Genomic DNA, 72,089 nt, shown 5'->3' with positions numbered 1-72,089 from the left:
TTCTTCTAAACTTTATTAGAGTTCTTCAAGTCATCCTTGATCTTGTCTTTTCCTTTAACATTCTTTGAATGTTCACCTTCTTCAAATCCAAATATACCTTTATCTTTACTTTATTTCTAAGAATCGATCATAACATCTAGCATTTCACTACAACCTCTAATTTTTAGCCCATTGTTAATCTGATCCTTTGCATCATTAAATTCATTCTTAAGTCTAATTACCTCTTCTTCATGACTTGAAAATTCTTTATTATTTTCATCAAGATTTGTCTTAAACTCATCAATGGCCTTCTTTCCTTATCATGTAGACTTCTTTAAAATAAAACCTTTTCAAATGCCTTCTCATGCTTTTCTTTGTTGTCATCCAAGTCTACCAATGCAGATCTCAATTCATCTCTGATGTCAACCACACCATCAACACCATCCCAATGATTATGATCAGTAGAATCCATGTCATTCAATTCTTCTCCAAACATAGGTTTTGAAATCCTAGATCTACCTCAATGGTTAAGCTATCTCTTCAAGAACCAAGGCTTTGATACCAATTGTTGAACACTACTAGATGCTAAGAGAGGCAGGGGGTGAATCAACATACACTAAAAATTGATCAAATCAAACTCCTTAAACCATAGCATCCATCCAAACTAATGTGCATGAAAGTAAACAACAAAGACAACAAATGCATCCACACAAGAACACCAAGATGTTTACGTGGAAAACCCAAACTAGAAAAAAACCATGGTGAGAATCAAACTCATAATCTATATTAATTATTTACATTTTTTTAGGCCATAGACTAGGGAGCTCATTTCTCCAGACTTGCAGGATAAGGTGCATTGCCTTAAGGCTAGATACAAATAAAAGACTTGCACAATTGAAGATCACTTCTTCAGGGCAAGATACAAAATAACTGCTTAGATACAATATGAAAAATAGATTGAACTATATAGAAAAATAACATCTAATAATATACTAATAATAGTTCATAAATCAAAGCTCATTTGTCATAATAACATTTCTGAACCTGTGATTCACACAAACTCTCACCATAAATTAACTCATTGTCACATACACTTCTTTGCAAACCATTCTATATCCATAACTCAACTTAACTGCTTGTTATACACCACTCATATCAACAATAATCTCTATTAGGTCATCCACAAAAAAATGTAACATGTACACAACATTGACCCAAAAAATTTCTTGTGTAAGGTAAATGTTGTGTGAAGGTTCACACCAAGTCAACACACCTTCAAAATATCATGAAAAGAGACTTTACACCCAACCACTTAGACCAAAATATAGAAGTTGATTCATATCAATCTAATTAACCCATAATTTCTTAATCCAAAACCAAAAACATAATAATTGATCCACCACTAAAGAAGCACAACACTTTAGGAATAATAATAATTGATCAAAGAGTTGATATGGCGATTATGAGGAGCGGGAGCATATTGAAGGATATGGTTTTAGGCGATGATGTTGTAGGCGATGAAGGTGGGGAAGGCACAAATGATGGTGGTGATGAGGATGACGAAGATTGTTGGGTGGGTCTATATGCTACCCACACCCTCCTTTGCTCCTTTATATGTTATAAGATTGGGTCATGGTTATGGAGGCCCCTCTGTGGTGTAGGGGCATCCCATTGTAGAAGCACAATAAGGATATCCAAGGTCACTATCTGATTATATTTGGGCCATTTATGATTTGTAAAGAATATATGTATGTATTTGAGTTCATTTTTATCCAATTGAGTCATAATGTAAGGCTACTTGAGCCATTTGTGTAAAAGTTGCATAGTTGTCCATTTAGGACCTAGTGGGGTCAAAGAGTCCAAATGATGTAAACATGCCATGAAAGGGAATAAATGCTTGTAAAAGGTCATTTAAGGGTTATTTGATATTTTTATAAGGTTTTTGTCAAGTTTTGGGGTCATTATGTGAAAATGTCACAAAAAGTTGTCAAAAAGATGAAAAATGGCAAAAATGCAATAATGTAAAATTGCATTAAAAGTTGAAAATGCGAAGTTGAAAGGTCTTGGAGGTAGTTATAAGGTCCAAACTGACCAAGAGGATATAAAATTTTTTATTTTGTCGAACCAAAGGGGGATGAGAAGGAGGATAACAATTTTGAACAATTTGTGTATTCATAAGCTTGCCATTTTGATAGTTTCCATTGTTACTTTGTTGTTTCCAGGCCTTGTACGGACTTGTATAGCCTGGAAACCATGTATAATTACCATGGTTAGATAGTATCTTGAATTATATTCTTTCTTGTTTTATTTTGGAGTGATTTCATTGAAAAACGAAGAAGTTATGGATGTTTTATGGATTGCAACTTCCAGATTTCCTAAAAATAGTCATGTTGCAGCGTATGGTATAGATGCATATTAAATATTTATGACCTCTAAATGAATTCATTGGAAATATGTGTGATTAAACTTTATTTATCTTTTGGTTTGGGTTGATTTCATTCAGTTTTGTGAAAGTTATGAAGGTTTTGGTGAAAACCGGTTTTAAATTGTCTTAAATGGAGTTGTTGGAAAGGGTTTGTAATTATCTTGTGATTTCACCATTGGGAAATTTAATGGCTTGCATATTCTAAAATTAGACTCAGAGGTCTTTCATTTGAGTATGGTCTTGTTTTTATTTGGTTAAGTATTTGTTGTGAAATATGATGCCCTAGCAGGCAACAAGCATACATTTTCCAGATTTACGACAATCAAAATTGGTCTCGGTGTAAAGATGTTAACTTTTTATTTCACCATTGGATCTTTATGAATTGTGGGTATGTTGTTCTTAATCAAGTTTTATAAAAATCCACTAGAGATATTGGCCTAATCATTTCGGGTTTGGAATTTATTAATGTCTGAGTGCAGGTATAGAAAACTGTCATGTGAATGACAATCACCTTGATGATAGTGAATTGGATTCTTTCAATGAACAATGATGTTTAATGGTTTGAAAAGGTATAGATGATTGGATATGTTTGATACATAATTAATGAGCTGCTATAGCATGCATTTGAATTATTACTATTGAGATGCGATATATTACCTTAAAATCAATATGGTATATGAGTTTGATGTTTTAGTACCTTGATAAAGAGTGTTGGATGAACTTGAAATGGTTTTGGATGAAAGTAATATGACAATATGAGAAATTTTAATATGTTTATGCCTCTGATATTGAAGATATTGTGTTGAAGATTGAACTCCATGTTTTATTTGGGGTTCTTGGTTGGTTTTTCATGATGCTCTGCATCACTCTGGCTCTACAATGTTGTAGAGTCCTTTGGCTCCTTGTTTGTTCTTCAGTGTTTGGCTCCCTCTGGTCTTGGTGACATGGTGGTACTTGTCGATCCTTCTATGGGAGGTAGTGTTAGATGCTGGGGTTTTAGAATTCTCCCGAGTCTCTCTTGGGGGATCTCTTTACCCCTTTCATGGATTTGTTGTAGGATGAGCTTGTGCTCTACCTCTTAGCTTTTCTCCTCCTTGGGGTTTTCTTGGATGAGGGTGTCTCTATGCACCTATGCTCCTATGCTTGATTTGGAGTCTTGCATATCTTGTGAGCCCTTTTGGAGGTGGGTGTTGCTATTTGAATCTCTAAATGGTGCTCTTTGTTGGGCATTCGTGTTGGATGTAGGTGTTGTGGGGCTGACTATGAACTTGCCTTGTAGGTCCTTTGGCTCGCTCTTTTTTTATCATGGGTTTAGATAGTCCACTGCATTGAGTAGTTGCATGTGGGTTTGTTGCAAGGGTTTGGGAGCTCTTGATCCACTCTTGTCGTTGGTGTTGACCCTACCCTTGCTTTGGTTGAGGGGAGGTTTATAAATCTCTAGCCTTTGGCCTGGGGTTTCTAGATGTCTCCCCTACCTCTATTGTTGTGTTGGATGGTAGTATTCTCTTGGATCTTTTCAGGCTGGTTTTGGTGGTTCAAAGAAGAATGGTAGATTTGGTTTTTCTTCTTTTCCCTTTGTGGCAAGGGGAAATACTAGTTATGGGGGTTGAACATTATTTGGTGGTCTAGCTTACTCTAGGGTTGGAGACATGATGTTTTTTCATTCATTTGCAGGTTATGGCTCTTCTATTCTTCTCCTTACTTGCTAGGGTTGTTGAAGGCCATTTATGCTTAAGTGTTCTTTGGATTTTTGAGAGTTCTAGTGTGTCTGGTTCTCCTTATCTTTTTATTTTTCAATGTGTTGTTGTTGATGTTTCTTCTATTGGTCAAAAGGATGCTAGAAATTTTCAAGGGCCTGTTCTGGCCTTAGCTTGTTCTTGGTTAAGGTATTTTTTTGGTAGGGGTATGGTTATTACTCTCTCTTTTAGGCTGGCCTATGTTGATATTGGATGGGCCCATTCCACTATGGCTTCTATGGAGTTGAATGCCACCCCTATTGAGGTGGGGACTCTAGTAGTTGATTTGTTGAGGGAATGACATATTTTGCTCCTGATACACTCTTTCTTATTCCTTATTGATGTAGGGACTTATCCTATTAAGGTGGAGATATGCTCTTGGAAGGAGGTTAGAGGCTTCTTTGTGTGGTGGTATTCTCTCAAAGGGTGTTTCTTGATTGTTGGTTTGTGGCCCGTTTGGTGGGTGGCATCCCTAGGATCGAAGTTGCTAGTTGGCTCATGATGCCAATTTAAAAGTGTTATTGAAGGTTATAGGAACCTTGTAAAAATCCTCCCTCCTCTTACACGAGGTGGGCTAGGAGGACTAATGGATGGGAGGTTAGTCTACCATCCATTCTTTATCTTTCCTATTATGTGAAGGTTTAGGTCCTTTTGAAAAACCATGAAGGTAACTTTTGGGTCCTTTTTAAGACCCATGTTTGGAAGTTGTTTTTCTTTGGTGGGCTAGTTGCCTTCCCTCTCTACACAAGGGTTTAGGGCCCGTTCAAAATCCTGATTACTTTTCACTTTGTATGAGTCAAGGCCCTTTCCCTACTTACCTTAATAAAAAAAATTGATCCACAACATCCTCAAAGTAATATCAAGATGAGGAAAGTAGTGCATTCCTCCACACACTTCTAAAATAGTACTAGAACTAATCATAGACAATAATGTAACCTACGAGAAACCCTCCAATCAATTGGAAATCTAAAATCAAGCTACCATAAATATTATGTAGTAATTAGCATAGCCATTTGAAACTTATATAGTGAAAACACATATTCTAGACTTTGATAATGTTCACCAAAATAGTCAACAGAGCTAACAACACTACATCTTGACCAAACAAGAAAAATAATCCTCCAAAAATACCTCATGTCATCATCCCTATCCATCTAGAAAGTAAAAAATCAATCTGTAGCATATAACCAAAAGTAGTGGAACAAAATATGGGTTTTAGTGGTTGTTCGTTGAATCTATTAGGAAGTGAAGGCCTTCGTGCTTCTTCAACATTATCTTCTAGTCAGTCCTCAACTTCTATAATGGTTGGCACCTAAAAATTCTTTCTAGACCTCAATTTTACACCCTCAACTTAAAATGTATTAATTGGATAGGTTGGGTATCTTGCAATTTCATTATTGTCTAACGGTTGTGCTACTTTTTTATTTAGATTTAATGTGGTTTGGGAAAGCATTGGTGTTACTTTTGGTGGCTATGTATTGATTGTTCGATGAAGGTGGAAGAAGTTGTTGTTGTTGCTAATATGGAATGACTATATGAGTTGGAGCATAAGGTGGAAATTGTTGTGGGAACTATGGGTATTATGGTTGTGACCTTTAAGATTGTTGCCATGGTTGGGATACATGTCAAGATTAGGCCATGATTGATAATAAGGGGTAGGTTGTTTGCAACCATCATACCATCCTGATTGATTTGAAAATGAGGTAGATTGACTTGGCATAGCTTAAGAATAGCTATTAGATATAATTCCGGGTTACATGGGTCTAGGTGGCCAAGGACGTCTAGGTGCCATAAAGTAAAATGATTTTTCACTATATTCAACTTCTTCCATATTACAAGAACGGACCTTAGGTTGGAATGGCTACTAGCATCTTCGAGGGATGATATTTTGGTTTATTTATAGGGGCATTTTAACTACCATGTTTATTCCTACAAGTTGGACAAAAGATTGCTAAGAATTTTTCAACATCTTCCTGTTTCTTTCGAGTATAAAGTGTATCTATTTGTTTACCCATATAAGTTAACAAATCAATTTTTAGGTCTTCAAGTAATGTACCAAGTTCTCTTTTAGTGATAGTTGATGTACTTCATCCTACCAAATTATTCCTTCCTGTATATCCTTGCATTGATTGAGAAGATCATGAATCATCCCTGCATGCTTCACAAATGTTTTCAAAACATGGTTTAGAAATATTAGCCCCACCCATAAGATTCAATATTTCCACGTAGTCATCTTAAATTCCCCTAACAAACAACATTTTAATGGTATCATTATTCAAATCATTTTGTCCAGGCTTGTTGAATACTGAAAAAGAATTGCTCTAAATAATATTCCATTATTTCTTACTCGCACTATGTCATAGGGAAGATCTTATCTTGTACATCTTTAGTCTTGCAATACTCCTAATACTTTGCAAGAAATGTTTCCTTCATGTTGTCCTATGTGTGGACTGATTGTGATCCAAGACTCATTAACCATTTGAGTGATGCATCCTTCAAGGTAGCTGAAAATAATTTGACTTTATGTGCATCATTCCAATAATCATAGCTATTACACAAAACTTCAAATTCAAGTAAAAACACATTAGGATCTTCCATAGTTAGTCCCTAAAATACAAGCAAAGCGGAGTGGGGGATGTTTTTCATAGGAGTATGTTCAGTAGGGTCAACAATAGGGAACTCAAAAGTTACATGATTATTATTTGCAAGCATCACCCTGTTATTGTTGTTGTTGTTATTGTTTTCACCCCTATTGTCTTTGAATGCCCAAGGAGTGTAAACAACTATGAATATATTTTCAACAAACTTCCCATTACATAGTTCAAAAGAATCAACAAATTGCTTAGAAAATTATGGAGTAATAAATGGCTCTTGAGAGAACTCAAGAATTCTTTGTGATATGATGGGTGGAGAAATAATAGATGGTTCTGTATCACACTTTTCTAAGTTAGGCTCAACTGCTACTTGTTTGATCGATGGCTTTTTTCTTGATTTTTCTTGTTGAGAACTACTTACTGTATCTTTCCTTATGAATCTACCTTTACTATCCCTATTATGATTCATGCACTCATATTATTTATAACAGTGAAAACCAAAGTTAATCACCTAGGCAAGGTCAACAATTGGACTTTCGCCTTGGCGCATTGGTCCTAACTTAACTCACTACGATTTTGAGCCTTTAATAGCTTTCTCTAACAATGATGCCAAAATGAGTGGGTAAAACTAAGGATCAAAGTTTAGGGGAAAATGTATTCACTTATATTGACTTTGAATTGATTGTTCAGTTTGGACTAAAGATGTCAATTTGGGATTCATAGACTTGTGAAAGATATTGAGGCCATTTGCCTAACAGATGAAGATAGTGATTTAAGTGGTGATGAATTACAGCTAGGAAAATAAAATACCCCTGATTTAATTGATAAGAAATGAACAACTATAACACTCTCAAAGTAAACCTTATTAATGAGAAGTTGACTTCTAGGGGTACCATTGAATCAATCCTGAATTATACAATCATATTTAAATTAATAAAATATTCTTATACTTTATCCCACACATAATGATTTTTAGAACTGCCTAGAATTATATAATACTAGAATTGTATAATACTAGTTTGGTGACAAGATCTCCTATATCATAGTGACAGGATCTATAGAATTCCAGCAACAAAACAGTAACCAATTATTTTTATAGTTTTTATTAATTCTTTAGATGCAAATTATAATGTACTCTAAAGCAACATAGTATCATAAAGAATAAGTGAGGAAATGTACATAAAAAAGTTGATTATCAAGTGTAGCTAAATCTACCATATAAACATGTTTTCACACAAAATAAAGAATAAGAATCTACAATCAGTGACAAAGGAGTGGGCCCTCCTCCTCAACAACCGACTGAGTGAAGCTTTACATAATCAACAACAACTTTTACAAGAGAATAAGAATTCAAGATTGATATTATATTTCTAATTACCAGTTCATACAACATGATCACATATTTATAATCTGATACAAAACCAAATGCCTCATACACACATACTAAAAGTTTTGATATGGACAAAAGACTGAAAATAGTGAAGTGGCTACATGCCACTATTTTAAAATTTAAAGAAAAACCTACCTATTAACTAATATTGGCTATGCCCAGCCATGCACTTAAACAATTCAAATTTCTACTAAAGCGAGAGTAACAAAAATATACATAAAAATCTTCAAGCCACACAAGGAGTTATCATGGTTGCTTCATCATGTTTGTCCTCATGATCATGAAGTGTATTGTTTTATTCTAGTATACTTTTTCTCATCTGTTTCCATGGAAGTATATATTTTGGATTACTTAATTACATTGGGAAGATATAAAATGACTATTCTAGTTTGTTTCATAAGAAAGTAATGTCTTTACCTAGCAAGGAAAAAAGTGGTGAGGCGATTTTAATAAAGATGAATAAATATTTTGTAGTATCCAGCATGTCCTGAAAAACAACAACCATCCTTAAGACAAGTGGGTATAGGTAAAACTTGTACGATCTGAACCATTTTAGGATCAACTTTAATGCCTTTTGAAGAAATGTAATGACCCAAAACAATACCTTTAGTCATCGAGATATGACACTTTTCATGACTCAAAGAGAGACTAGTCCCAATACATATTTTAAGTACACCTTTTCAAGATTTTCTTTGGATTCCTCATATCTCTTCCCATAAATAGAAAAATCATCCATGTATACCTCTATGCAATCATGAATTAACTCCACAAAAATACTTAGGACTACTCTTTGAAATGTAGCAAGGGAATTACACAAGCCAAAAGGTAAAACATTATAAGCAAATGTATCCCAAGGGAAAGTATATGTGATCTTATCGGTCTTCAAGGGATATAGGGATTTGATTGTAACCACAAAATCCATCAAGGAAGGAGAAGAACATTTTCCCCGCAAGGGAATTGAGGATCTGATCAATGAATGGTAAGGGAAAATGGTCTTTTTATGTGACCTTTTTAAGGGTGCTATAGTCAACATAAATTCTCCACTTTTCATTCCTTTTAGGAACTACCACAAGAGGTGACACCCTTTGGCTATCAGAAATAGGGTGGATAAATCCTACATTAAGTAGTTTTTGAAGCTCTTCATTAACAATCTCTTGTAGGATAGGGTTAAATCTTCTTTGGGGTTTCCTCACATGTCTACTTCCTTCCTATATAAAAATATTATGTGTGCATGTAGCTGGATGGATTCCATGCATATCTTGGTATTCCCATCCAAAGTCTTCTTTGTTGATGTGAAACATAGTGATTAGAGAGTCTATTTGGGAAGGACTCAAATTGGGATTTATATTGAGTATTTCCAAGTAATATGTCCATAGTTTGGGATTGCATAGGTGAACTTATAGTAAACATTTGAGAAGTGGCAAGTAAAGCACTTGGACTTTCTAAAAGAAAGAATTGGCTATATAGATAGTTGTAGCGTAGCAATTAATGCAATGTAATCAAATGTTGAAGAGAACATTGATCATTTATAGAGAAGATGTTTCCAAATAGACAATTATTATCTAGACAAGAAACCAAATTTTCTAAAACACTAACAAGTGAATAGTGGTTATTTAGAAAATTTTCTAAAACATTGTCCTCTAAACGTCCTGCCACATTGTGACTTTGATCAATGGTTCAAATTGGCAATGAATTTTCTAAATCACTATCAACCCCAAAAGGACCTTCAGTCTCCAACAAAGGTTGATCTGGTGGGTACATTGCTAATTGCTTTGTTTATTTGCCCATTAGAGATCACCATATTCCCATACCTACAATAAATAAAAGCATTAGCTTCTACTAACCAAGGTCTTCCCAAAATTAATGGGTATCCCTCAACTTAATTTTGGGCTATAAAATCATAAAATTAGTAGGATATTCCCAAGAATCAATAGAAATAATAATATCTTCTATCATACCTTTTGGTTTTACCAAAGAACAAAAAACCATTTGTAGAATTGATGGTGTTGGTCTTATACCTTGCAAAACAAATGGTTCCTTGGTTTCATTGTTCATAATATTTATGGCTGCACCTAAATTCACAAGAGTATTTGGGATAAGAATATTACCTATTCTTACCTATTTAGCAACAAATATCTTTCCCAACATTGAATCAGCAAGTTGTCCAATGACTTGGACTATTTTTAGATCTTTCTTCTTCTGTTACCTTTGTACACATAATTATTTTACTACTTTGTTATAAACTGGAATATCTTTAATGACTTGTAAAAGAGGAATTTTAATATTAACATTTCACAATTCATTCATAAAATCAAAAGCAGTGGAGGGAACTATGGGTTTTAGTGGTTTTTCATTGAATCTATCAGGAAATGAAAGCCTTGGTGCTTTTTCAACATTATCTTCTGGCAAGTCGTAAACTTCTATAATGGTTGGACCCTACAAATTCTTTTTAGACCTCAGTTGTACACCCTCAACTTCCAATGCATTAACTAGATAGGTTGGGTATCCTGCAATTTCATTATTGTTTATTGGTTGTGATACTTTGTTATTCAGATTTAGTGTGGGTTGGGCAAGCATTGGAGTTTCCTTTGGTGGTTGTGCTGGCTGGGGCAATTGATGGTTTGACGGAGGTGGAAGAAGTAGTTGTTGTTGCTGATATGGATTGACTATATGAGGTGGATGATAAGGTGGAAATTGTTGTGGGTATTGTGGGTATTGTGATTGTGACCTTCAAGATTTTTGCCATGGTTGGGGTACAAGTTGATTAGGCCATGATTGATAATAAGGCATAGGTTGTTTCCAACCATCATACCATCCTGATTGATTTAAAAAAGAGGTAGGTTGACTTGGTGCAACTAAATAATAGCTATTACACATTCCAAGTTGCATGGGCCTAGGTGGCCAAGGACATCTAGGTGCCATAAAGTAAATAGATTTTTCACTATATTCAAATTTTCCATATCTATAGGAATGGACCTTAGGTTCGAATGCCTACTAGCGTCTTTGAGGGATGAGATTTTGGTTCAGTTATAGGGGCATTCTTAACTAGCATGTTTCTTCCTACAAGTTGGACAAAAGATTGCTAAGACTTTTTCAACATCTTCCTGTTTCTTCTGATTATAAAGCATATCTATCTATCTACCTATATGACTTTACAAACCAATTTTCAGGTTTTCAAGTAATGTACCAAGTTCTCGTTTAGTGATACTTGATGTACCTATTCCTACAAAATTATTTCTTCTTGTATTTCCTCTTATTGATTGAGAAAATCATGAATAATTCTTGCATGCTTCACAAATGTCTTCAAAATGTGCTTTAGAAATATCACCCCCATCCCTAAGATTCAAGGTTTCCATGTAGTCATCTTGAATTCCCCTAACAAACAACATTTTAATGGCATCGTTAGTCAAACGATTTTGTCAAGGCTCATTGAAGACTAAAAAGGAATTTCTCTAAATAATATTCCATTATTTCCTCCTCACACTGTGTCATATGAAAGATCTCATCTTGTACTTCTTTAGTCTTGTAATACTCCTAATACTTCACAAGAAAATTTTCCTTCATGTTGTCCCATGTGTGGACTGATTGTGATCGAAGACTCATAAACCATCTGAGTGATGTATCCTTCAAGGTAGCTGGAAATAATTTGAGTTTATGTGCATCATTCCGATAATCATAGTTGTTACAAAAAAATTCAAATTAAAATAAACACACATTAGGATCTTCCATAGTCAGTCTCTAAAATACTGGTAAAGCAAAGTGAGGTATTTTTTTCATAGGAGTACCTTCAATAGGGTCAACAATAGCGAACTCAAAATTTATAGGATTATTGTTTACAAGCATCACCCTATTATTGTTGTTGTTGTTATTATTGTTATTGTTGTCACCCATATTGTCTTCAAATGCCCAAGAAGTGTAAATGACTATGAATAGGTTTTCAACAGTCTTCTCACTATGTAGCTTAAAAGAATCAACAAATTGCTTAGCAAATTTTGGATTAATTAATGGCTCTCGAGAGAACTCAAGAATTGTTTGTGATATGTTGGGTGGAGAAACAATAGATGGTCCTATAACACACTTTTATGACTCGGGCTGAACCTCTACTTGTTTGATCAATGGATTTTTTCTTGATTTTGGTTTTTCTTATTGAGAACTTCTTATTGTATCTTTCCTTATGAATCTACCTTTACTATCCCTATTTCCATTCATGCACCTATATGATTTATAATAGTGAAAACCAAATTTAATCACCTAGGCAAGGTTGACAATTGTATGGACTTTCACCTTGGCACACTGGTCCTAACTTAACTCTCTACGATTTCATGCTTTCAATACCTTTCCTTGGAAACGATGCCAAAATGTTTGGGTAAAACTGAGAATCAAAGTTGAAAGGAAAAATTATTCACTTATATTGGCTTTGAATTGATCCTTCAATTTGGACCTAAAGATATCAATCTGGGATTCATAGATTTGTGAAAGATATTGAGGCTATTTGCCTAAGGGATGAAGATAGTGATTTAAGTGGGGATGAAATGCAACTAGGAAAATAAATTACACCTGATTTAATTTACAAGAAATGAACAACTATAACACTGTCAAAGAAAATCTTATTAATGAAAAGTTGACTTCTAGGAGTACCTTTGAATCAATTGCGAATTATAGAATCATATTTAAAATAACAAAATAGTCTTATACTTTATCCCATACATAATGAATTTTAGAACTTCCCAAAATTTTATAATACTAGTTTGGCAACAAGAGCTCCTATGTCCTAATGACAGGCTTTATAGAAGTCCAACAACAAAATAGTAACCAATTATTTTTTAAAATTTTATTAATTCTTGAGATGCAAATTATTTAATGTAATCTAAAGCAACATAGCATCATAAAGAATACGTGAGGAAATGTATATAAACAAGTTGATTATAAAATGTAGCTAAATCTACCATATAAACATGTTTCCACACAAAATAAATAAGAAGAATCTACAATCAATGACAAAGGAGAGGGCCCTCCTCCTCAACAACCGACTGAGTGAAGCTTTATACAATCAACAACAACTTTTATAGCAAAAGAAGAGTTCAAGATTGATATTATATTTTTGATTACCAGTTCATACAACATGATCACATATTTATAATCTGATACAAAAATGAATGCCTCATACACACATACTAAAAGTTTTGATATGGACAAAAGACTGAACAATAGAGAAGTGGCAACATGCCACTATTTTAAAAATTTAAACAAAAACTACATATTAACTGATATTGGCTATACCCATCCATACACTTAAACAATTCATCTTTTTACTAAAGCAAGAGCAACAAAAATATATGTAACAATCTTTAAGCCACACGAGGAGTCATCCCGATCATGAAGTGTCCTGTTTCACATAAACACCCAAATTAGTACTAGCTTTAATAGGTTAAGTTCTAGAAAGATAGTATTTCTTTCATTCATGTTAAATACCCATTCTTTCATAATAACCATAGTAACTTAGAGGAATAGGAGCATAATATAGGACAAAATGGTTATAAAACTAGGATAATTTGTGTGAAAATAGAAGACATGTTTTCACCCATCACATGCAATGTGGTTTTATCAATCATGGAGCACTCATGGCACAATGCATGAAATTGCATAATCTTCCTTTTTCCACACATAGACTAAAGCTTACTCCCTGAATTTCATGAATTGTAGAATTTTACTTTCCAAACACAAGCCCTTACACTCATAGGAAAATGAATATCACTATATCAAGTAATTATTTTTCTAATGTAAGCAAATTCATATTTTGTACTAGAATATGCTTTGAAGTGTTAACTTGATAATGAATGGCAATTGATAGATGAAACTTAAATTTTCATTGATTTATGATATGATTGAATGTGTAGCGTCCTAAAATTGCGACACTTGCAATTTCGACTGCATTTCGGTCTTCACGATGGCGACGCAACACGCAGCCTGAATGGAGACCCCAAAACCTATTTTCGACACCAAAAACTGCATTTTTCAAGCACCCTGGCCTGAACCTCCTTGCACCCTGCTGCCCCGGGAGGTGGGACCAGAGCGCCCAGCGCCCTGGTCCCCCAGGACCATGGCGCCCAGCGCCCTGGTCCCCCAGGACCATGGCGCCCAGCGCCCTGGTCCCTGGGTCCTATTTTGGGCCCGGTTTCCTATGGGGTATCGGGTCTTTTTGTTTGCAAATTGGAAAATTACATTCCCTGGTCGGCCTAAGGTCGGGAAAATCAGTCTATCAGCCCTAATTGACAAGTATATAAACTACATTTTCCTCTCTCATTTGGGTAGATGAAAAGAGGCGAAAGCAAGATTCAAACATTCAAACGTTCAAGCATTCAAGCATTCAAGCATTCCTTCTAAGTCTCCATTCAAGGCTAAGTGTTGCATTCAAGACAAGGATTCAACCATTGAAGAGGAGATCACATTTTACTACCTACCACATGCTACAACATACAACAACATACAACATCTAAACCTTCGCACATAAGGATACAAACATCCTTAGAACAAGGTTGCAGGTACGCGGCTAAAATTGAAGATCTGGAATCCTTGTGTAGAGACGAACAGATCCCACTTCGTTTCGCGTGTTTTTCGGAGGACCGTGGCGCCAGGCACCATCGTCCCGACAACTTTTGCTCAAATTTGCAGGATAGCGCCGTATCGACATTTTACTGCTAATTCTAGGTCCGCAGCTTCATCCTATAACCCAAACTCAGTTTATAAGCGAATCTTTATGACTTTCTATGCATTCCTAGCTCAATTTCCCTTATCAACATTCTTTACAAAAGAGGGTAGCCTTGCTTTCCTAACCCTTGAAATTCATTTAGCATCCAATCTTACATTGTGTGGGATTGGATCTTATGCATTTCAACCCCTCTTTTGAATGTAAAGTCTCTCCCCTAAGTGAAAACCATCCAACCCTAGCGAACCTCCCTTCTCTCTCCTCGGAGTTGGAAGAGGGGAGACCAACTAGGGTTCGATCACGATTTTCCGCTTTACATTTTGGTGAACCCGACGTGAACATCCTTTCTGATTATTCATGATTAGATCTGAAAATTGATTCCTTGATTACATTTCCATGTTTGATCTTTTGCAAAATTTTAGAGGTAATTGCGTAAAAACCCTAAAATTTCTTTTTAGTAATTTAACTTGTGAAATGCTTAATTATTAATGTTTGTTTCAGATCTGCCCTTCTATTACAAATTATCAATTCATATTTGTGCTTTAATTTTGAAAATTCAGTGGTTAAGTGTCAAAACCCTAATTTTTTAAACCCTCTTGATTCAACCTTTGTCCGACAATTTGACCGATCAAAACATCTCCAAATCAGCTGTAACTTTGGATTCCGCAATAAAATCACAATATCTTTCATCCCTGAAAATTTGGAAAAAAGTTGCGAGGACCGTGGCGCCGAGCGCCATCGTCCCTGACATTTTTTCCGAAATTTCGGGAGCGAGATCTTACTGTATTTTCTTGCTAAAATCCAGAATTTTGGCTGATTTTATCAATTATAACACTTTCAAAATTACAGTCAAAGTTGGTCTTGTGACTGCTTGGTCTAGGGCTCCTAATCATTCAAAAATTATCGAAATTAAAATTTTGTGTCACAATTATGTTTGCATTCATTCGAAATTTCAGTGCTTTATTCAAATTCTTGCAATTTGTGACTTTTGAAATTAAGTACTTAATTACAACAACTTTGATTTCCGCTTTCAAAATTGAATTTTGCGTGAAATTGAGTCAATTTTTAAATTTCAAAACTTGCATTGCTTTTGACATTCCCTCTAAAATCATAAAATTCAAAATTTCAGTTTCCCTCTCTTTTTCGAAATTCAAAATTTTGCATTTTTCGACAATCTTGATAGGGTTCAATTTTGAGATTGCAACTTTAATTTGGCCTATCTACAGATCGTAAAATCCCTCAATTTTTTCAGATTAGCTCTAAAATCATCATACCTTTCATCCCTGTAAATTTCAAAAAAAGTTGCAAGGACCGTGTTGCACTCCAAGCGCCACGGTCCCGAACATTTTTTCTGAAATTTCGGGAGACTGTCGTGATTGCATTTAACAGCTTAAATTTGGAAGATTGGCTGGTTTTACTGAAAATTGCTACCTCTAAAATCAAAATCTTTTCTCTCTCTCTAGTGCATGAGTTTTACAACAACAAGCCCTACTTACACTATTCCCGTTAGACGAAGCCGTAGAATTAAGTCTTTCCGAGGTTTAACAACCGAGGAGATGGAACCTAATTTGAATAGCCTTTTTAACGAGGACATGGGTAATTCCTCTAATCCTCCTAATGATGAAGAAAATCCCCATGAGGTTTCTGTTGAACAACTTTCGAAATTGGATAACCAATTTGACAATTTTCACCAATGGATGTCTCATGAGTATCCCGATAGTCAAGCTCTTCCTTTAAATGAGGGTTTAAAACGCATGCTTCAAAGTGATAAGAATGGAATTGATATTTTCCGTGGTATTGTACACATTGTGGATTCGAATGTGATGCCTATGAAGAGTTGTGCCGAGTCTTTAGGTCATACACAACCTCCTACACAAGTCAATCATTCCATTCCTCTGACCACTCCTATTGCTAGTATACCTACCTTTACATCAAACATCATGGCTACTTCTATACAAGGCGTTCCTCCTATGATTACTAGTCATGGGGGCAATCCCTCTTCTTCAATTAATCCTCTTCCTTCATTAATCTGACTTCTTCATACATTCCTTCAATGAGTGTTCCTATTACATCTTCACAAATGAACATGACGCAAGGGGGCAATTCATTTAACCATTCCATTCCTCCTTGTAGTGTTCCTCCTATCCAATCATCCCCTATGGTTGACTATCATAGGGTCCCACCACCTTACTCTCTACCTTCTTTCAATAACATAACACCTCCATCTCAGTCTAACACACCTAATATGAACTCTTCGACTGAAGCGACCATTAACAATCTTGCACAAACTGTCTCTTCTTTACAGCAACAAATTGCCTCTATGAATCAATCTAAGTTTAGTGTGCCCACATTTGATGTTGCGAGCCCACTTTCTCTTGACATTGTTCGAGCTATCCCTCCTAAACATGTTGAAATCCCGCATTTGGAGCTTTATAATGGTAAAGGTGATCCTCTAACACATGTTAAGACTTTTCAAACAATTTGTACTGATTTTGCTTATGACCCAAGGTTGCTTGCGAAACTGTTTACTAGAACATTAAGAGACAAAGCCTTACAATGGTATTGCTCGTTGCCTTCTTATTCTATTACTTCTTTCGAACAACTTGCAAATGCTTTCATTCAACAATTTCAAAACAATATAAGTCCTAAAGTTACTTTGATTGATTTAATGCATTGTAAACAAGGTGTTAAAGAAAAAGTGACTGATTTCATTGGTAGATATAAGCATTTGTATGCTCAAATTTCTTTTCCAATGCCTGATAATGATATTCAAAGAATCTTTATTTCTAATTTGCAAAAAGATATTCGAGACAAACTTCTGTTTTCTGAGTTTACTTCTTTCCAACAGTTGTGTGCCACTCTTCACAATTATCAACTGACTGTGAGTCAAATGGAACAATCACATCCTATGGCTCCGAGTGATAAGGGTGATAGCAGTCAACAACCATTTGGGAAGATTAAACCAAACAGAGATTCCATCAAATTCAATGAAAACATCATCAACAACAATGTGAATGCAGCATCAGGTGTGCCTCCTATTTCTAAATTTTTCAAGAAAGAAAGAAAGTATACTCCTTTAAATGAATCATTGCATGGTATTATGAATAAGTTATTGGAACAAAATGTGCTTACTCTTCCTCCTATAAGACAAATTGATCCTGCAAAGATTACTTCACCTTATTTTGATCATAAAGCTTTTTGTCATTTTCATCGTCAGCCTGGTCATGATACTGAAAAATGTTTTTCTTTAAAGGGTAAAATTCAGGATTTGATTGATAATAATACTATTTCTGTTTCTGGAGTGAATGATAAAGGCAACACATCTGTAGCTCCTCCTAACCAAAATCTTCAGATTTTTACTGATCCATTACCTTCTCATACTTCTCATACCTCTAATGCGATTGAGGCTAATGATTCCTCTCTCTCATCTGATGGTCTTGTGTCTATGACTCCGAATGTGATTAACTTTGTAGAGCAGCAAGAAATCCCTAAAGAACCTTCCATCACATTTGATTCTAGTGAAACCATTAGAGCACCTGATGGTCCTTTATGCATAGTTGCAAAAGTTAAGAATACACCTTGCCGTGGAGTACTTATTGATCCTTCCTGCATGGTTAATATTATTACTAAGGAATTTCTTTTTACTTTGCAATTGAATCAAGTGATCTATGACAAAACAGATGTGATTGTGAAATTATTTGATGCATTTTCTTCTCCTGCAATTGGTTCTATTACATTGCCTATTGAGGTCCATAACAAATCTCTTGATGTGAACTTTGCTATTATTCCTTCGTCCGAACAATTTCGTGTGAAGCTTGGCTATCCATGGCTATCTTCCATGAAAGCTATTGCTTCTCCTATTCATAAGTGTTTGAAATTTCCCCATAATGGTGAAGTTGTTACTGTTAATCATAGTCTCTTTAAACCAGCTAAAAGAACTTCTAGTGTTCCTATTGATTATTTTTGGCCTAAACAATTCCAATCCCTTCCTCTGCGAAGTGATCATCTTTTCAAATCTTATGAAAAGTGGAAAACAGATATGATCCTATCTCTAAGTGAACCTAGAACACCTAAACTTGACATTCCTATCATTCTTGAGAAGGAAATTCTTCCTTTGAAAGATAAAACTAATGTCTTTCCTCAAGAAGATCCCCAACCCGTCCCCATGGATGTGACTATGTCTATGCCTAATAAATCTTCTAAAAGTAGACCTGTACCTCCTCGTCATGATGGACTTGGTCTTCTCCCTAAACCAAAAATTCCTCCTTTATATGGAGCAGTTCCTCCTCCTGCCTTTTATAGAGAAAAGAGACCTTCTTCTTCTCCTATTATCCAGTCTAAGAGACCACAACCTAAACACCCAAGTAATAAGGATGAGAACATTCCTCCTCCTCAATCTTCTCCACTTCCTACTAAGACTAGACGTAATCGTTCTGCACGTGAACGCCGACGAAAGCGTCATCTTAGGGCTCAAGCAGCTGCTTCTCAAAATTTACAATCTCCAAAAACACCTTCAACAAGCATTATTCCATTTTCTCCTCAGCCGGATATTGAGCCTAAATCTCCTAAACATAAGATGCATGATGGTCTCGATCCTGTGCGAATTAAAGATCCTATTTTTATAAATCTTGATGATGATATAGATGAAAATGTTATTCATGATGAACATGTTACTCCTCTTGCTTCTGATAGTGAATATGAACTTGTTGATGTTGATAATCATTTATCTAATGAATTTTCTAAAGCACTTATCCTAGCTCCTAGACAAGAACAATGTGGCTTGGAACATGGACATAGCCCTTGTTTGGATCTTGTGATAGCTCCATCTGCTGTGTTGGATGTTCCTCCTCTAGCGTGTTCCCTACCTTCCCGAAACATTGATCAGCAAGATCGAGGGGTAGATGACATGCTAGACTAGTTACATTAGCATAGCAGATTCTTTCCCCCTCTCTTTTGTTACTTCTTCTATATGTTATTCTCATTCTTCTATTTGTCGTCCTTAGTGTTGTCTACTTGAGGACGATGCAAAGCATTGAGATCTCTTTGGTCTCTCTCATGTTGACTCAAAAGACACATGTGTTCCCTTCTTCTAGGTGACCTTCCTTGATTGGGGAATGAAGAACAATTATGCATACATACATATGATATATACATGACTTATCATACAGCATACTGACTCCGAGGAAAGCAAAGTCACCTCGTGCTTTGTGTTTTGTGTCTATTATCCTTGGGTTTATCTCACACTTGGGGGCTAAATCTTTGTGATAGCATGCTCCTTTCCTTTCTCATTTCTTATGTGTATTACTACGTTAAAACAATCACCCCCATTGAGGCGTGTGTGATCGCTTTAACGTAGGGGGGCATACACCCTGTCTATCCTTTCAAGATACTTAAAAAATTTTTTTAGCGAGCTTAGCTTTGCCTTGAAAATTTTTGGTATTTCTTTTGCATGACTCATAGTGAGGGAACCTTACTACTGACAGTCATGGTTCTCCCTCGTGATCTTCCCTTTTACTTTGTCAATCAAAGTCGTAAGATCCTTAGTCCACTGGGGGCTTGGTGTATCTTGCCTCCTTGACGTGGTGAAAGTCTTTCAATGATGATTCCTTGTACTTTACCGGAAGTATGAGCATACATACTCCCGCTAAAGTGGGGGCTAAATGTAGCATCCTAAAATTGCGACACTTGCAATTTCGACTGCATTTCGGTCTTCACGATGGAGACCCCAAAACCTATTTTCGACACCAAAAACTGCATTTTTCAAGCACCCTGGCCTGAACCTCCTTGCACCCTGCTGCCCCGGAGGTGGGACCAGAGCGCCCAGCGCCCTGGTCCCTCAGGACCAGGGTGCCCAGCGCCCTGGTCCCCCAGGACCATGGCGCCCAGCGCCCTAGTCCCTGGGTCCTATTTTGGGCCCGGTTTCCTATGGGGTATCGGGTCTTTTTGTTTGCAAATTGGAAAATTACATTCCCTGGTCGGCCTAAGGTCGGGAAAATCAGTCTATCAGCCCTAATTGACAAGTATATAAACTACATTTTCCTCTCTCATTTGGGTAGATGAAAAGAGGCGAAAGCAAGATTCAAACATTCAAACGTTCCAGCATTCAAGCATTCAAGCATTCCTTCTAAGTCTCCATTCAAGGCTAAGTGTTGCATTCAAGACAAGGATTCAACCATTGAAGAGGAGATCACATTTTACTACATACCACATGCTACAACATACAACAACATACAACATCTAAACCTTCGCACATAAGGATACAAACATCCTTAGAACAAGGTTGCAGGTACGCGGCTGAAATTGAAGATCTGGAATCCTTGTGCAGAGACGAAAAGATCCCACTTCGTTTCACGGATTTTTCGGAGGACCGTGGCGCCGGGCACCATCGTCCTGACAACTTTTGCTCAAATTTGCAGGACAGCGCCGTATCGACATTTTACTGCTAATTCCAGGTCCGCAGCTTCATCCTATAACCCGAACTCAGTTTATAAGTGAATCTTTATGACTTTCTATGCATTCCTAGCTCAATTTCCCTTATCAACATTCTTTACAAAAGAGGGTAGCCTTGCTTTCCTAACCCTTGCATTTAACATCCAATCTTACATTGTGTGGGATTGGATCTTATGCATTTCAACCCCTCTTTTGAATGTAAAGTCTCTCCCCTAAGTGAAAACCATCCAACCCTAGCGAACCTCCCTTCTCTCTCCTCGGAGTTGGAAGAGGGGAGACCAACTAGGGTTCGATCGCGATTTTCCGCTTTACAGAATGATACATATGCAAATAATGAGAAGAATGTTTTCAAAGTTTGTCAAAACATTTTGTAAAATGTCTTAAGATGACATTTTAAAATAGACACGCTAGATATATGAAATTAAAATTTGCCATTTCCATGAGTGAGTAATTGTTAGATCAAAGAATTGTTATATTTAAAATATGAAATTTTGAACTTTAAATTAGAATTACAAGTTTACAATTTAATTGAAGATGAATAAGCTATTCAAGTAAAAAAGAAAAAAGATTCTAAATAAGAAATTTATACATATTACTTTAATAGACTAAGTTTTAAATTAATAAATGCATCAAAATAATCAAATCATATAGTAAAATAATGAATACAAAACTTTAACCCAAAATAAGGTATAGCCATCAAGGTTCAAACCCCCGCTAGGCCATTGTGCTCACAGGCATGCCAACGTCTTAAAAAAAAAAAAGAATATTATTCAATCTATTTATTCAAGTAAATCTAAAAATTTAAATGAAAATAGTAAAAATTGAATTCAAATTAGATCATATTTTCATGATTCAAATAAAATATTTCAATAGATAGTAACTTTTTTCTAGTGTCAAAATATGATATTGTTAACCTTTACATAGCTTTGTATTCACAAATATGCTAAAATTATATAAAATCTTTAGTTTTTTTACAGGCGTCTGGTTCAAAGAGCACTAAAGGGAAAGAACCAGTAAGAAAACCCTTTAGTATTGCTCAAAAGAGCATAATCCTATCTACCCATTACAAAAAGCCCATAGGCATTCCAAATAAACCCCCAAATACAATGCCAATGGCATTAGATATAAAGGAAGCTGTGAGAACTAGTCTGGAAGAGAACATCTCAAAATGGAGCAAAAGATGTCCAACAAAATTCAGTGTCATCACTCCAAGAGCCAACTTGTCTATACACCACAAGAGTCCAAAGCTTCGAAGAAAACAAAACTCAAAGCCAAAAGAGAACTAAGAATAAGTGATCCTGAAGACCCTCAGGAAGCAGGATGAGACCGATCCAAAGAATAATCCAAAGCAAAAGCCAAAGAAGTAACAACAGAATAAGAAACCCTCTGCAATACCACATTAACTGCTCTTTCCAATTCTTCAGAAAAAGCCACCATCCACTGATTTTGACAAGAACTCTACATAGAAAATAGAGCATTTTGTTAGAAAGGAAAACAAACCAAAGATAAAATGAATGCCATAACTGCACGCCATCAAGATTATAATAGAGAACGAGGTCACCGGATCATAATTATCTTCCCATCATAAGAGAAAACTACGAGCAATGATGAAGCCCACTCATGCCTCACAATATCCCCCTCACTAAAATACAACTCCTTAAATTGCAGATCAATTGAATAATATTCTTACTTTAACCTCATAAAAATATTATTGCCTACTGAAACTTATTTGAATGACAAATAAAATATGATAAAAAAGTTTCCATTTAAATTTTTGTTTTACTTTTATACATACGTTTATCAATATCCCTATTTTGACACTGAAAAAATGTTAATTCTCTATGAAAACATCTTACCTAAATGATGATAAAGTATGATCTAATTCGAGTTAAGAATTTTTTAACTTTTAAATTTTCAAGTTTACTTTTATACAAGGCAGTTGCAACCAGTTTGGCCTTACACCTGCGTATTTGTTTGGAAGTGTCTAAATGCTTTTCAATAACAGGTGTGTATACAGGTTGAAATTAACAGTGAGTATACTACTATTTTCTAAGAATTTGGTTTGAAAATAAAATAATATTAATTATGAAAAATAATTTAATCCAACTTAAAAGTAAATCTATTAAATTTTAAACAAAGATTTTATCTTTTACTACATAAAACAAATAATTTTAAATTTTTTAATATCATATATTTATAGAAACACAAGATTTAAATAATGATTACAAATTAGTACAAATTAGAGGTTAAGAATGCTTCAAATTTTAGTTATGCTATATTTGAAATAAAAGCTATACATATAGTTGACTAGCCAGTATAAAAATATATATGGTAATATTAATGCCACCATAAAAAATATATATGATAATATTAATGAGCACAATGAATTCATACAATCTACCTCTTATTGCACCACTAAAAAGCTTCAAGTTAAGTACTCCAAGATCTGCAAAACATACAAATAAAAAATAAAAAATTATTAAAATATTCTGAAAACAAATAATAAATTGAATGAAAAGTAAATTTAAGAAAAAAAAATAAAAAAGGCAAATCTAAGAGCTTACTTGAACAAACTTTTCATATTTTCAAATTGTGGAGCCATGGAAAAAAATATTTCAACACCATATCAACACCATGAAAGTATTTTTCTCTCCACTTCTTTCTTAGTACAATAGATAGCACCACAGCTCCAAAACCAACACCATATGCCAGTCCCACTCCAATCCAATACCACAAACTATCCTCAATTTGTTCTTCTTCATTGGCTAGTGCATAAATGGAAGGAGGAGCAGGAACAAAATCTGGCCAAGAGCAATTCCTTCGAAGTGGACATCCCCATAAACTTGGATTTCCTTCATATGAAGAATTTGCAAATGTTGTCATGTGTCCTCCTTGTGGTATTCTACCTGAAAGGTTGTTATTTGATAAGTTTAGGACTTGCAAGTAGCTCAAAGATCCAAGCTCCCATGGAATTTGTCCAGAAAATTGATTTGTAGAAAGGTCTAATGATTCTAGTTGACTAACTTGCACAATACTATTTGGAATTGTTCCATTGAGATTATTCATGGATAGGTTGAGAAGCATCAGGCCTTTCAACTTTCCTAATTCAGAAGGAATATTACCACTCAATTGATTGTTGGAGAGATCAATGGCTATCCTGGTGGAAAAAATATATGGATAGTGCTCATCTCTGCCTTTAGAATTCATATTTAATCCATCCTCATACATGATTGTAAACACTTCTGTAAAAATTAGATAATTTTTACGAAGAAATTGATCATCAAATTGATACTCTTGAACCCTGATAAATCCCTCTTTTGATTCTATCAACATTGCTTGCAAATTGAAAATATTGTGTGGTATAGACCCAGATAGATGATTTGAAGAAAGGTCCAAGATTTGGAGGTGCTTTAGCTGCCCAATTTCTGTAGGAATGCTACCTTCAAAATTATTTTTTCTCGCCGCTAACACTTGCAAATGTAAAAGGTTTCCTATTGAATTTGGAATTTGGCCTTTCAATAGGTTTTGCCCGATATCTAGAAAAAGTAATTTTGTGCAATTTGATATTGAAGGAGGGAATGCCCTGCTCAACTGGTTATTCTTTAGCACTAGTGATTTTAGTTGACTTAGCTCACCAAACTCAGATGGTATCATACCCCCCAAATTATTATTCCCCAAATTCAAAATTTGAAGTGAGGAAAAGTTGGCTATGCTTGAAGGGATTTTTCCATTCAAATGATTATTTTCTAAGTTTAACACTTGCAATGAAGAGTTAACCTGCATGCTTGGGGGAATATTTCCCGTTAGCCAATTATCATTGAGCAACAAAAATTGTATATGAGGTGGCCAAATCAGTGGTATCTGTCCAAACAATGCATTGTTAGACATGTCTACAACCTCTATTGCCTTCCAAGCTGAAGTATTGAGCAAAAGATCACCATGCAGATGATTTGTTGTGAGATTGATGTAGCGTAGTCTCATATCCTGTAACCAAGAGGGAATTTCTCCAACAAGATTGCTGTCAGCTATTTGCAACTCTTCAAGTGAGAATTGAGTTGAAATCCATGAGGGGATTTGACCATCCACCACCTTGCATGATGTCAAATGCAACCGTCTTAACTGAAATGAGGGAATCCATGTGGGGCTGCTGTTAAGTACACAATTGGATAAGGACAAATATGATAATTTGCTAAGGTTATGAAAGAAAAGCTCTGAAATTATCTGATGGTTGTTTAGTGAGAGCTCGAGAAACTCAAGCATGAAGGGTAGTGTTGAGGAAGCAATATCCTGGCTGAATGAATTCCTATCAGCATTAAGGTAAGTAAGGGAGGAGAGCCTTGAAAAGGAGGGGGGAAGAGTTCCATTCAGTTGGTTGTCTGAAAGAAACATCACCTCCAGTAAAGAGAGATTGCCCAAGGAATCTGGGATACAACCAGTCAAGTGATTCTCAGCAAGATCTAGATAAGTTAGAGAAGAGATATAAGAGAGAGAGGAAGGAATGCTTCCTATGAGTTGATTAAAAGAGAGAGCTAGGTTCATTAGAGAAGAGAGACTAGCAAGAGATGAGGGAATGCTTCCTGTGAGTTGATTCTCCCAAAGATGTAGGAATCTTAGAGAAGAGAGATTAGAGAGAGGTGACAAAATGTTTCCTGTGAGTTGATTATTAGAAAGATCTAGTCTAGTTAGAAGAGAGAGCTTAAAGAGAGAGGAAGGAATGCTTCCTGTGAGTTTATTAAAAGAAAAATCTAGGCTACTTAGAGAAGAGATATTAGAGAGAGGGGAGGGAATGCTTCCTATGAGTTTATTATAAGAAAGATCTAGGCTAGTCAGAGAAGAGAGATCAGAAAGAGAGGAGGGAATGCTTCCTGTGAGTTGATTATAATAAAGATATAATTTAGTTAGAGAAGAGAGATTGTAGAGAGAGGAGGGAATGCTTCCTGTGAGTTGATTAGAAGAAAGATCTAGAAAAATTAGAGAAGAGAGATTGGAGAGAGAGGAGGGAATGCTTCCTCTGAGTTGATTAGAAGAAAGATCTAGATAAATTAGAGAAGAGAGATTGGAGAGAGAGGAGGGAATGCTTCCTATGAGTTGATTTTCCCAGAGAATTAGCATAGCCAGAGATGAGAGATTAGAGAGAGAGGAGGGAATGCTTCCTGTGAGTTGATTATAAGCAAGCCGTAGGTTAGTTAAAGAATAGAGATGAGAGAGAGAGGAGGGAATGCTGCCTGTGAGTTCGTTATGAGAAAGATGTAGGCTAGTTAGAGAAGAGAGATTAGACAGGGTAGGAGGAATATTCCCACTCAATCTATTATGAGATAAATCTAGTTGTGCGAGAAGAGAGAGATTTGTGAAGCAGGGAGGAATAGTACCTGTCAATCCCACTCCAGATAGGTTTAAGGTTGCAACAAAAGTGAGGGTGCACAAGCTCCCAGATATGATGCCCTCCATTTCAGTTGAGAGAGAGAATCCTGTAACATTAACAGCAACTACATGATGAGTGGTGTTGTCATAGGATATGCCGTACCAGAGGCAGCAATCTCTTTCTTTCTCCCACGAACTCAGTACACCTGCAGAGTCATTTACGCCGGCTTTGAAGAGCAGAAGAGCATGGGCTTCTCTCTCAATACATCCGCAGCAGAAGCGGAGAAGAAACAGCGTGATAATAGTAAACACAAGTAGGTTGGCCATGGCAGAATGAAAGTAATGAAATGAGATGGAGAGGGCAAATGATTATATCGGAGAAGAGGTGTTGTGTGATATGTGTGGAAATATTGAGAAGACAATAACAGGTGTTGACTGTTTTGGCATCTCATCACTTTATGTAGAAGTGGGAGTAATAATTATGAGATTCTGATTACTTTCCAGTTTGTGCAGGAAAATGAGGGGGCAAATAGTTATGTTAATTTCCAGGTGTTGGAGCGCGGATAACTTGTTGCCAGACTTGGCTTGTGGGGATATCTTTGCTTTTCTAAGTGGCCGAAATATTCGGGTGAAGTAGTTATGCTTTCCAAAGTGGTAGACAAAATTCTATTGACTAGACATCACTTACAAATATGATAAGATTTTCACTTTCTATTTAATTCACTTGTTTGGGAAGACTTCACTGCTTTCTATAAAGATTATTCACATAATCCAAAGTGGTCAATAAGACTTTTGTTATTTTCTTTAAAAGAAATTTTTGAGAAGACTATTCTTTTCTTTTTTTTATCAGCTAGACTATTCTTTTCTTTAATCAAATACAGATTTAAAATTTAATTGTAAATGCTTATTTTAATAAAGGAATGGAAGTACCTACTTTTATCTTGTTCAACTAAATAAATTCTTATATATAATTTTAGAAATAAATTCATTTTTCTTAACATTTTTAGATCTCAAAAGTTATTGGAAAATGTCATTTAGTTTAGTTGATTCTTATTATTTTAATTTGAAATATAAATTTATACACATTACAATTCTTTTAGTTTCAATTTTTTAAGAATTTAGATGTTTCAATAATCTTTTAAACAAATTATTTTCGAATTTAAGAAACTTAAGATTATATTAAAAAATAAAATAATACATTTCATCAATTAAGAGACATGGTCATGAATAAAACTCCTATAAACTAAGATAACCTTTAAATTCCCTCACAATTAATTAAACATCATCTAATTCTAACTTTCTAATTTTAATTATGTAATTAATTTATAGATTCATTTTTACCAATTGAAAAAGGAACTCTTCAAATAAATTGATATGCCTATATAATAAACATTCAATAAGATGATCCTAAATTAGACCTAACTCAAACACAATAAAATTGTAAATAGTATATATTTTAATTGAGAAAATTGCATTTTTTTAATTTCATTCAACTTGTTTAAGTAAAATTGTAAATAGTATATATTTTAATTGAGAAAATTACATTTTTTTAATTTCTTTCAACTTGTTTACTTGTACAAATAACGGGGTAGCATATAATGGATTTGAAACAATGCAAAGAAAAAATAAAAAATTAAGACAACTAACATGCACCCAAGAAAATAAAGGCAACAATTATATTACAATAGTCAAATGCAACCCAGTTAATATTGTTAATTTTTAAATAATATTTCTTTCCAAAGTGGTCAACAAAATTCTATTGAGTAGACATCACTAATACAACTCAGTTAATATTGTTAATCTTTAAATAATATTTCTTTCCAAAGTGGTCAACAAAATTCTATTGAGTAGACATCACTAATAAATATGATAAAGACATCACTTTTTTATTGACTAGACTTGTTCCAAGACTTGATTGACTTTTAGAAGATTATACATTTCTAATAAAATAAAGTCTAATAATTTTTAGGCTTAATTATAAAAGATTATTTTAATAAGAAATTGCAATTTTAGATTTATCTTGTTTAATTAAATAATCTATTATATATAATTAAATAAAATAATTCATTTTTCTTATTTTTAGACATTAAAATTAATTAGAATATATCATTTAATTTAATTGATGCTTATTATTTTAATTTAAAATATAAATTTATAAACAATAATTTTTTAAAGAATTTAGATCTATACAATAATCTTATAACAAATTATTTTCAAACTTAGATATTAATATCATATTTAAAAATAAATTAATTAATCTCATTACAACCTTTAAAAAAAATGAGGGAATTGAAAAGATATATTAATAAATTAACCAATTAACATATGTTAATAAGTTAATAAAATTTCTCTAAATTAACATGCCTTTTTAAATTAATCCATTGAAAGAAACTCTTTAAATAAATTAATAAGTGCCTAATAATCATTCAATAAAATGATCTTAAATTATACATAACTCAAATATGAGAAAATTGTAAATGATATATATTTATATTTTTAATTTTATTATTTTTTATATTTAAAATTATAAAGAGAACACTATGTCAACTACAAAACTTCAAGCCCCTCTTCCCTTTTGTTATACATACTTGTTGGAATTTTTTAAATTCTATTAAAAAATTATAATATAAAATTTTGAATTTAAGAGTGGCAATACATCTTTGTTTATTGATGCATGTATTTTTCTTATTTCATTCACCTTGTTTAGTTGTGAAAATAATTGGGTAGCATATATGGATTTGTGAAGATTTTTATTGAAACACTGTAAAGAAAAAATACGCAAATAAGATAGCTAACATCCTACGAAGAATATAAAGGAAGAAATTACATTACAATAGCCCAAGACAACCTAAAATAGGATATATTAAGTGTTGGAGCACATTTTTTGTTGTGCCCAAAGATCGATTTGTTAATGCCCAATAAAAATGTTAGAGATAAATAGATCCACAGGAGTTAGTTAGTCCATGTCCTAAATCCGAAGGGGAACATTAGTGATTAGTCCAACAATCCCCCCATCAACATCACCTGAGGGGATACCAACCAATGACCTAGATCTAATATCATTTGTTTGAACATGTTTGTTGTTGTGCCAAAAGATCCACTTGTTAACACTTAATATAAACACCAAAGATAAATAGATCCATGGGAGAGAATTAGTTCATGTCCCAAATCTAAACAAGGACACTTGTGATTAGTCCAACAATAGGTTAGGTACATGAATAAATGTAATATATACATGACATTAGGGTGAGTGTATTAGAATAATTTAGGTAAAGGAATAAATGTAATATATGTGTGTCAATTTCTTTATACACTAAATTTATACTTTTGAATTCAATAAATCTACCATTCTTAGTTAGTTTTTTATATCTTTAGATTTTTATTTGTGTAAAATTTATCATAATGTATAGTATTTATTGCAAATAAAAATTTTGTATAAATTTTTGAAATTAGATAATTAAATCCATTGTGTGTAGATATTTGTAGTTACTTTTTGTTAAATATTTTATTTATTATCACTTTTTCAATGGGTAGTATCAATAATTTAAGCTTAGATTTTATAATAATTTGATTCTCTTTGCATAATTATTGAAATTAATTTCTCCTTGAAACAAAGACATGAATACATGGTGTGATCCAGTTTTTTAAAATTTATTGGCCCCAATGTTTCTTTCCCTATAATTATTTTCTCTTTTATTTTACCCAAGATTAGTGTATGTGTAGAGTAAATATGTGGGGAATAATTCCAAAGTATATTAATTATAATAAGAAAAAATATACATAATTTTTCAATCTAATAATATAATAAATTGAAATAAGTGGATGATCTATTTATCTCTAATATGCCACATGCATTAATCAAACTTATCATATCATCGAAGGATAGACACTAGTCTATGAAACTATGCATCAAATATAAGGTTTACATTTCCAACCACCTCTTTTGTCAACATCCCATCCCCCATTGTCTAATACGTCTATGTCTTCTTCTCCTCACATTTCATTAGAACAAGAGATACTTTAATAAATCTTCTTCAAGCAAAATTTATTACAGTCCTTTAGAAAAAACAAAGAAGAAAGTGTAAATAAAAACATGAAAAATCCTTACTTTTACAACATCATCAAATTCATGGCCAATCCACTAATAAATGCCAAGCTTTGGATTGTAAAATTCAATAATTTATTATGTCTAGTATCATTCAAATGAAAAGTGACAATGAGTTGCACCTTTGCCTCATCTCTTTTAAATAACATTTATTTCCTATTATGTTTTTCCTCACTATGTGACATTAGTATCTTGCCTTTTGGGGGCTTATTGTCATTCATAATGGTACAATTTCATGTGTGATCATAATTGGATGGAAACATAATAGCCTAATTATTCTTGTCTCTACATTAGGGGGCAAAAAATAATTTTTAAACATTCATCCTTCTCTAGGACCCACTTTCCAATTTTCAAAATGTGTCTTCTATAATGTTTTCCCTTTCTTTCATATAATTGTTTGTCCTTCGCGAGGATTTTATCCTTTTTGGAGGTGTGTATCCTTCATTAGGACCTATTCCTTTCTTGAAAGCATTTTTTTAAAATGATCTCTTCAAGTGTTGAAAAAGTGCAATCATTTTATCAAGAATGTCCTTTCCTTGAAATAGGGAAGGTGTGTATTCTTGATCTCCTCCTCCTTTCATAGTGTTGAAGATGTCATCTTTAATAAAGATCCCCTCTCTTTACAAAGGTATGTATCTTTAGTAAAAGATCTATTCATCCCCCTTTGATACTCATGAATCCTTGATAAGTATTATTTACACTTGTTGCAAGATATCTCATTTAAAACTATTTCTTTCCTACTTCAATAATTATCTTTTTATAGATCTTCTTCCTCTCTTGGAAAGCATGTATATAGTTTGAGGACATCTCTTGGTGTTGAAGGTATTTTATCCTTGATGTGGATCTCTATCTTCCTTAAGATATCAACATGACTATATGTTGGCATCTTAAGTGTTAGGGTTCCCACAAATACTGAGAGGGGGGGTGAATCAATATCTAACCGGTATTAAGAATTTCTTAAGTTGAAACATGCAGAACATAATATAATAGTGTACCAGTATGCAAGAAATAATGCAATAAACAGAATCAAGAATATCCACATAGTACACCATAACACAAGATGTTTAACGAGGAAATCCGGTGTGGGAAAAACCTCAGTGGGATTTGTGACCCACAATATTCACTCACTAGCCAATAAGAGAATATTACTTACAATAGGGGTCTGCACATGCAGGAAGGCCAACAGCCTAGAGCTCACTGCTCAATGGGAAGTCACACTAACTTACAATAAGGATTATATTAATCCAATGACTTGTATAGCTTTATAATAGCATCTTCTATGCTAGATTCAGTACTGGTTCTTTCTATGTTCTTTACATATACCCTTGACCTATAATTCGCACATTAGGTCTGCCTAATAATTTCCTTTAAACTTCTTACCTCCTTTTCAAATGTCTATAATGATCTCCTTTATATACAAGAGTCATTTTACAATTTGCCAAGTTGGCTTACAATAATAAACAAAATATTACATAACAAAAATCCTGTCGGCCTCTATGCCGGTATACATGTTTTCTTCTATGCCGGTGCCGGTGTAGAGTGATCTGTTGATGTCGATGCACTGTCTTTCCTGTGTAATGTTTTTCTGGTATGATGTCTTGCCGGTGCCATAGGATTGCAAGGTTGCCTATGTAATGCTTTGCCAGTATGATGTCTTGCTGGTGCCATAGGATTGCAAGGTTGCCATCAATGGAAAAACCTTCAATCAAATACAATATCTCATTGGAGTGTCCATATGCCAACAATCTCCCCCTTTGGCATTGATGGCAACACTCGAGAAATTTCAAAAAGTATCCAAAATGTGTAGTCCAAAAAAAATGTTACCAAAAATATGAGAGCTCCCCTTCAGCATATGATTCTTGTGTTTTAAACTTTCTCATCCCACTACTCCCCCTTTGGCATCAATGACAAAGGTTCTCAAGATGTCAGTAGAGTTTGTAGGTTCATCTATCCATATCCTCAACCTTGTAGTTGGGTAGTTATTATCTAAAAAAGATCTCCCAAAATTAAGTTTATACTATCCATAAACTTTTTACTATCTTTTATTGCTATTTCGGTCCTCTTTACTGTACCAGTGAGATGCTACAAATGCTCTGCCAGTGTTTTGTTGCCTTGTGTTAATGCCTCTGAGATTTCCTTCCGCAGAGATGCTAAATAGTCCAATCTTGGACTTAGTTTAGATCTCAAATGCTTTGCCTTGTTTATTATTCTCTCTTTCTCTCTTTCCAGTTTGAGTAATTCTTCCTCAAAATTTGCTATCTTCTCTTAAAAAATCGATAATGAATCCGATGAGTTTACAAAATTGTCTGCAAGCTTATTTATCTCATCCTATGTCTTGCTTAATTTCTTGTCAATATCTATAGTCAAAAAGTTTGTTTTACATGTATCTTTATACAGATTTTTGTATTCTTTCAACAAACTACATAGTTCTGGTAGAAGTGTGTCAAAATCTCTGTTACACTTCTTTATTTCCTCATCAAAGAATTTTTGTTTTTGTTTTTCTACCTTATCCTTTACTGATTCTTCCTTTATTTTCTCAATGTTTTTAGAAATATATTTACACAATGTATCCAATTGTCCTAAAGAATCTTTATTATCTATATTACAGTTTGGAACTATTACCTTCAAAATTGGTATAGAATCATCTATTGCTTTATAAGCCTGTGAACTACAGTCAGTTATTTTCTTAATGGAGTCAAGTAGTACCTCAGTCACATTTGTTGACTTAAATGTTGATGATGATCCAATAATCTGAGTATAGATGGAAGTAACCATGCTTGTATTGACCTCTGGCAGGTCAGTTTGTGTCTGCATTTCTTTTAGCACTGGTTTTCCACTTCACTACTTACCGGTGGCACTGATTCCTTATGAACTTGTTGTTCCGGAGCCTTTAGCTCTATTGATTTCTCTTAATGTTGTGTTGTCTCTATCTGTGCCTCAGTCTCTTCCTTTTTCTCTATGTCCTCTGCCAGTTTCTCTATTTCCCCTGCTACCAGAGGCTCTTTAGCCATATCTGACTTGTCAGTTGTATCTTTATCAACTATTATGTTGATCTTTTGGGTATCAACATTTACAGTATATAGGACTTCAGAATTAGGATTGCTATCCTCTACCTCCATACTTTCTGCTGCCAATTGATCTTCAATAGTTGTAATTTTCACAAGTGGGGGTAGGTTGTCTTTAACTTTTATGCTTGGTGGTCCACCAACTTTGCCTTTCCCCCTGTCCCTATCCTTCTGATATACCTTTATAGGCTTAGGTTTCCTGTATTCTTCTTATTTTTCCTTGTCAACCAGGAATATATCCCAACCATCTTTTGTTTCCTCTGTTACTTCAATAACTCTTCCTACCATCAGTGAAATATGCCAGTGTGCAGTAGAGAATACTGACCAGTTTTCCTAAGCAATCAAATCATCAATTTCCTTAGGAGAGTTTACTGGATATACAGCAAGTAGTTTCTCTATTTTTATTTTCTTATCTAATTCTATCACTGCTTGTCTTCTGGCCTCAAGTCTTTTGAACAAATCATCAGGAATTTCATTTGCCACTTCCATAAAAAATTTCTTGTACATGTCCATATGCAGTATCACACTTTCCTCAACTTGCTCTTTCTCATTAGCAGATAGAGTGTCATAAATTTTTCTTATGTTTTTCAGTTTTCCTTCCTCTGTGATTTCATTTAACAATATATCTAGAGGTGCCAAGTCACTGTTTGTCCTTTTCTTTTTCTTTGGTGTTAGCTTCTTCTTGGGTGTGACCTTTCTAACCAGAGGTCTCACTACTTGTTGCTTTTGCCTTGTCCTTCTAGGTGAAGGAGTGGTTGTCGGTGAGGGATCTCTTTTTCTAACAACTCTTTTAAAAGTTGTTGGCATGTCACCTTCCAAAGAAGTACCTACCGGTGATAGATGAGCTTCAGGTTGTGGAGCTGCCAACTCATCTTTTGTTATGCCAGTTTTTTTTAGTACATCTTCCTTAATGGCCTTTGCTTGCCTGGATCCTTTCCTTACAAATGCCTCAACCTTCTTTACTCTTTTCTTTGATTGTGTTTGGCTTTCTATAGTCTCAGCACTACCAAATACTTCCTCCTTAGGTTCTTTGGGGGCTTCCAGAAGTGCTTTGGCATATGTCTCAACTATGTGGTCATCTGTTTCATATCCCATCTCAGTTACCCAAACTGTCCTTGGGATGACCGCTTCCATCTAGATTTCATCTTTCTTAATAACAAAGCATATATCATCTTTGTATTTTTCTACTATTTTTTGAGATAACCTTATTCTTTGCTTCATTTTGGTCTTCAATGCTTGGAAAAAGTCATGAATATTGTTCTCCTTGTTCTCACCCATGGTATTGAATAGTTCTGTCAATTGCTTTCCTACTAGTATGTCATATCCAAGTTCTTTATAACCTATACCGGGAACCTATTTTGTTATGTGTAGCATTAGACATACTAACATATTTCCAAATCTGAAAGTCCTTTCTTGTCCTTTTTGATTTTTCCAAGGTTGTCAATCAGTTCATCCTTTAACCATTCACAGATGTCAATTTTTGCATTGTCTGTTACCATATCATAGGCACTCTTAATGCATAAACTTGAAACTAAGTTAAGTCTGTTAGCATGAGTGGCTTTGTAACCTAATATCATACTTATGAATCTCACATTGATATCTTTTACATCATTAACCCTTAGAGATCTCTTATCGAATGTTGCACCAGTTAGTTTTGTAACTAGGTCATTTGGAACCTTCTTGGTTTTATCTGGTCTCTTACTAGTGGTCGGTAATCCTATGATAGCTTTCACAGCTTCCTTGGTGATCTTATGGATTGTATCTAACCAAAAAAATTCTCCATGAACTCTGCTTAACACTATCCTAATCACATCCTTAGGGAATTCAGGAATGTTAAGGATTTATGTGAATCCTAGGGTTTCAATAACCTTGTGTTTAGCTTTAATATTGCTGGTATCATCACGTATCATGATTTTATACATGGTTTTGATTTCCTCGTCTCCTAACTCTTCAATGTTGTAGTGGATGTACATTCTAGGGTCTTCAGCATATACAACACCTTTAGGGATTTGAGAAAAAGCACCTAAGGTATCATCCTTCTTTGCTATCTTGGGGACTAACTGAAATATGGGCCTAGGTCTTTTAATTACTTCAACAACAGTAGGGTTTTCTATGTATTCAATTGCAGAGGTGGATGCCATGATTAAATACCTTTTATTGCCTTGGATGGATGATTGCTTGGAGTGTGCTTGCTTCTTGCTCGAAATGCCTTAGCTCAGAGTCTTCACACTCTCTGAAAGTTTGAAATCTCGGTGAAATGAAATGGAGCCATAACCTTATTTTTATAAAGTCTTTTCGCCATCTACCACATTAATTGCATGCCGGTTAAGTATTCACTTAACATTGTCTACCAGTAATAAGTATTTTTTCAACTTCTTATCTCTAACTCAGGGAATAATCAGTACTTGTGTCATTTGATTGCCAAACCCTCAAGGAAATTTTCTTCAATTAGATGAAGAACTTCTTGTCAGTGGAGCACTGCTCTATCCTACCGGTGAAGCATCATTATGTCCTACCGGTGAAGCATTGGTTGGTTCTACCAGTGGAGAAGTATTCCCAATATTTAGATCAGCTTTTCTAATCCATTGCTTTGAGAATTCTTGCTTAACCTCTTCAAATTTTTCCTTACCTTTCAAGCTAGCACTTTTGTTGTCTACCGGTGTTCCTTTATTTCTACAAAATTTAGCAATATGCCCAATTTTGTTACATGCATAACAAGTTACATTATTCTTCTGAATAGCTTTCCCATAACCTATGCCGGTTTGTGTTCTGCATTGATTTGATAAGTGTCCAAATCTTCCACAAACATAACATCTCACTTTCATTCTGCAGTTTTCAGAGTTATGACCAACTTTGTTGCATTTTGAACATTGACCGGTGGGTGTATTGATATTCTGATATTTCCTAGATCTACATTCATTTTCTCTATGACCATACTTATTACAATTAAAGCATCTTCCATTGAATTTATAAGCATTAGGTTGTCTTACTGGTATGCTGTGATCCTGAGTATTTGCAGTACTAGAGCTTTCACCAACTTCAAAGCCAATTCCAAAAGTGTCACCTTTAGGTTTTTGATTCTTCAACAAGGTACCAAGTTCCTCTGAGCTTTTCTTGAATTTTTCTTTGTGTTGATTTGCAGTTTCCAGTTTTTTTCCAAGATTTCTTTTTGTCTCATTAGTTCATTTGAGTCATTCTGAGTATGCATCAAATCTGTCTTCAACATGTCATTTTCATAGCGAAGTATTGTGTTCTCATTTGCTACATCACTTAGTCTTTTGGTCAATTCTTCTTCATTCTTCTTCCTATCTTCAATCTTTTGCAAAATCTCATAGTCATATCCTGCATCTCATTCTTTGTTGTAATGTTCTCCAGTTTTAGCTTGCTTATCTCATCATTAAGTGATTCCTTTTCATCATTCTCATTTTGAAACTTTTCACAGAGTTCTCTTCTCTTATTTCTTGCAACAATAAAATTTTCTTGAAGTGCCTAAATGATATCCTGAGCTACTCTTAAATCATCTTCTAATTTGATATTTTTCAATTTCTCTGCATAATAGTCTGTAAGAGCTCCTTCAAGTTGCTTCATCAGATTTTTCATCTTTACCAGTGTTAAGATCTTCCTCAAGCTGTTAGGCTTCTGAAAATAGAGGACCAGGCTCTGATACCAATTGTTAGGGTTCCCACAAATATTGAGAGGGGGGGGGGGGGTGAATCAGTATCTAACCAGTAATAAGAATTTCTTAAGTTGAAACATGCAAAACATAATATAAAAGTGTACCGGTATGCAAGAAATAATGCAATAAATAGAATCAAGAATATCCACATGAAAAGTACACCATAACACAAGATGTTTAACGAGGAAACCCGGTGTCGGAAAAACCTTGGTGGGATTTGTGTTGGGATTTGTGACCCACAATATTCACTCACTAGCCAATAAGAGAATATTACTTACAATAGGGGCCTGCACATGTAGGAAGGCCAACTGCCTAGGGCTCACTGCTCAATGGGAAGTCACACTGACTTACAATAAGGATTATATTAATCCAATGACTTGTACTACTTTATAATAGCATCTTCTATGCCAGATTCAGTACCGGTTCTTGCTCTGTTCTTTACATATACCCTTGACCTATAATTCGCACATTAGGTCTACCTAATAATTTCCTATATGCTTCTTACCTCCTTTTCAAATGTCTACAATGATCTCCTTTATATACAAGAGTCATTTTACAATATTCCAAGTCGGCTTAAAATAATAAACAAAATATTACATAACAAAAATCCTGTCGGCCTCTATCCCAGTATACATGTTTTCTTCTGTGACAGTGCCGGTGTAGAGTGATCTGTTGATGCTGGTGCACTGTCTTGCCTGTGTAATGATTTGCCAGTATGATGTCTTACTGGTGCCATAGGATTGCAAGGTTGCCTGTGTAACCCTTTGCCGGTATGATGTCTTGCCGGTGCCATAGGATTGTAAGGTTGCCATCAATGACAAAACCTTCAATCACATACAATGTCTCATTGGAGTGTCCATATGCCAACATTAAGGACAAGGCATATAAGGCCTTCTCATTGCTTGATGTAATTCATTGATATGTTTGTTATCATTGCAACAACCTCTTTTAAGTTGCATATTAGAATTTTTCTTGGTACACACTATAACACCCATTTTGTAGTTTCATATCAATTTTTTTCTTGGTGACTAGTATTGTAAGGAAGTCAAGTAGCAGAACAACTTCCTACACTAACCTTGAGAGGAGGATAATGCAAAAAATTTTATATATCATCACAACAGTTATAGAAAATAGAAATAAACATAATAACATTCAAACCATAACATAGTGATTTACATGGAGAAAAACCCCACACTCTAAAGCCGCCCAATATATTATTCAGCAAGAAAAAATAGATTATAGTATACTTGTAGAGAAAGAGATTTCTAGAAGTACCACTAATCAGAGATTCAAAGGTAACTTAGTAGCCATAAGACTCTTGCGCACAACCTCTATCTCACGTACCTCACATATAGTAGATACCATACAAGAAACCATCAAACAATATTACAAAACCTTGGGTTAAACAACCTAATAAGGTGTAGCCAAACTTATCTCCCTTATAGATGCCCTATGATATGTTAAAATAAACATCAACATGTGTCCCTCCCCTTTACAACTTATTTATGTGTTTGATACATTTTTTATTTCCTATTTCAGGAGTACAAACTTCAGGAGGCCATAACTTGAGAACTGTGTGTCTTATTGACAAACTGTTTGAAGCGTGAGAAAGCTCACAAAATGATCTATTGCCTTGTAAGATTCTACACAACTTATTCCCACTTGTCAAGGCATTTTGGGGCCTCTAAAGTCCTCAAAATTAAATTTAAACCTTTCACTGAACCCCTCCAAAACTAAAAAAATTAATATCTTCAAAACTAGCCATGATCTTGCAATGCAAATTTATTAGAATGCTTATGTATACAACCAAAAGCTTCAGGGAGAATTTCGAACCATTTCGTGCAAAAATGAAAACTTACTATAAATAGTAACCTCATATAAATGCAAGGTTGAGACACCATTTTCCCAACAATATCCCACTTGTCGGACACCTTGCACTAGAAAAGGGAGTATTAACACAATTAATCAATTTCTAAGGGCCATGAGGCCCATAGACTCTGAACACCATCTAAACTTCTCTATGCTCACAACCTTAGTTAAAGAATCTACAACATTTATCAAATATTCTACCTTAACCAACTTCACCCTGCCATCTTCAACCATATCTCTAACAAAATGATATTGAACATCAATGTGCTTGGTCTAGACATGAAATGTTGGCTAGGCAAATCGTACTCTAACTATCACAATCTACTGTCACTGCTCCTTTTTTTATTCTAATATTTTAACATAGTCTCTTAAGCCAAATGACCTCTTTACAAGAATGAGTAGCTACCATATAATCTTCTTCAGTAGTGGACAAAGCAACCATAGCCTATTGCTTAATCATCTAACTAATTGCACAACCAAATAAAGTAAACACATAAGCACTAGCTTATCTTCTACCATCAATATAACCTACCCAGTCTGAATCCACATAACCATTTATATCAAGGGAAGTCATGTCTCCAATTGAATTACCATGATAACACAAAGAATACTGTGAGATACCCTTCAAATATCTGAAGATGCTTTTGAATGCATCCCAATGAACTCTACCAGGATTAGACATATATCTGGATAAAAACTCCCACTGCTTGCGCAATGTCTAGTCTAGTACAGACCATAGCATACATCAAACTTCCAACTACACTCTGGTAAGGTATTCTTCTCATGTCTTAATCCATCTCTGATGGGGATGCATGACAATCTACAATAGATAAATTTGATCTAACTGCAAAAGGAACACATAATGTTCTACAATCTTGTATGTTGAACCTCTATAATACCGAATTCACATACTTACTCTAGCCTAGACATATCTTTATGTTCACTCTATCTCTTCTAATTTCCATCCCAAGAATGTGTTTTGCTGCACCAAGATCTTTCATTTCAAATTTAGCATCAAGATGAGACTTTAGTTTTGAAATCGTACATTTCCCTTTACCAATGAATAACATATCATCAACATACAATGCAATGTATGGGAAATGATCACCATCAGATTTATAATAAACACAATGATCTGATTTAGAAAGCTCAAATCCCGACCTCAACACATATGTATCAAATTTTTGGGACCACATCCTAGGACTTTGTTTGAGGCCATACAAAGATTTCTTTAATTTACTGACCAAATTACTTTTACCTTTCACTACATAGTGCTCTGGTTGTGTCATATAAATATCCTCCTCCAAATCACCATGAAGGAAATTAATTTTCAGATCCATTTTCTCAACCTCCAAGTCATAAGCAACAACAATGTACCAAAAATAATAAAAACTAATAGGTCTTAGGCTACTAATTACACATTGAGATCTTTGAGGGAACCCATGAATGGAGGGGCAATCTACATGCATGAGATTGTTGATTCCTCTCATCTTTTCATCACTTCCCAAATCCCAATGAACCAAAGCTAATGAGGCTCTATTGAACATAATAATGATTTGACTCTTAATGTACAATTTTTTCTCTCCTCCCTTTATTTACCCCAACAAAAATATGCTTGAGTTAATCGTCTAAGGTGATGAAATACCTAAAGAGGCCTTGTAAAGGGAAAATAGTCTAAGTGTTTTCTTTTTCCAATATTTTCTTATAGTGCAAGGATAGGACATACACATGTAGACCCTTAGGATAACACATGTAGAACTAAAATAGTTCCTTTTATCTCTAAGATCACTTTGCAACATGAGGAGATAACATACTCTAAAAGTCCTAAAAGAAACAATATTAATTCCCTTTAGAAAACAAAGTGTCCCTAATTATACTAAGTTGTTCTAGTCTTTGACGTGTGGTGCTACAATAGACAAATTAGTAATTTTAAAAGATTCATCTTGAATAAAAAAAAAATTCTTTAAGAAATGGATTTGGAATAATAATAATAAAAACCATTCAAAAAACTAGTGTCTAATGCTATGACACAATTTTTTTTATTGAAAATATATGATCATTGTTAGATTAAACAACCTACTTAAATTTCAGTTTTTTCATATTCTACCACCTTGTAAAACTAAATCTCTTTTTCTTGTTGGTAATTTTTAAGACACACATGAAAATACAAAGAAAAAACCTCTATTGAATTTTAGAGAGCTTTCCATAAATGTAAAGAAATGAAAAAAAAAATGTAATGTGCCCTTCTCCTTAGCATGTAGACATTCATGAGGTTTCCCTATAATTGACCCTCTTAGACCAAGGAGTTGTGTTAGGGTCGACGTGGCAGTGATTGGTGGCTTCACATCTCATTATTATTTGATTTTTTTGATGTTATAAGGGATAACACGTATCATGAAATGTGTGTACTTTATTTAATTAATAATTTAAATGTACATTAAAATAAAGTGTATAATAAAATAATATAAAGTGTACCTACCTTTATCTTCTAGAAGGTGTCTATGATGAGTCGTGAAAAGGATAAATAGAAGAGGGGAATACATGTTTGGCATCAGTTGTTTTGTTATCTTTTGAATTGAGTTGTGGAGAAAAGGTTGTCTAGAATAGATCCTAGGGAATGATACCTCCCTTCGATTTGGATAACTAAGTAGGTGAAAGAACTGCTGAAGGGTTGCGATGAGTGAGGAGTACTCGACTCTTCACATTGAGCTTAAGGATATTTTATATCAGATTGGAGAGTTTGCTTCAAACTGACATATTGCCTCGATTTTTCCCTTTGGTCATGATAGATGCAAGCTTACTTGTGTTTGAGGGAAGCAATACTGTCTAAGGAAGAAAGCAATGTTATTGTGGTGTATTAGAAGGTGCATCAAGTTGAGTTATAGTCAATTATCAGCTTGGAGCAGACTTCCCCTTTCCCACAATTTTGATTACTACATCATCTTTGAGCATCGATTTCTATTTTTGAAGGCAGTGATATCATCTTGGAAGCATGGCGACTCATTTGGGACATTTTGTATGAGCTATGGCAATAGTTATTTCAGAGTGGATCAGAAACAGACCTGAGCATACTAAACCCTTGAATTGGATCCTATCTTCCTAATTGGGCATTGAGACTCACATTTCAATAAGGCGTCTTCACCTAGCATTAAGGCCGATCAACATGGAGGTGGTTTGAAAGAGCTATCAGTAGACCATATCAATATTTCAGTCACCTGTCATGCATCAGCAGGGCTGAACCTAGGAGTGAATCGATTAGGCTTTGTGATGGCCTCAACATGATGGATATTGCTTCATTCTTCAGCACCTCAATGAGGCAATTCATATCAGGTTTATAAATTCTACAATCTCTTGTAATATTTTAGTTGATGTGTAATTTGTAAGTGCCATATGTCCTTAGAAAATCTAAGACATAATTTGTTATCGGTCCATAAGATGATGTTGTAGTGGCACATTGAGTTTGCACATAATTGAGTTTGAAGTAGTTTGGTGGCTGCATATTGTGTAACTAGTTTTCTGAGGTAGTATGACATCTATTTGACAAAATTCCAGTCCATAGTTAATTATTATTGTGATGCTTAGTTGTTATTGGTTGCTCTCTATATACTACTAAGTCATCTCACTTCATTTTCAAGTTGTTTATGAATGATCTTTCATTAAAATTTAGTGTCCAATGTCCCTCATATCAAACTAAAATTAAGAACAGCAAGCTAAGAACTTGTAAGACAAGTGTTTGATGAAATATTAAGGCCAAGAGAATCATAAGTTTATATCAGAATTTACTATGGACATTACTGTGGTATCAGAGCTTCCATTCTGCCATCCTGTAATTGGATTTTTTGAAGGAGTGCAAGGGAAGTAAGGTACTATAATAGGGAATAGCGAAGATAGTAGTACCAAAACCCACAAGTACCTGACGTAAGCACATTATCAACAACATTGAGGTAAAGAGATGCTGGTAAAATGGAGGAAGAAGATAAAGATGCTCAGATAGAAAGGAAATTTGACACCATGTTGGATATGATGTCACAATTGTTGGAAAAAATGGAATAGCAGTCCAACAACAATAACAATTACCAAAGAAATGAAGTTGGGCACAGTGGGAGAAATGAAAATATTAGGAATATTGAAGAAGATGGGTCTATTCACAAAACTCCTATTAGAGGATCAGCCTCTAGACCCCTCTTCCCTACTTTCACACCAAGGGAAGATCCTCTTGCAGTTGTTGCTACCACATTTGGAGAGGAAGCGAGAGAATCTTACCAAGAGTACAATGCACTACCTGTTGATTTGAAGGACCAATTGACTTTTGATCAATATATGAATCAAAGGAATAGAAGAGGAGGAGATAGGAATGATCATTACACTCAACCAAGAAATGATTATCAACAGACACTTGGTAAGATTCCTATGCCTTATTTTGATGCCCGTAATAAATGTACAGCTAGGTATTGGGTGTAGAAGATTGACAATTACTTATCATTGAGACCTATGCTAGAAGAAAATGCAATAAGGTTTGCTACCTTACATTTGGAAGGGATTGCCCATGAGTGGTGGTACCACAAGTTGATTACCCTTAGTCACAACTTAATCACCACCTATGTTGAGTTCACTGAAACGCTGATTGAAAGATTTGAGGTAAAGGACCCAGAGGTGAGATTTCGTGAGCTAGCACAACTTAAGCAACATGGATCCTTTGAATCATATGTTGCTGATTTCCAACAGTTATTAGTTATGGGTCCTAGTATCAGTCAAAGGAGGTTGGTAGTCCTTTTCATTGAAGGGATAATGAAACCACTCAAGGGCGGGTTAAAGGTCTTTGATCCTCCCTTCTCTATAGGAAGCAATGAAGAAGGCACAAGGGATGGAATTTGTAGCACCTACCAGCAAGTTTTCATTAAAGGGATCTTCTTCCTATCGTGATAATAAGAAGTTTCAAAAGAAGCATGACAAGGCCAAGGGGAAGTCCACTTTTCCTCTTGATCATGAGACATTGAATGATTTGAGGAAGAAGAAATTATTCTTCTATTATAAGGGGATTTTGTTGGTATTATGGATATGTTGCTTGGTTTTGTCATTGATGTCAACACTTATCAACTCTTATCCTTCTGGAGCTCTTTGATTATGTTCACTGGCAAGTTCAGTGACCTATGCGCAGTCACCGATATTTGGTTCATTGGTAGGTTATATCGTTCACCGGCACTAAGGATGACTTGGTATCATCTAGAGATCACTTGGTTATGTCAAAGACATGGTTTGGACACTTGGTTTTGGAGATTTGGTTATTGGTCTAAACGGGTTGACATATTTGTTGTTACCGGCAAATTGGTCTAGGCATGCATTATCTATTCTAAATCAGCACAACACGTTATGGAGATAATTTAATCAATTAACATTATTGTTGAGCTGACATGATGCATCACATCTTGACTTGTTGTAATTGATTTTTATTTTAATATTCTTAGTGAGCCGACCCATACATTTGGTCTTAGGTTTTGGTATATATGTAAGATCTCTATTGTGAGATTAATAGGGGGTATGGTATGAAATAAGGTATTGTAAAGTTGTGATATTTGGTATATGCGAATATAAGAAGAGCTACTCATGCATTCATCATTTGAAGGTTCAAGGAAGATTTGAAGAAGACAATCAGAGCTTAACTAGTACTAAATCTAGCATTCAAGATGATACTTTGAGCAGTACATTATCATTGGATTTAATTATCCATTTTGTAGTCAGTGTGACTCCCATTGTGTGATTGAGCAGTGAGCTCTAGGCAGCTGGCTTTTCTACATGTGTAGACTCCATTTGTAAACACATACTATCTGCAGTATTATCATTTGATTGTGGGTAAGGTTTCCTACCATAGTTTTTCCCCTTACAGGGTTTCCATGTACAAATCTATGTGTTATGTTTTTTGGATATTGTCTCTCTCTTTCTATATCATGCATTAAGCTTCACTGGTACTATTATTAACTATTAATCTATTTATCGGCATTTAGTTTGGTTTATCGGTATTATGTTTCAAGTTTGATTAAAGTTGTATTTGAGATAAAATTATTAGTCAACTGATTCACCCCCCCTCTCAGTTGCCTCTGGGTCCTAATAATTGGTATTAGAGCACAATCCTCTTTTTGTAGAAGTTTAACAACTTGAGGAGATTCTATGGCAACTAACTATTTTAGGAAGGATAGTCTGAAACTTGATGGAACTAACTATGGTATATGGAAGATCAGAATGGAGACATGTCTAAATTGCATTGGAAAATACATATGGGATGTTACACAAAACAGTTATGTTGGTCCTACACAAGGTCAACCTAATCCACCTACATTGGCTAAGGATCAAGAAAATGATTGCAAAGAAAGAAAAGAACTTTTGAGTGCCTTGTCAGATAAGCAAATCATGGGATTATCAGATCGATCTACTACTAAAGATATTTGGGATAATTTCGAGACATTGAATGAAGGAGATACCACTCTCAAAATTGCAAAACTAGAATGCTTCCTGGTCGGGCATGAAAATTTGAAAATGGAAGAAGACGAAAGAATTTTTGCTTTTCTGGAAAGGGTTAATGAAATTGTTTTGGGAATACAATGTTGTGGAGGTTCCTTCAGTGAAGATGAAATTGTTTCTAAAGTTTTAAGAGCGTTGCCACTGGCATAAAAGGTGAAAGTAATTGTTATTAATGAGTTAAGAACTATGCCTAATACATCAATATCTAGAGATACCTTGGTTGGAAAACTTTCAGCATTTGAGCTTGAAGAGTTTGGTCTTGTTGCTACAATTAAGATAGATTTGGCTTTCAAAGCATCATCATCTACAACATCTTCACCATCAGATGATAAATCTGATTGGAAAACACTCTATGCAAAAGAACTTGAAGACATCAGAAGGGAAAATGAAGAACTTGAAGAGCTTGAAGCACTATTTACAGGTTGGAAAACTTTCAGCATTTGAGCTTGAAGAGTTTGGTCTTGTTGCTACAATTAAGACAGATTTGGCTTTCAAAGCATCATCATCTACAACATCTTCACCATCAGCTGATAAATCTGATTGGAAAACACTCTATGCAAAAGAACTTGAAGACATCAGAAGGGAAAATGAAGAACTTGAAGAGCTTGAAGCACTATTTGCAAGGAAAATGCCTAAAGGTCCTATTGGAAGTAAGTATGAAGGTAAAGCACCTTTCAAATGTTTGAACGGTAATAAAATTGGTCATATGGCATCTAGATGTCCGGACAGACATGCAAGATTGAGAGAAGAAGCTAAAAGAACATATAAACCTAATCATGAATATCAGACATACAAATTTAAGAAGAATAGAGACAAATCATGTTACTATGTTGATGAAGGAGTTACTAATGATTTTGATGAAGAACCAGGAGACAATGGATGGGCTTTTGTTGCAATAACTGAAGATCAACCGACACCTACTATTCCACCGGTAGAACAGGCCCTGACAACTAAAATTGAAGAAAAGGATGAATGGATTATAGATTCTGGATGTTCACATCACATGACTAGTGATAAAAGTAAATTCTTATCTTTTTAGGAATACAATGGATGTCTAGTAAGATTTGGAGATGACACAACTTGTTTGATCAGAGGAAAAGGCACTATATCTTTTGATGGTAAGCACAATACTGACAATGTTTATTATGTTGAAGGTTTGAAGCACAATCTTTTGAGTGTTGGTCAATTAGTTGAAAAAAGAATTTCAGTTACAATTCAAGAATGGTAAATGCGAAATTATGAATAGAACTAGTTTGGAAGTTGCAACCGGTAATCAGACTAAAGGTAATATCTTTCATTTGAATAACATTGAAAAGACGTGCTTGATTGCACATATTGATGAAAGTTGGTTATGGCATAAAAGACTCTGTCATGTAAATTTTGATTGTATTGTGAAGCTTAGTTCATCTAAGGTACTAAGGGATTTACCTAAGATTGTAAAACCTCTAAATCCAGTATGTAAGGAATGTCAATTAGGAAAGAAAGTTAGAACAACTTTCAAAAGTATTTCTGAGAAAACCAATAATGTTCTTGATTTAATTCATACTGACTTATGTTGTCCGGCAAGAACAAGAAGTCTACAGGGAGATAGATATTTTATGCTAATAATTGATGATTATTCTAGAATGTGTTGGGTTACTTTTCTCAGGGAGAAATCAGAAGCTTTTGGGAAATTCAAATTATTCAAGGCACTTGTAGAGAATGAAAATGACAAAAAAATCAAATGTTTAAGATCAGATCAAGGAGAAGAATTTACATCTAAGGAGTTCAATACATTTTGTGAAGTAAATGGAATTAGAAGACAACTATCAGCACCCCAAACACCTCAGCAAAATGGAGTTGTGGAAAGGAAGAATAGAAATATTCTAGATGCAGCTAGAAGCATGATATTAGAAGCTAATCTACCTCATGTATATTGGAGAGAAGTAGTAAATACAATGGTTTACACTTTCAACAGAGTTCACATCAAAGGTGAAACTCGTAAGACACCCTGTGAATTATGGTTTGGTGATATTCCTACTCTTAAGTACTTTAGAATATTTGGAAGTAAATGTTACATTAGGAGAGATGAGTATATTGGCAAATTTGATCCTAGAAGTGATGAAGGAATATTTTTTGGGTATTCATCTAAAAGCAAAGCATATAGATGTTTTAACAAGAGATTGCATAAAGTCATTGAAAGTGCAAATGTGAAGATTGATGAACACTTCAGAAGAAATTCAAGGCCTATGGAGTCTGAACCGACAGTTGAGATAATCACAAATGAACCTATACAGAATGCACCAGTACATAATGTTGATCCAGACACAACGACATCATCAGAGAATTCCATAGTGACTGAAGAACAACAACAAGTGAACACACCCAGGTATGTTAGATTGAATCACTCTAAAAGTAAGATAATTGGGAATAAGTATCAAGGAGTTATGACTAGAGGAAGAATGGCAAATAAAGAGGTATGTTTAATTTCTCAAACTGAACCAACATCTGTTAATGAGGCATGTGAAGATAAACATTGGATTAAGGCTATGGAAGATGAATTAGAACAAATTGAAATGAACAATACATGGATACTGGTTCCCTGGCCTAAAAATAAAAATGTAATTGGAACTAAATGGGTATTTAGAAATAAACTTAATGAAGATGGTAAAGTGACCATAAATAAATCAAGATTAGTGTGTAAGGGATATTCACAGAAAGAAGGAATTGATTACAATGAAACCTTTGCACCGGTAGCTAGAATTGAGGCAATTAGATTATTTCTTGCATTTGAAACACACAAGAACTATAAAGTTTATCAAATGGATGTTAAATGTGCATTTCTGAATGGTGATCTTGAAGAGGAAGTTTACATTGAACAACCTGATGGATTTTCGTTAACAAATGATAAAGATATGGTTTGCAGGTTAAGGAAAGCTTTATATGGATTGAAGCAAGCTCCTAGAGCTTGGTATGCTAGATTGGACAAATATCTTATGAAAATTGATTACACTAAAGGTAATGTTGACAACAACTTATATTTCAAAGTGACTAATGAAGACATTTTGGTTATTGAAGTTTTTGTTGATGACATCATTTTTGGAGGAGAAGATGGATTGTGTAAAGACTTTTCTAACAAAATGCAGGAAGAATTTGAAATGTCTATGATTGGGGAGATAAATTTCTTTTTAGGATTGCAGATTTCATAGACAAATAAAGGTATATTCTTATGTCAATCAAAATACTTGAAGGAATTACTGAAGAAATTTGGTATGGAAAACTCTAAACTAGTAAGTACTCCTATGACAACAACTAATAAACTATCATTGAAGGATGATTCAACTCCTGTTAATCCAACAAAATACAAATCCATGATTGGAGGTTTACTGTATTTAACACAAACAAGACCTGATATAATGAATGCAGTTTGTATTGTTTCAAGATTTCAGAGTAATGCTAGAGAAAATCATAAATCAACAATGAAAAGGATTTTTCAGTATTTACAAGGCACAACAAATCTTGGTTTATGGTATCCTAAAGATGAAAATTTTGAGTTATGTGCATACACTGATGCTAATTGGGCAAGAGATGTAGATGACAAAAAGAGCACCACCGGTGGGGCATTCTTTCTTGGTAGTAGATTGATTTCATGGTTGAGAAAGAAATAGAATTGTACATCATTATCAATAGCAGAATTAGAATATGTTGTAGCAACAACTAATTGTACTCAGGTATTATGGATTAAGCAAATGTTGAAGGACATAAAGGTAAAATGCAATGAACCTATAATCATCTATTGTGATAATTCAACAGCAATTGATATATCTAAGAATCCAATATTTCACTCTAAAACTAAACATGTTTCTATCAAATACAATTTTCTAAAAGAGAATGTTGAAGAAAAAGAAGTGAAATTGGTTTATGTGAATACTAAAGAGCAGATTGCGGACATTTTTACTAAGTCTTTGCCTAAAGAAACTTTTGAATATCTCAGAGAGCAGCTTGGGGTTATACCCTCACCGGTAGAGACTTAGACTATTGATGCTTGGCATCAAACCGATAGAATTTACAGAGAAATCTTTTTTGGCTTTGATGGAGGAGAGATACTTCTCAGGGGGAGTAGTTGGAGAAGTTTTTTTAACTGGTTGTATCTGGTATTCATATTAATTTGGCATTTGATGTCAAAGGGGGAGAGATATCTATGGAAAAACACATTATTCCTTGGGGAGAGATTATTCATTGGAGACTCTTACTCACTACATTTTAATTTCTGATATTGATCTATTCTAAAGATTGCTAGTTTTTGGCTTATTGGCATTTCTGCTTTGGCACTTAGATGTTTTTTCCATCTTGTGTTGCCATCAATGCCAAAGGGGGACATTGTTGGTATTATTGATATGTTTCTTGGTTTTGTCATTGATGTCAACACTTATCAACACTTATCCTTCTGGAGCTCTTTGATTATGTTCACCGACAAGTTCAGTGACCTATGCATAGTCATCGGTATTTGGTTCACCAGCAGGTTATATCATTCACCGGCACTAAGGATGACTTGGTATCATCTAGAGATCACTTGGTTATGTCGAAGACATGGTTTGGATACTTGGTTTTGGAGATTTGGTTATTGGTCTAAATGGGTTGACATATTTGTTGTTACTGGCAAATTGGTCTAGGCATGCATTATCTATTCCAGATCAGCACGACACGTTATGGAGATAATTCAATCAATTAACATTGTTGTTGAGCCGACATGATGCATCACATCTTGACTTGTTATAATTGATTTTTATTGTAATATTCTTAGTGAGCCAACCTACACATTTGGTCTTAGGTTTTGGTATATATGTAAGATCTTTATTATGAGATTAATAGCGGGTATGGTATGAAATAAGGTATTGTAAGGTTGTGATATTCAGTATATGTGAATATAAGAAGAGCTACTCACGCAGTCATCATTTGAAGGTTCAAAGAAGGTTTGAAGAAGACAATCAGAGCTTAACCAGTATTGAATCTAGCATTCAAGATGCTACTTTGAGCATTACATTATCATTGGATTTAGTTATCCATTTTGTAGTCAGTGTGACTCCCATTGTGTGATTAAGCAGTGAGCTCTAGGCAGCTGGCCTTTCTACATGTGCAGACTCCATTTGTAAACACATACTATTTGTAGTAGTATCATTTGATTGTGGTTAAGGTTTCCCACCATGGTTTTTCCCCTTACAGGGTTTCCATGTACAAATATCTGTGTTATGTGTTTTGGATATTGTCTCTCTCTTTTTGTTTCATGCATTAAGCTTTAGCGGTACTATTATTAACTGTTAATCTATTTACCAACATTTAGTTTGGTTTACTGGTATTATGTTTCAAGTTTGATTAAATTTGTATTCGAGATAAATTATTTGTCAACTGATTCACCCCCCCTCTCAGTTGCCTTTGGGTCCTAACAGCCTTATGATGCTAATCATGATTGTCCTTTAAGGCATAAAGGGGAAGCAAATAGTTCTATGTGAATGCTTTATGAAGGATCAAATTCTGACCAGTAATCTGATGATGAATATTCTGAGTCAAAAAATTCAGAACAAGAAGGGGAAGTTGAACTTGAGGTAAAACTTAAAGAGGATTGCCTCACTAGCACTCATCATGAGGAATCTTTTAGGATGAGAGGTGTACGTGGTAGGTAGAAATTCATCACCTTACTTGATTCATGTGCAACTCATAATTTCATTAATGAAAGGCTTTTGGAAAGACGGGGCATATACACTGAAGATTTTGAGGGAATAAGGGGGAAAGTTGCTTATGTTTACACTCTTAAGTCTGACAAGGTGATACCCAACCTACGTATGCACTTGAATAACTTTGAATTCAAGGAATATTTCTATGTGGTGAACATGGGTGACACTGATATTGTTCTAGGAATGATATGGTTGCATGATATTGGCATATTCACCCTCAACCTTCGTGAGATGGAAATGAGATTTTAAATGGATGGGAAGACACATGTGTTGAAGGCACTTAGGGACACTAGCTGTAGGACTATTTCACTTAGGAGGATGGAAAGATCTCTTGTGTCATGACATGGTTGAGTGGGCAGAAGGATGTGTTTTGAAACCCACACAAGTGGAGCAGCAAAAACCCATCTATCCACCTAACATCCAGGAGTTTAGGATTAAGCATGATAAGATCTTCCGTGAAGATTTCACCTAGACGACCTCCTAATAGAGGAATAGAACACACCATTGGATTGGAGGAAGGTGCTAAGCTAGTGATAGTCACTCCATACAAACACCCAAAAAGGCTCAAGGATGAGATAGAGAAAACCATCAAGGCTGTTATCTATGGGGCATATACGAACTAGTAAGTACCTTTTGCTTCTTCAGTAGTTTTGGTCAAGAAGAAAGATGGTGCATTATGAATGTGCATTGATTACAGGTTGTTGAACAAAAAGACCATCAAGAATAGGTACCCAATCTCTAGAATTATTGAGTTTATTGATGAGTTTCATGGTGCACAATATTTTTCTAAGATTGACTTGAGGTCGGGTTATCACCAGATTCAAATTAGGGAGCAGGACATTGAGAAGACAACATTCCAATGCCATTGTGGACATTTTGAGTTTGTGGTTATGCCATTTGGGGTAACCAACACACCTTCCAGTTTCCAGTCTACAATGAATAGGGTATTTCATTATCAATTGCGAAAATTTGTGCTAGTCTTGTTTGATGATATTTTGGTGTACAACAGGACTTGGAAGGAACACATTGAGCACCTGGATAGAGTTTTGGGTATTCTTGGCAAGGAGTCTTTATATGCCAAGGAATCCAAATGTCACTTCCACATGACTGAGTTACTTTGTTTAGGCCACATCATTGGGGCAAAAGGTGTGCGTATGGACCCCCATAAGGTCAAGGCAATTATAGATTGGCCTACACTTGAGAATTTGACACATCATAGAGGATTTTTGGACTTACATGGTTTTTATCGTAGGTTTGTTAATGGATACTCTCGACATGTAGCTCCACTCACTGACTTGACTAAGAAGGGAGGTTTTGTTTGGACACCTGAAGTGTAGGAATTCTTTGAGATGTTCAAACGAATCATGACCACTTGTCCAGTACTTGCTTTGCTAGACTTCAGTAAACCCTTTGATTTGTAGTGTGATTCTTTAGGTGAGGTGATTAGGGTTGCCCTTATGGAGGACAAACATATGATTGTGTTTGAGAGAAGGAAGTTGAGAGGTCCTGAGAGGAGCTACAACATATACGACAAGGAAATGTTGGCCATCATGCATGCTTTGGCCAAATTCAAGAAACATTTGGTAGGCAAAAAATTCATAGTGAAAACAGACCATAGCAACTTGAGACATTTCCTTGGGCAGCGAGATCTTAAGGATAGGCAGCAAAAATGGGTGAGCAAGCTGCAATCATATGACTTTGACATTTCCTTTGTCAAAGGTACGTAGAATGTAGTTGTTGATGCACTATCTCACCGTCCACATTTGAGATCCATGGTACAAATTTTAGAAGATTGGAGGCACCTGATTGTGGCAGAATATGCCAAGGACTCTTGGGCTTCATGTTTCATTGAGGGGCCGGTTCATGATGATAGATACACCATTGTGAATGATTTAATCATTTACAAGGGAAGGATATTTTTGACCCCAGGATCAGATGTGAAGAACATGGTGATGAGAACTTTTCATGATACACCTATGACAAGTCATCCTGGCTACTACAAGACATACAAATAGGTATGGGAGAGATTCACTTGGAAAGGTTTGAAATATGATGTTATTTGGTATGTTAGAGATTGTCCTATTTACCAATAGAATAAGAAGGACCACTCATACCTCGGAGGCTTGCTACAACCACTTTCGATACTTGATAGGAAGTGGAAGTACATTTCCATGGACTTCATGACTAGTTTATCTAAGGTGCAGGGTATAGATTGTATCTATGTAGTGGTTGACCGTTTGACTAAGTACGCTCATTTCTTTCTAATCACCACTACACAGGTAGCAGATTTTTTCTTCAGGGAGATATTTAGGCTGCATGGTTTACCTCGGGGTATAGTGAGTGATAGAGATAGGAGGTTTATGAGCCATTTTTGGGAAGAGCTCTTCAAACTTTATGGGATCGAGCTCACTCCGAGCACTAGCTACCACCCACAAATGGATGGACAGACATAAATAGTGAATAAGTGGGTGGAGGGATATCTCAGAAATTAAATTGTAGGGCAACAGAAGGGTTGGATCAAGTGGATATATCTTTGTGAGTATTTTTATAATACCACTTACCACCTTTCTATTCAGATGACACCATTTATGGCATTGTATGGGTATGAGGCACCTATCTTTATTGATCTATTGTTTAGTGATAGTCAAGTGCATAGTGTTGGAGATATGCTATAGGAAAATCAGGATATTATGAGGGAACTTTGAGAGAATCTTCAAAAGGTACAAAACTAGGAGAAGCAGTATGAATATCAGAAGAGAGTAGAAAGGACATTTGAGGTGGGCAACATGGTATATTTGATGCTACAACTATATAGATAGTCTACTCTCAAGAGTGGTGCCAAGAAGCTTAAGCCATGATATTATGGACCTTACAGGATTATCAAGCATGTGGGAGAGGTGGCTTATGAGCTTGAGCTACCGACAGATAGTAGAGTGCATAATGTCTTCCATGTCTCATGCCTCAAGAAGGTGTTAGGGCATCATGTGATGCCTTCCATGACTTTGCCACCCTTGGATGATGATAGTAAGTTGATTTTAGTACCTGAGGCTATCTTGGATATTAGAGAGAAGTGGTTGAGAAAGAGAGTTATCAGGGAATATTTGATCAAATAAAAAGATTTGTCAGTTGAGGAAGCTACATGGGAAAGCGAGGAGATTTTGCAACATCCTTCATTGAGATTGCTTGAGGACAAGCAATTTCAAGGAGGGCGGACTGTAATGTCCCTTTCTCCATACCATGTGGACATTCACGAGGTTGGCCTATAATTGACCCTCATAGGCCAAGGAGTTGTGTAGGGGGTCGATGTGGCGGTGATTGGTGGCATCACATCTCATTATTATTTGATTTTTTTGATGTTATAGGGGACAACACGTATCATGAGATGTGCGTACTTTATTTAATTAATAATTTAAAGGTACATTAAAATAACATATATACTAAAATAATATAAAGTGTACCTACCCTTATCTTCGAGAAGGTGTCTATGATGAGTCATGAAAAGGATAAATATAAGAGGGGAATACATGTTTGGCATCAGTTGTTTTGTTATTTCTTGAATTGAGTTGTAGAGCCAAGGGTTGTTTGTAGAATAGATCCTAGGGAATGATACCTCCCTTCGATCAACATAATTGAGGAGGTGAAAGACCCTCTGAAGGGTTTCTATGAGTGAGGAGTACTCAACTCTTCACATTGAGCTTAAAGAGATTTATATCAGATTGGAGAGTTTTTTCCAAACTAACTTATTGCCTCGATTTTTCCCTTTGGTCATGATAGATGCAATCTTACTTGTGTTTAAGGGAAGCGATATTGCCTAAGGAGGAAAGCGATGTTATTTTGGTGTATTAGAAGGCGAATTGAGTTGAGATGCAGTCAAGTATCAACTTGAAGTAGACTTACCCTTTCCCACGATTTTGATTACTACATCATCTTTGAGAATTGATTTCCATTTTTGAGGGTAGGGATAACATCTTGGAAGCAAGGTGACTCATTCGGGACATTTTATATGAGTTATGGCAATAGTTATTTCAGTGTGGATTAGAAACAGACCTAAACATAAGAAACCCTTGATTTGGATCCTATCTTCCTAATTGGGCATTGAGACTCACATTTCAATAAGGTGCCTTCACCTAGCATCAAGGCCAATCAACCTGGAGGTGGTTTGGAAGGGCTAGCGGCAGACCATATAAATATTTTAGTCACCTCTCATGCATTAGCAGGGCCAGACCTAGAAGTGAATTGATCGGGCTTTGTGAGGGCATCAACATCATGGATATTGATTGATTCTTCAACACCTCAATGAGGTGATTCATATCAAGTTCATAAATTCTACACTCTCTTGTAATCTTTCAGTTGATGTGTATTAAGTTTGTAAGGGCCATATGTCCTCAAAATATCTGAGAGATAATTTGTTATCAGTCCATAAGATGATGTTGTAATGGCACATTGAGTTTGCACATAATTGAGTTTGAAGTAGTTTGGTGGCTTCATATTATGTAAATAGTTTTTTGAGGTAGTATACAATCTATTTGACAAAATGTCAAGCCATAGTTAATTATGATTGTGATGCTTAGTTGTTATTGGTTGTTGTCTATATAGTACTTAGTCATCTCACTTCATTTTCAAGTTGTTTATGAATGATATTTCCATAAAATTTAGTGTCCAATGTCCCTCATATCAAACTGAAATTAAGAATAGAAAGATAAACACTTGTAAGACAAGTGTTTCACGGAATATCGAGGGCAAGAGAATTAGAAGTTTATATCAAAATTGACTAGGGACATTACAAAAAACAATCTAATTTACTTCTTGAAATGCAAATTTAAAAAACGTAGTAAATTTAATAGGATATATCTTCTCTTCCAGCTATAGCTCATTGGGATGACTACTTGATAGACATTGCAGATTTGGGAGACATCATTGATGGCATTCATCTTCTCTTTGATGAAGATGATCCTTCTTTGATTGTTGCGAGGGAAAACTTTGACCCTCTTGTTCATTGTCTACATGATCATTATTTTGAGGTTGATGTGATTGTGGATGGGTAAACACACAAAGTTGGGTCCCAATCCCGCGGAAGTCCGTGGGTTGGAAAATGAACCCGCTAGAAACGAGTGCCCGATTTTTACAAATCGGGCACTCATTTAGCTTCGGGTGCCTGAGCCATAAAGAAATGAGCGCTCGTTTAGCAACAGGTGCCCGAAGCTAAATGGGCGCCCATTTTTTAAATATATTTATTTATTTTTTTAAACCATTTTCTATCATTTTCACTATTTAAAAAATGGGTAGGCATTTCTGAGGAGCATGGGTACCCCTTTTTTTCACCCCAGCTGACCCCCTAGACCATTTTTACCTCCTTCCAGGTATTTAGTTTTATTTTTTATATTCTATTTTATTTATTTTTATTGTTTTTCATAAAAAAATGTTAATGTATTGTTATTTTTTAATTTTTATGTTTTAAAGTTTGAAAATCGTCTTTTATTTTATTTTATTTCATGTTTAAAATAGTTTTTAGTTTTCAAATATTGCAAAAAACATGAATAGTAAAAACCGTAGGAAAAAAGCAAAAAACATGAATAGTATTTAAACCGTAGGAATAAAACAAAAAACAAAAATGTAAACAAACAATAAACATTAGACACAAAAAACAGACAATAAACCCTGAACGGAAAAACAAACACTAAACCCTAAATAGAAAAAAACAAACAAGTCCCAGGAGAAATTTGACTATCTTGGTTGATTAACCCTAAATTATAATCTTTAATTAAAACCCTAAAAATTGGATTAAGATTCAATAGTGGCAATATACCATGATTCCTAGCTCAAGAAAACATTTAGAGTAACATGTATGTTATCAACCACCTTAAGCATTTGTAATGGTGGCTATATTTAGTGTCAGAAATTTTAACGTTTTCATGTCCTAAGCAATTGAGTTGGACACCATGGATTAATGTTCCTTTTATAATTGTTTCACATCAAAAAACCCATCCTTATCCTTCTGCCCCACACCTAGATTGGTCACCCAATCAACCTCTATTTTTGGCCCACCATGCCACCTAAAATTCAGCCAAGCATCCACCCAAGCCATCTCTTCCTCTTTACTTCCTAATCATCTTAATATGAACGCTACCAAGTTCGACCAAAGAGACCTCTCCACTACATCCCATATTTTACTAACTACTCTTTCCTTATCCTTGAAAACTTGCATGTTCCTTTCTAGCTAGATAGGCCAAATGATGATGATAGGAGTTTAGTTCCAAATGAACCACAAGATAGGACTAGACATTGAATTTCAAATAGTCCAAAATATTAGGGAGATTGTGTGGCATCATCCATTCAATCCCCCATCTTTGCAAAAATGAATTCCATATTATTTTCGCAAATTCACATTGCACAAAAGGATGATCATAATCTCACTAATTTCCTTACATAAAACACACTTGAAAGAACCCCAATGCCCCATAAGTTGTAGTAAGTATTATTGGCCATTACATTTAATTTTCAAACTAAAAATTGTGAGATATGCATTATAAGTGTTGTAGACAAGGTTGACATGGAAATATCCATAACTAAAATGGTTTTATCATTTTCATTAAAACAAAAGGAAAAATATGTCGAGCTAGATGCATAACAAACTATTCAAGTGAATTGGATTTTCAAATTTTGAAGTGATTAATTTGTCCTATCAACCCGTTAGATTTGATATGTTTGAGTAAATTCAAATCGCAATACCTAATTATAGGCTTGTCAATTACCCTCGTCACTCAGTAGTTTTCTTTTATATCTAATTAGATTCTTCGAAAAGAATTAGTTTTAATCAAAGTATGCATTCATTAGTTTTAATTATTATTAATTTATTATATATAAAACAACATTAATAATATACATAATAATAATAATATATTTCTAATAATAATATTAATTAAATATTTACAAATTATATTATATACTATTTTTTATTAATGATCTAATATTTAGATTAATAATTGCGACCAAATAATCAATAGAGAAACCATTTTACAAAAGAATCATAGTTATCCCAAATAATCTAATTTAGATGAGTTATGTATTCTAATATATGACAAATTTTCTTGGACAAGTTTCATTATAAACCCCACTAAATTACTTAAAAATTTACACGTCTATATAAATTTATTTTGCCAAGTATATATTAAATTAAAAAACTGATTATATATTTATATGTGTATGTATCATTTTACATTTAGAATGAATTGATTCTAAATTTTTTATGATAATTGCTTGTATTTCATTACCAAATGTTTATTCTAATTGATATAATTGTTGTACATAATTAAAATATATTTTGAAAATTATTTAATATGTAAATAAAAGTTGATCTTAAGTAAATAAATTATTTAATATGATATAATAAATGTCCTCTTAAGTATCACCATCGAAGGGTATGTGATCTTCATCTACAAAGGGAATGAAACAATCTACCATAGGATCCTCTAGGAGTGGAGAATTATGAGGGTCTCCATGGATCTCCTAAAGTCTATTCCAAAGTGTGTGAGGGAAATCAATATCCAATGCAATACACATAGAATCATGATCTTGATAAGTTAGATCAAATCACTCCTATATGGTCAATGATGTTACACCAAGATTATATAATTTCTAGTGTTTCTAGTTTAGGTATGACTCCATACATAAAAGGAAAATGATTACACCACCTTAAAACTTATCAAGATACCATTTTACAAAAGAATCATAGTTATCCCTTTCTAATTTTACCACAAAAGGAAGAATAGAGAAACCTATGATACCTCCTCAAATAAAACCTTAAAAGATCAATAAAATCAATACATATAAAACATAACAAACAAATTCATCTCATGTAAGATAGTCATTTTCAAGTGCCAAGATGTCCAAGTAAATGACTAGAATGTGAAATCACAAAAAATGGTCATTTATTCAAGCTTCAACTTAGTGTAGTACTAGTAGTTGCAATCACTAAATCATCCAATGATTCTAGAAAAGAACACAACAAAGTAGTACATGTATTGACAAGTTCATAGATATAACTTATGGCTTTAACTTATGATTATTTTTATGATTTTGATGGAGCTTATAAGTTAATTAATCTTTAGATGTTAAAAAGTATTGTTTGAGTTGCATGGGCATTATGATGTTTTATTTTGTAGAATTCTTCTTATACTTTGATTTAAGTGGATAATATTTCTTAAATGATGCTTATTATTACCCACCTATTAATAATATTATAGATCTATATGTGAGTTTCCTTTTTTTATATTTAAGTTGCTAAATTGTATTTAATTATAAGTTTTTTTGGAAGGTGAAATGTAAATTAAAGAGTTCGTAATTGTAAATTTTCATGTTCAATGTAATTGTAATTGTAAATTTTCATGTTTGTAATTGTAATTGTAAATTTTCATGTTTGTATATATATGCAGATTATTTTCACATGATGGATGAGTTTGAGATAGATGAGCTATTAGGTCTAGTACCACCTCCACCTCCACCCCCTCCACCTCCACCTCCACCTCCACCTCCACCCGATCAGTTGAGACAGACAATTAGGACAAATATTGATGCTTTGATTAGAGATATTCATACTATTAGGCATGAGCCTCATCCACCTCCTCAGTTGTTACACCTTGCAAATAGTATGCAAGGCATTGTACAGTCTGTGCAGGCATTAGATAGTGAGCTAGATAGCTATCATAGTTAGCGTGAGGGATTGCGTGCATTTTATGTTGATGGCCTCACATACAAACAAGTTAATGAATTAAAAATAACAAAAATGGATTTGAAAAAATATTTTGTGAACCCTAAGACGGGTGAAGAGATAGATCTGAAGAAGCCACGGATCTCCACGGATCTCTATTCGATGATGTAGGCACCCGGGCATTGCTAGCCACACTCCAATTATGAGGTCTCGATGTATTTTTTGAAGAAATTATGGGCCGAATTTGAATTGGGCAAAAATCCCAATTACTTTGATATTAGATCATTTCAGGGGGTTGGGAGAGGCATGCCCCAGGATAGGCCAAGAGAAAAACTGGACAAACTCAGATGAGTGTAGTTTATTATCACTCATATAGAAATGGTATTCTCTCAAAATTTTGTGATCCTCTTGTGTAGTATCTGGTGCATGCCTATAGACAATATGGACAAAAATCGATACCTGCACTGAATTGTAGTATTGTGATTGTACCTCATCTTGTGGTGCAAGTGTGTAATTCTCTGCAAAGTCAACAACCGAAAGTATACTACCAACAGGAAATGTATCCTTACATATTCAAAACTGACCATCGAGCCATCTAGCATTTTGAGTGTGTTTAACATATTTAGGTATGATGTTACTCTTGAATTCATTCATAAATGCATGAACACTAACTTTTTCAGTGATTAGATCACATCATTTTCGAACCTTTCCATCCTTCAGTGGATACTCAATAGTTTTAAATCTTTTAACATCAACTAATTGTTGTCCAAAATCATTTGAAATATTTTCAAGCAAACATTCATCCAACAATGCAAGATTGCCACATATATCACATACACCAAAAACACATGCATTGAAAAGAAAATTTTGTTCATTTAGTGGGTTGCAAAACAAACTTGAAATAAACTCCTTTATAGTTTCAGGTGGTATATTTATACCACATTCTTGGAACATTCCATTACTATGCATGGTAACACGTATATATCAAAATACATCATAATGGTAGTGCAATTGAACATGAGTTTTGCAACAACATGTGACTCTTTCCTTGTTAATTCGAACATACCAAGGTTTACACTTTTCAAAAGACCTTTGACAAATGCTAATAGTCAAAACCTTATCATCCAAATTTTTTTTTATACAATTCAGTTTGAGTCATGTCCATTAGGTATTTTGGATGTGGATCACGAATTTTTTACCCAACTCTTAATTTAAGAACATCTCTAACATTAGGTGATACTCTCGTATTATCGTGCCAAAATTTTTCGATCAAATTTTTGACTTCACCAGTAAGTTTCATATCAAACCTTGGTAGTCTACCACTAAAAGTCCACAATTTGTTTGCTAGATCACTTTCAAAATTAACTCTTCTTTTTACATTGCTTGACAAAGTTTTGTGATGAATATTAAGATATCCACTTATGTTACTCATCATTCTTTTATTAGAAGTTGTTTGGCTTACTAAAGCTGTTGTTATTGCTCATCGTGCCACATTTTTATCTTTAGAATGACTTTTCTTTCCAATTGTATCAAAGGCTCTAGCAACAGTCGATACAACTTGTTTTAAAGACTCCTCCTTCTTCTTGGGTTTGACATAAAAGCCTAACTTCTTCATCACTTTTTGCATTTTAGTCATTTTAATTAGTTGTACCATTAATTGACATTGAAACCCAAATTTCTTATTATAAAAAAATGTCTAAACAATCTATTTGCATGTGTCCTAATCTATCTCCATGAAACCAAGCCAGGAAGGTTGTCTAGTACATCACTTTTAATTTCAAAAATTTTATTCATTTGATTATCATTCAAACATGTTTCATTTTCAATTGGTGTTTCCATGTCTACATACAAATTATTGGTTTTACTTGCAGGTGGATTTTCAATTTCATTTGGAGTTTCAAATTTGGTTTCAATTTCAGTTTCAAGTTGAGATCTAGTTTCATTTGGGGTTTCAATTTGGATTTCAATTTCACTTTCAACTTGACTTCTAATTTCATTTGGGGTTTGATTTTCAATTAGAATTTCATTTAATAAGTAACCTGCTTCTACTAAATCACCAATTTCTTCATGAGAAAAAACATAGGGCTACGAAGACATACATGTATCCAATAATGGATTAGAAGATGCACCTGAATTAAATGGTTCTATTGTGTTTCCTTCGTCAGTATTTATGGTCTCATTGATGTTCTCCTCTTCTAAAATGATTGTGGAACTTGAAGCTCCTTATCTCATTCTTGATCTTCTCTCTTGTTGACGCATTGTCTCCTTATCCCTATTTGTTGCAATCTCCTCAGTTGTCAGAACCTTCCTTTGCCTCTTCCTGCATTGATTTGATCGCATGGCTACACCAAAATTTGAATTTGAATCAATCTCCTTACCAAATCGACAATAAGACAAACAAAGAGAATGATTAATCAAAACATTCTCTTTGCAGATCGTACCTGTCAGGCAATGATTGAAAAATCATTCAATCATTGGGATTTGTGCTTTTGGGCCAGATTGTGGCCCAACAGATCTTTTTAGAAATGGGTGTCCATTATTGAATAAAACGGGTGCCCGTTTTGCTTTCAACGGTACAAAGCAAAATAGGCACCCGTTTTTTAAAATTAGGGGCGGGAAACAACCCTTAGCTTTATTTTTTTCTTTGAGATAGGCTTGGTCTCACCAAGCCTATGCCTGGACCTTCAAAAAAATGACTAAGGTAAAACGACATCAGATTTCTATATTGACCTAATTTTTTGAGGGCCTTTCTGATTGAATTTTTTGACGAAACGAAAAACCCATTAGAGCTTTCAACGTCCTGATTTCATAAATGTAAATTTCACAGTGATAAGATTACTTTTACTATTTTTGTACTATTTATTAATCAAAAGTGGAATCTAAACCTAAAATACCAAGGTTCACTAAAACTTTAATAACTTTTTCGTTTTTAGGATTTTAGAAAAATAAATTATATGACATCTACATACAATTCTTTTGAATATTTAATTTTTTTTTTGAAAAATATGAAATTTTCATCAAATTATGGTGGTCATACACCCGATGTTTTGAAAATATACTTTATTGTCAGTTAAAAATTAATTAAAAAAAATAAGCAAAAATATTCTCATCAATATTTGGTGTCTTAGGTATCATTTCCTAGAATGATTTGCAAAAATTCATTTATTTGCATCAAAAAAGGGTGGTCGTACACATGCGTGGTATGGTCCTAAAACATGCATTTTGAAAAACTGGTTTTTAAACATGCCTACTAAAAAGGGTTTTCTAGCATGTGGGTATTAAAATAAATTACATATTTGAAAAGTAGACTCTGAGCACTACATTTTCTATTACTGAAGTTTTTTGAGATTCAATGTCTAAGTGCATCAAATTTTGACATCAACCGACAGAAAATTTGAAAAATAGAGAAAAAACTTCCACATTTTGCCCAAAAGTGGGACTCAACTTCTTGCAGCCACCCATATTCTTATGTACAATAGCTAGAGGAGGCCTCTTTATCCTTAGAGGAGATATGTGAGTCTTTGGATATTGTTCTACATTCATCTCCACTAGATCTTGGAGTGCCTTTTTCAATAGTGTGAAGTAGTACACCACCTTTGCAGGGGGTAACTTTCAACATCGACATGGGGACACTTGAGCACTTTTGAAAGACTTCATTCATCATGAGTTTTTTTCCTCCATATTCCCTTCATGATTGGGGAGACTTCATGGATACACCTTTGGTTTTGTTTCTTCCTAAGGGGAGGAACATTGTTCGAAGTTTGTGGAGTAGGTTCTTCATTTAGTTTCAAGCTTCTACCATTGGTGTAGATTCTACATTGAGGGGGGGGGCTACTTAGTCTCTCTTCTTCTCTCATATGGGGGGGACTTTTTCCTCACATGGGGTTTTGTCCTTCACATGCTTCTTTGAGAGCTTCTTTGTATAGTTTTCATCTCTCTTTTGGGGGAGGGTTTTTTCTCATTGGTTTTTTCTCTCTTTCCCCACTTTATGGGAGATTGCATTTGCATTTGTACATGGGTACCTAACATGGCATTGTAGTCGAGACCCATCTTGCATTGCTTAGTTGAATTGTAGACTTAAGTGAATTCCCCTAACTTGCACTTAAGGGGGGGGGGGGGGTGTTGGTGTAATTATTTATTCATCTCGGATATAATTACACTTTAATTAAGTTTACTTAGGTACATGCATGACATTGTAGTTTGCATATGAGACACTTAGGGAGATGTTCATACATTGGGAGTGTGTATGTAGGAGAATTTCCACCTTTTTATGGTGTGATCTTGTTGTTACATTCCACCATCAGTGGGTGAACCACCTCATGTGGAATATTTTACTATTTCTCCTACCTACCCCTACCTACCCCTACCTAACCTTGCATCTCATTGAGCCACATGTCATCATTGTGTGCTCTCTTGTCTCATAGACTTGCCTTTATAAGCAGGCTTATCATTCATTGTAATTAATTATTGTTGATCTCTTTTGCATCTTCATAGGAATATAGTTTATTCTTTTCACATATTCTATCTCTCTTGTTATTGTGCTATCTATTGGTCTCTTTGATCTTGGTTGCTTCAAGCATAATCTCACAAATTTAAATTAATTTTTATAATAAAAATATAAAAATAAAAGTAATTATAATGCAACTTCTACATTTTTAAAGTATATTTTGATTCAAGCACTAGTTTAGTTCTTGATATAATTTGTATTTCAAATTATTTAGGGGTGACTCTAAAAATATAATTAGCCAATAGACAATTTATAGTGGGAATCCTCACCAAAATTTTCTATATCCGGCGATTGATTTTCTTTGTTGCCAATAAAGGTGTGACTGCATTGACCATGATTTCAACCTTCATATAGAGCAATTATTCTCCATTCAAAAAATCCAATCCATACCAAGAAAGTGCATGTATGATACATGAAACGACATTCCCCTTGCATCGAAAGAGAGGAGGTTGTGTCAACTAGTAGGAGTGTGGCATAGGGTGTTTTTGGCTTCCATGTGGAAGCCATTTCTAGCATCTGTAGTTAATGTTGTGTGGACAACGGGGTTAGGTGCTTAAGTAGATGCACGTGGTTAAAATACATAGTATAGGGGGAACTGGGGGAAATGTTCAATTAGTGGGTTGAAAACATCAGTGACAGAACAAAAAACACATTAGTTTGTCATTGTACAAAAACTACAGTGCTTCTTATGGGTAGGTGAAAGTGACAAGTGGGAGTTTAGTGGGTTTAAGAAGGGCATGGATTTTTCAAAATTAGGTGCATATAAAATTAAATTTCCATGTTGATAAAAAACACTTTTGTAGGGTTTAAAAGTTGTCAAGATATGAATACTTTTAATGATCTTAAGTTTTGTATAATAGAAAAAATGGGAAATAATGTGAAGGGTTTCAAAAAACAAATTCATTTTTTTTTGTGTCTTATCAATTTTGGAAAGATGGTTTAATGGTTCTATTTTCGATATAAAATGACAAATATTAGAAAATACAAAATGTGCATATCACAATAGATTTTTAAGCAATTTTCACAAGTCTGATACTTTTTATCTGCATTCTCAATGGTGTAAAAATGCAAAAAATCTATTGAAAAACAAATGTGTTAATTGTTATGTAGATTTGTGTATTTGCGGCTATGTTGTTTTTTATGGAGAATAGCCATTGTTGGGTTTAATCGGGTTAAATTTGTTTTTTGAAGGAAATATGTATTTTTTGTGTGTGGTATCATTGTTCTAGATAGGATTAAATTTTTAATAAAATAATATAAAAATAGGTTCAAGGACATGAGGATTGTCAAGGTGTGTGGAAAACTTGTGTTACTTGAAAACACAATGGCTTTGTTGAATACACTTGTGATTAATCGAAAACACATGGGCTTTGTCGAATACACTTGTGATTACTCAAAAACACGTGGGGATTGTTGCAACATTTGGGGTTGGTTAAAAACACGTAGGGGTTTCTTAGGCAGGAAGGGATAAGTAGTGGTATTTGTGTGCAAAGGTTAGTGAAATACTATTGTAAATTTATGGGTATGTGTAAGATCATGAGGGGCCAAAAAGTGGTGATATGAAAAAAAATTGTCTTCTCAACTCACCCAAAAATGCAAAAAATCCATGTTGACTTTTCTCTCGCATAGATATCCGTACATCTGTATATTCACTAAGGCATTGTACAAAGATACTTTTTGTTAGGTCCAACAAGGAAAGCTAATGTATTGAGAGGGGAGGGGTGAATCAATACTTCAAAACTTTTCTTCAAAAACAATCTTACTGATAAACATAAACTGTGTATAGTTCATCTCATAACATATAATGCTAAAACATAATCATAGAAATAATATTCATACACATTTCACTCCATAACACAAATATTTTGGTTACACAGAAGCTCTTGGTTAGAGAGAAAAACTATGGTGGGGATGGCACCCACAACTTCACTACTGCAATAATAAAGGTTGCTCAGTTAGAGCTACATGTTTAGCTATTTCTGATAGCTTACCCTATTAGGAGTATCAAGATCTTTTAGATCTACCTTGCTAAAGGATTTTACAAACACTTACAAAATGTTGTATCTGATTAAAGGCTTTACAATTTATAGACCTTGTTAGAGTCTTTTACCCTGTTAAAGGTTTCTAACACAACTCAAAATAATTCAATCAAAATCTTTACAAATATCTGCAACTTCACATCTGAAATGTTATAGCAGACTCTATGTGCTCAATATGAAATTACTATGCTCATAGCATACCTTGATAATTGATAGATCAAATCGGTGACCTCTTCTGTATACTATGTCCCTTAACTGTTTCTAAAAATCTTCTCGGTGACCTCTGAATACCTCTGTTCAATCATCACATCTTAACTTCTCTCAAGATTTTTATTATCAACTCATCATCTTCCCTCTATCTCTTAAATGTTCAAATTACACTATATATATATAGATTTCTGAGGTGGTGATCTTGTTCATACATTGCTTATACAAACATGTTTTATCGAATGAATAAATATAGAAATTATTTCATTGGATAAACTTTCTCAAAATCTTACAAAATCTTCAAGTGCAATTCCCTATGTAATAACGGTTCCTTGTTCTTGAATCTTGTAACTTGTTTCCACATATGTGTCCAGGTTCATTGAATCTGGTAACATGTTTCCACTCAATTCAGATTAACTCGATATACCTTCTTTGTTACTCAGTAGACATAGGAAACTTACTTGGTAGGTAGCTCGGTATATATCATCTCGATGAGTAGCCTTTCTTCTGTAACCGACACCCTTATTACTTACCGACTGAATATCCTAGTAGTATTAACCAACTAGAGTATATAGAATGACTTTGGACATAAAACTAATGACAACTTAGTAAATAGTAACAATCCCTCCTTTTGACATTAGTTTGGTATGTTTGACAAAACACCTTTCAAAGTCATAACACAAAATCTATATACTTAAACTTGATTGAAATGACAGTATATACATTCGTTCAAATACATACTTCAAATACATACTCCCCTTATCAATATGTTGAACAAAACTTGATTTGCATGTTCTTGATGTTCCATGCTCCCCCTGTCAGTTTCATCTGTACACTCAGGAGATAGTATGAACTCTGTACACTCCCCCATTTTGAAAAACATCAAAACTAGTTACTACTTGGTGGCGGTAACTAATCAAAAATAGATTTATACTTCATGCGAGCATCGGTGAGAGCATTGGTAAGTGCACCCTTGACACTTTCCATTAAAAAATTCTGAGCAGTAATATCAGCTAACAAGGAAATCAAACCATCTAACATGCTTCCTTCTGCTTGTGTAGACAGTTGAGTAGCTCAGTTGATCTGCTCTTGTACTGATGACAGATGGGGAATAAATAATGTCTAAAGAGTCATAATATCCATCCTTATTTTGTGCTCTTCATCCCTAAGTTCTAACTGCTGAGCCATAAGAGTTTGTAGCTTTGTATAAAAATTTTGAATAGAATTTGGCTCGGTAGTCAATTTATTGGAGAGATCGGTAATCTCTTTCTCAATTACTTCGGTCTTATGCTTGATATCTTTAATAAAGAATGAAACTGTTTTTAATTTCTAGAATAAATAAAGAATGTGCTTGAGTTGAGGGGACAACTAAGCAATGAATCCAACAAGCTTGACTTTACCAATAGCAATTTCCTTCTACACTTCTTCAATCATCTTGGTAGTTAGCTCTTTTTCCTTTAACTTGCTAAGGTATTCTGATGCCTCTACTCCTGATTTTTCCAATTGAGTGAGTAGTTCATCTAGTTGCATATGGATGGCAGCATCTTTACTTATGGTAGCTTCAAGTAGCATGTCTGTCAATAATGCTTTAACCTTCTGAAGTACTCGGTTCTTCTTCTGGATAGCTATCTGTTTTTCTTGTTCTGCTTTGGCTTTACAAAGCTCACCGAATTCAATAAGTGCTTTCCCTTTTAGTTTAGAAATGTCAACATTCAACAACACGATAGGCTTTGATAGATCTATCTTGAAACTGTGCTTCTTTGCTTTCTTCTCCTTTGAGGATGATGCCTTCACCGATTGAATGAGTACAAGGGCTTTGGAGGCTTGATCTTCCTTGATATGTTGGTCCATGGGAGCAACAGTTTTGTCAGTTCCTAGAGCCTTTGTTGTATCCTTCAGTGATTTCATGCATGGGGTCTCAGTGGAAATAGTTTCAGTGCTTGCAGGAGCTTGAGAAGTTTGCTCACTTGTGGTCTGAGAGTTTGATTCACCTTGAGTAGCCTTTTGATCTTCTTTGCCTTGTTCGGTGTCCTGAGGTTTCTCGGTTGACACTTGTTGAGTTACCGGAGGATAGGACTTAACCTATTCCAAGACTGATTCACTGGATACCAGTTTGGCATAGGCATTTCCTTCTATCATTTCTTCTTCTTGTGCCTTAGTGTTCATGACATCTTCATCAAGTTGAATAGTTGAAGCAGGATCTTGCTCGGTGATGTCAACTATTTCCACTTCACTTTGAGGTTCTTCAGTCTTAATTCAGAAAATCTCTTGCCATTTTTCTTTAGTCTCCTTTTCTACTTCAAGATAGAGTCCATTCATCATTTTCAAGGCCCTTTTCTTCACTTGAAAGTTTGTCTGGTAGTTTTTCAAATGATTTCTAATATCATCTACCAACATGTCTGGAAAGAGATGTACCAAAACTCTTTCTCTTATCTGCTTCTCTAAGTCCATAGCATATTTTCATCTGTTGTCAATATGAGAGTATAATGCTTTTGGAAGAAAGTCAGTTACTTCCAATGGAACTACTCAGAATTTGAGAATTGTACATACAACTGACTCTTCTATTTGCTTCTTTTCTTCTTCTGTCTGGGAGTCATATTTTACATACCTGAATGACCCAAATCCTCCATATTGTTTCAAATTTGCACAAAAATTGTCAACATTATGTACATCTTCCTTTGTGCTTTTAACAATCTGAAATTTATTTTTGTCTTCAGATTCTGTGTCACTTGACTCCTTATTCAAGATGAGTCTCCCGGTTGAATTTCTATAAGTCTTTGTAACCTTAGGCAATTCAACAACTTTCTACCTCTTACCGGGTGACACTGCAGATGATCTAGTGTTAGGTCTTTTAATTGGTGGAGTCGGTCATACCTTAGTTGTATCTTGTTTCTTCCTTTTCAATATTTTGCCTTTTGGCAACTCAATGCTCAGAGTGATGACTGCTTCTTGAGCTTCAAATTCTTCCTCAATTGAAAGTTGATCATCTTTCCTACTTGTTGACTTAGTAGGTGTGGAGGTAGAACCTTCTCCAAATTTCTCAGTTAAATCTTTTATCATTTTAGTGGCTTTTCTGGTAGCCTTTGGTACAACTATGCTCATTTTTACCTTTTCTTTTACCTCTTCATAGGTACCATATCTGAGCTTGGTCAAGTGCCTTGGAAGTGCCAGAAAGGCATCTATCTGCTGTTTAGAGATATCAAAATCAATTTCATAACCCATAGGTGGTAAAGACTGAGTTCTAGGTTCTACTGCATTGACATAGAAGTAGTCGGTGTCTACTTCAAAACATATAGCATCCTTATATTTCTCCACTAGCTGAGGTGGCATCCTGTACCTATTATGCATCTTTTCTTGAAATTTGCTAAAGTAGTCATCCATTATCTCATTGAAATTATCACCTAGCTGTTTGATAAAATCATTTATTTGATGGGTGATTGGTCGGTGTAATTCCCAGACAATGTTACCGACTGAAGGAAAGAACTTCTAAAAATAGAAGAACATGCACACTAAGAGTGACCCAAACTTTAGTGTGTTAGGAGTGTTATTCTTCTTAGGTTTCCTTATTGTGTTGAGATTTTCAAAGAGATTCTTCAACAATACTTCACATAAGTCAATTTTCATACCCTTTTTCACAATTTTATAGGCCAAATCCATAGTTGCACATGGTACACTGTTTTCCCTTGCCGACTGAAAGAAACAATAACCGATGACTCTAATTGCAAACTTTAATTTTGCATCTATTACATTATTCCACTTAAGACCTCTGCAGTCAGACTCAACTCCAGTTAAAGTTATCAATTCCTTTTGCGATATCTTCTTCTATGCCTAGACATGGTCGAATATAGGGTATCCGGTTATTATGTGAATGATTTCCTTGGTGATTTTGAACGGTTGTTCCTATAACCACATAAAGTCATCATGCACTTTGCTCAAGACAAATTTGACCCATTGGGGTTTGAAGACTCGAGGATAGGTTAGGGCTTCGGTCAATCCCTTAATCTTGATATGCTCAAACTTACTATCCAATATTCCATCGGTGCATAGTTAATCATACATGTCCTTGATTCCAGTATGACCTAGCTCCTCTACATGACACTTAGTATAAAATCTGACATCTTCAACCAATAGAACCCTATTCGGTATAAGAGAAAATGTAGTTTTCTCATCGAGTTCAGATGCCACTTTGGGAGGTAAGGAATACTTAAGTGAGGGCTTCTCAATAGTCTCAACTACAACTAGATTCTACACCTTGGGAGCTATTTCAAAGTTTGGATTTCTACTAAAAATAGTTTAGGGTTTCAAATAATCCAGAAAACGCTTTCGACTTAGTAAATATAATGCAAATATTCACAACTAATATTGATCGGTTAGCTTGCTCTAAAAATGCGTTTAAGATTGTGTGAAAATACCTTGAATTCACTCTGGAGAAGTTTTGATCGCTTTTGATTCGCTTAGCTCTACTCTTTGAAAACTGGTAAGTGTAAAATGTCCACACAAAGAACTTTAAATACACCCTTTACCTCATCGGGCTTCGTGTAGTTAGGTAAGATATGCATTAAATGCATTTGATTTCACTTTACTGACTAACATCCTTATATGCTTTTACCGACTGGATAGGTTTACTATATTTACCGACTTTACTATTAACTCATAAGACTAGATATAGTTTCAAAAATATTAATACATCTTAGCTATGCAAATTTTGGAATTATATTCATGATTAAAATTAGGAACTTTTAAGATCTAACCTTGTAACAATGCAATCCCTTTATACCTTTATTGATTAATTGGAAGTAGATGCACCTAACTCGGTAGGTAAGGTGCTTTCTTCATTATTTGACCCATTCTCCTTCTTTTTCTAGATTTTCTGTAATTTGATTCTTATCTCTTCGGTATCTCCTCTGCATTGATCTCTACAATCTTTAGCCAGGTGTCCAACTTTATGACAATGAAAACATGCCATTCCAGGATTTCTCCATGATCTGCGGTTGTTCATCCCAAACCTTATTATATAGTTTGCACTTATATGTGCAAACCTTCCAC

The 72,089-nt window shown here is 34.6% G+C and overlaps 1 protein-coding gene across 1 annotated transcript; it reads right to left on the bottom strand.

Annotated features, from left to right (window-relative positions):
- Positions 1 to 22,221: 22,221 nt before the first annotated feature.
- LOC131052734 (receptor like protein 26-like) lies at positions 22,222 to 26,987 on the bottom strand. The gene is made up of 3 exons (XM_059210109.1): positions 23,845 to 26,987; positions 23,682 to 23,726; positions 22,222 to 22,738 (listed from the first exon to the last, which is right to left on the bottom strand). Exon 1 carries the CDS (start codon positions 26,966 to 26,968, stop codon positions 23,858 to 23,860), a length of 3,111 nt encoding a protein of 1,036 aa, XP_059066092.1. The 5' UTR covers positions 26,969 to 26,987; the 3' UTR covers positions 22,222 to 22,738; positions 23,682 to 23,726; positions 23,845 to 23,857.
- Between the last annotated feature and the right edge of the window lie 45,102 nt (positions 26,988 to 72,089).

Source organism: Cryptomeria japonica, chromosome 8 (genome assembly GCF_030272615.1).
Source record: "Cryptomeria japonica chromosome 8, Sugi_1.0, whole genome shotgun sequence".
Taxonomy (NCBI): domain Eukaryota; kingdom Viridiplantae; phylum Streptophyta; class Pinopsida; order Cupressales; family Cupressaceae; genus Cryptomeria; species Cryptomeria japonica.
Note: the sequence above shows the minus strand (reverse complement) of the source record. Positions and strands in the feature narration are given on the sequence as shown.

Bases quoted from the DNA above. Each gene is read 5' to 3' on its own strand.
- LOC131052734 (XM_059210109.1), bottom strand. From the start codon at position 26,968: ATGGCCAACCTACTTGTGTTTACTATTATCACGCTGTTTCTTCTCCGC.